General features: G+C 52.8%; 1 protein-coding gene and 4 non-coding genes across 6 annotated transcripts in view; all 5 read left to right on the top strand.

The window, feature by feature from the left end:
• The first annotated feature begins 8,087 nt into the window (after positions 1-8,087).
• On the top strand, positions 8,088-36,147 carry si:dkeyp-97a10.2 (HEPACAM family member 2). Of its 2 annotated transcripts, none has more exons than XM_060852687.1 (5): positions 8,088-8,269; positions 10,635-10,970; positions 21,005-21,262; positions 25,292-25,407; positions 32,584-36,147. In XM_060852687.1, exons 1-5 carry the CDS (start codon positions 8,218-8,220, stop codon positions 32,611-32,613), a joined length of 792 nt encoding a protein of 263 aa, XP_060708670.1. In that variant the 5' UTR covers positions 8,088-8,217; the 3' UTR covers positions 32,614-36,147. The 2 variants fall into 2 exon arrangements, with proteins under 2 accessions (XP_060708670.1, XP_060708668.1); XM_060852685.1 differs by having other exon boundaries at positions 20,987-21,262.
• A 26,798-nt stretch (positions 36,148-62,945) lies between these two features.
• On the top strand, positions 62,946-63,018 carry trnat-cgu (transfer RNA threonine (anticodon CGU)). The gene has a single exon. It is a non-coding gene; the product is annotated as a tRNA-Thr (tRNA).
• Positions 63,019-63,784: 766 nt separating this feature from the next.
• trnat-ugu (transfer RNA threonine (anticodon UGU)) lies at positions 63,785-63,857 on the top strand. Its single transcript has one exon. It is a non-coding gene; the product is annotated as a tRNA-Thr (tRNA).
• Positions 63,858-64,839: 982 nt separating this feature from the next.
• Positions 64,840-64,912, top strand: trnat-cgu (transfer RNA threonine (anticodon CGU)). Its single transcript has one exon. It is a non-coding gene; the product is annotated as a tRNA-Thr (tRNA).
• Positions 64,913-65,678: 766 nt separating this feature from the next.
• Positions 65,679-65,694, top strand: part of trnat-ugu (transfer RNA threonine (anticodon UGU)) — a 73-nt gene continuing 57 nt past the window's right edge. The window contains exon 1 of the tRNA in view: positions 65,679-65,694. This exon is cut by the window's right edge and continues 57 nt beyond it. This is a non-coding gene — a tRNA (tRNA-Thr).

The following is a 65,694-nucleotide window of genomic DNA, read 5'->3' as shown; positions in this document are numbered from 1 at the left end:
GGCTTTGAGGAATAGGGGCCAAACACAGCCGAAAGGGATTAGTTCCGTTTGGGAAAACCGGTCAGCATGGATGAGTTGGGCTGAAGGGTCTGTGCCCGTGCTGTGTGACTCTATGTTGCACCGGCCACACCAAAGTGTTTCAGGCTGTGGGCCTGGTGGAAGTTGAGAACCATTGGGTGGTCATTTCTGTCTGGCGTTGGGCCAGAGTCCTCGTTTTGGGAATGTGAGGTATAACATGTCAGGTCTCTGGGTCTACAATAAATGATGAGGGGGTGGGATGTGATTGAAGCTGACAGAATACCGAACGGCCTGGACAGAGGGGATGTGGGGGAGATGTTCCCATTGGTTGGAGAGACTGGGACCCGAGGGCACAGCCTCAGAGTGAAGGGAAGACCCTTTAGAACAGAGATAAGGAGAGACATCTTCAACCAGAGGGTGGGGATCTGTGGGATTCACTCCAACAGAAGGCTGGGGGGGGGCCGGGTCACTGAGTATATTTAACACGGAGATAGAGAGGTTCTTGATTATCAAGTGGATCAACAGTTAATGGGGAGAAGATGGCAGAATAAAGTTGAGAAATTTACCGGCCATGATAGAATGGGGGAGCAGACTCAGTGGGCCGAATGGCCTAATTTCTGTTCCTGCGCACTGATGGTCTTCACTGTGGCAGCCCATGTGTCAGAAAGACTGGTCATGACCCCTGCCACAACCTTCCCCTCCCCCACCACACCCCTCACGAGTTGGGGAGGTAGAGTCACTGCTGACTGAGTCAGAAGGTGATGCAGGGACTGGGCAGCACAGACACGCTCTGAGCCAGGAACGGGCCAACAGGGGTTTGCGAAAGGACCGTGGGGATAGGGAGACAAGCAAAGCAAGATCCCACAATAGGGAATCTGATAACTGACCCAGAGCTTCAGACCGGATCATTGGAAAGTGAATATTATCCCGAGGACCATAGAGACTAATCTCCTCTTTGAGATAGTGGCCAGGGCGTCATTTACACTCATCCTCAGCACTGACCCTCTGACAGTGCGGCTCTCCCTCAGCACAACCCTCCGACAGTACGGCACTCCCTCAACATTGACCCTCTGACAGTGCCTACTCCCTCAGCACGGACCCTCTGACAGTGCCCTGTCCTTCAGTTCTGACCCTCCGACAGTGCGGCACTCCCTCAGCACTGACCCTCCGACAGTGCCCACTCCCTCAGCACTGACCCTCTGACAGTGCGGCACTCCCTCAGCACTGACCCTCCGACAGTGCAGCACACCCTCAGCACTGACCCTCTGACAGTGCGGCACTCCCTCAGCACTGACCCTGTGACAGTGCCCACTCCCTCAGCACTGACCCTCCGACAGTGCGGCACTCCCTCAGCACTGACCCTCCGACAGTGCAGCACACCCTCAGCACTGACCCTCTGACAGTGCGGCACTCCCTCAGCACTGACCCTGTGACAGTGCCCTGTCCTTCAGTTCTGACCCTCCGACAGTGCCCACTCCCTCAGCACTGACCCTCTGACAGTGCCCACTCCCTCACCCTGAGTCTTCAACCCCCCCACCCTGAGTCTTCTACCCAAAGGGAAGCAACTGCTCCATATCTCCCCTCCCTCCCAAAAGTGTGGATGTACCGGTGTCAGGCAGGGATGGATGCAGTCGGAAATGCGAACATGGGTAGTGCTCCGAGAGTTGGAAGTCTCAAACAGACCTAATGGACAATAACCTGGAATCCAGTGGATTCAGACGCAGCGACACCCCCCTTCCCCCACCCCTCACAACAATCTCCCCCCACCCCACAAGGGTCTCGTCGGCTTCCATCAGCTTGCTCTTCATCCTTCAAAGCCCCGACGCGTAGGGGCACCCAACCCCTCCCTCATGAGGCATGTCCCTCCATCCTCGGGACCCATGGCCCTTTCTCTGGGTCACCTGCGACTCCTTGGAGTCCTCCCTACCCCACATACCTCACCCCCACCCCTCCACCCCAACATCCCCCTGAGACCAGAAGGACCGTCATTAACCACAAGCAGCAGCTCCTGCGTTTGGACAAGTGGTGAACAAGGAGCCCATTCCGCCTCGGAGGTCGTGCATTTCCCTAGCGCCTTCCCTGGAGTGCCGAGAGTCCAGTAGAGGCGCTCTCTGGTGTTTAAGTCACTGGCGAGGTGGAGCAGGAGAGTCACCGCACAGCAACATCCCACACAGCGCGAAGTGTCTGGTCTGTTATCTCCGCAACGTTTTCGGAAATATCAATCCCCAGGCCCATGGGGAACAGACTTCCCGTGCTCCACTTTGGAAGTGGGGACTCCAGGAGTTGGTGGAAGGGACCCATTGTCTACAGGACGCTCCCTCAGCACTGACCCTCCGACAGTGCTGCACTCCCTCAGTACTGATCCTCTGACAGTGCGGCACTCCCTCAGCACTGACCTTCCGACAGTGCCCACTCCCTCAGTACTGACCCTCCGACAGTGCCCACTCCCTCAGCACTGACCCTCCGACAGTGCGGCACTCCCTCAGTACTGACCCTCTGACAGTGCCCACTCCCTCAGCACTGATCCTCCGACAGTGCCCACTCCCTCAGCACTGACCCTCTGACAGTGCGGCACTCCCTCAGTACTGACCCTCCGACAGTGCCCACTCCCTCAGCACTGACCCTCCGACAGTGCGGCACTCCCTCAGCACTGACCTTCCGACAGTGCGGCACTCCCTCAGTACTGACCCTCCGACAGTGCACACTCCCTCAGCACTGATACTCCGACAGTGCCCACTCCCTCAGTACTGACCCTCCGACAGTGGCCACTCCCTCAGCACTGACCCTCTGACAGTGCGGCACTCCCTCAGCACTGACCCTCCGACAGTGCCCACTCCCTCAGCACTGACCGTCCGACAGTACACACTCCCTCAGCACTGACCCTCTGACAGTGCGGCACTCCCTCAGCACTGACCCTCCGACAGTGCCCAATCCCTCAGCACTGACCCTCCGACAGTGCGGCACTCCCTCAGCACTGACCCTCCGACAGTGCCCACTCCCTCAGCACTGACCGTCCGACAGTGCCCACTCCCTCAGCACTGACCTCTGACAGTGCCCACTCCCTCAGCACTGATCCTCTGACAGTGCCCACTCCCTCAGCACTGACCTCCAACAGTGCACACTCCCTCAGCACTGACCCTCCGACAGTGCCCACTCCCTCAGCACTGACCCTCCGACAGTGCCCACTCCCTCAGCACTGACCTCCGACAGTGCCCACTCCCTCAGCAATGACCCTCTGGTAGTGTGGGTCCCAGATCCCTCCACCTTACCTGAGCTGGGGACTGAGATTTAGAGACTTTGTGAAAGTCTGTGGGAATCCTGCGTGGGAACGCAATAAATGTTTATGTTTTGCACTGAAAGTAATTGCTATGTTGTAATGTGCACTTTAGTCTCTGTATCAGCAAGTCACCTCATCTTAATTATAAATGATATCATGTTTGACACGAGTTGTGTAATAATTCTCTCCTGGTGGCAAAAAGGTTTTGTTGAGTTTTGTAAATACTGAACCAATTCTCTACGCTGTTCCAAAATTTGAAAAAGTATGCAGCTGAGGACGTATATTATTGGATTCTGGATAAGTGTGCACTTTTAACCTGTCAAACCCCAACCACTGGCAAAGATAGAGAATGGAAACAGACCATTCGGCCCAGCCCGTCCATACTGACCCAGATATCCCAACCTAATCTCGGCCCATTTGCCAGCACCCAGCCCATATCCCTCTAAAACCTTCCTCTTCATATACCCATCCAGATGCCTCTTAAATGTTGTCATTGTACCTGCCTCTAGGTAGGGATGAAGCAAGGGATGAGGTAAAGGCCATTCAGCCCTGCCCCGCCATCCCCATGTTCTGCCCTCCGTTGCTATCCATCTTGGGCCCATTTTGGATGGGCCGTCCCAAAATTCCTCACTCGCTAAATATCTCCACTAACCCTGAACTGTAACGATTGGCGCCCAGTTTCCAGGATTCCACACGTGACACAGACCCCTGACTGCCATCAAACCAGAAGGCCACAGGTCTCCAAACTCCGTTGCCATGATGAATCTTTTCATGATCCTTCCCTCCCCTTCCCCCCTCCAGCAGATGACTGCGTCAACCAATGAGATCGGAGGAAAAGGACAGTAAAGCAAAGACAGTCGGAATGACATGGATCAGCTGATGCTCAGGATATCCTCAGGCAACCTGATCTTGACCGGAAATTCGGACTGCTGCTGAGGAGAGCACAGCAAGATCCTAAAATTGGAAATCTGATACCTGACCCAGACCGGATCATTGGAAAGTGAATATTATCCCCAGGACCACAGAGACTAATCTCTTCGAGATAGTGGCCAGGGCATCATTTACACTCATCCTCAGCACTGACCCTCCGACAGTGCAACACTCCCTCACAAGACCCTCCGACAGTGCGGCACTCCCTCAGCACTAACCCTCCGACAGTGCGGCACTCCCTCAGCACTGACCCTCCGACAGTGCAACACTCCCTCAGCACTGACCCTCTGACAGTGCGGCACTCCCTCAGCACTGACCCTCCGACAGTGTGGCACTCCCTCAGCACTGACCCTCCGACAGTGCGGCACTCCCTCAGCACTGACCCTCCGACATTACTCAGTCCCTCAGCACTGACCCTCCAACAGTGCGGTGCTCCCTCAGCACTGACCCTCCGACAGTGCGGCACTCCCTCAGCACTGACCCTCTGACACTGCGGCATTCCCTCAGCACTGACCCTCCGACAGTGCGGCACTCCCTCAGCACTGACCCTCTGACAGTGCGGCACTCCCTCAGCACTGACCCTCCAACAGTGCGGCACTCCCTCAGCACTGACCCTCTGACACTGCGGCTCTCCCTCAGCACTGACCCTCCAACATTACCCACTCCCTCAGCACTGACCCTCCGACAGTGCAGCACTCCCTCAGCACTGACCCTCTGACAGTGCGGCTCTCCCTCAGCACTGACCCTCCAACAGTGCGGCACTCCCTCAGCACTGACCCTCTGACACTGCGGCTCTCCCTCAGCACTGACCCTCCAACATTACCCACTCCCTCAGCACTGACCCTCCAACAGTGCGGCACTCCCTCAGCACTGACCCTCTGACACTGCGGCTCTCCCTCAGCACTGACCCTCCAACATTACCCACTCCCTCAGCACTGACCCTCCGACAGTGCGGCACTCCCTCAGCACTGATCCTCTGACAGTGCGGCACTCCCTCAGCACTGATCCTCCGACAGTGCGGCACTCCCTCAGCACTGACCCTCTGACAGAGTGGCACTCCCTCAGCACTGACCCTCCAACAGTGCCCACTCCCTCAGCACTGACCCTCCGACAGTGCCCACTCCCTCAGCACTGACCCTCTGACAGTGCCCACTCCCTCAGCACTGACCCTGGTGGTTCCCTTCCTCTTTCCTGTGAGGTGAGAGTGCCTGTGCTCTCCTCCTGCTGCACTGTGCTGACCCCTGTGATTGTGTCGGGTCTGACAGTCCCAGGTTGAGCTGATATTGATCCACACGTCGGAGAGACTGCTCCCGGCCTCCTGCTGACCTGGATTATCACAGTGATGTTACAAGGACACCATTGTCTCTCTCTCTCTCACACACATACACCCACACACTCACACATACACCCACACACACACACACACACTCACAGACACACACACACAGACACTCACACTCACACACACACAGACACTCACACTCACACACACACTCACAGACACACACACACACACACACACACACTCACACACACACTCACACTCACATACACACACACACAGACACACGCACACACACAGACACACACACACAGACAGACACACACACACAGACACAGGGAAACAGACACAGAGACACACACACAGAGACACACACACAGACACACAGACACAGAGACACACGCAGACAAATACACACACAGACACACACACACACACACACACACAGACACTCACACACAGACACACACACAGACACAGAGACACAGACATACACACCCAGACACACGCAGACACAGACACATACACAGACACTCCCACACACACACAAACACACACACAGAGACACACACTCATACACACACACATACACCTATAAACTCACTCACACACACACATACACACACACCCGCACGTGCACACACACATATAAACACACTCACACACCCACACACACTCACACACACACAGACCCACCCTCTGAATAACAGACCATACTCAGCCTTGTCTCTTCCCAGCACATTGTGTGTACAGCATGGATCCTGGGGCAGTGTCCACTGCGCGTGCATGTGTGGGCATGGTTACCATGGTTACCACGCTAACCAGACCCCAAGCCCCTCTCAAACAGGCGTGTGCTGGGCGGAGCCTCCGAATGCCAGAGTTAAATCGGCCATTTGGTCCATCGTGACATACAGGAGCAGTGTCAGGCCATTCGGCCCATTGAATGTGCCATGTCACTGACTGAGACCGTAGACATGAGACCATATGATAGAGGGGGAGAATCACGCCATTCGGCCCATTGAGTTCGCTTTGATATTCAATGTGATCTTGGTCATGGGACCATGAGCTATCGGAACAGAATTAGGCCATTCGGCCCATCAAGGCTTCTCTGCTGTTTGATCCTGGCTGATATGTTTCTGAACCCCATTCTCCCGGTAACCCAGGACCCCCTCTCGATCTCTGTCTTCAACACACTCAGTGACGTGTCCCACAGATTCCCCCACCCTCCAGCTGAAGAAATTCCTCCCCAGCTCAGTTCCAAAGGGTGGTCCCTTCCCCCTGAGGCTGTGCCCTGGGGCCCTGGTCTCTCCTCCTGGTGAGAATATCGTCTCTGCACCCACTCTATCCAGACCTCGCTGTAACTTCACTGAAACTCCACAGACGCAGAGTTGCCAACCGCTCCTCATCTGGCAAGCCCCTCGTCCACGGGATCGTTCCCGTGATCCGATCTGATCTTCCTCAACCCCCACCCAATTCTTGTTGTGACTTGTCCCTGATCGTCCCCTCACTGAGATTTCAAATCTCCCGAATTACCAAGCCACCCCCACGGCCCCACTGTGGTAAGGAATTCCACACGTTCACTCTCCCACCTCGGAGAAAGGGTTCTGTTTCCACCTCTCTGGCATTCTCCGAGGACACCCAACCATGGTCAAGGGCTCCCCACCTCTGGCTGCCAGGACCCCACTGTCCCGCAACATTGGCTTCCATCTTTGTTTGCCCATGGGGTGTGGGCGTCACTGTCCAAGCCCACACTTACTGTCCCCCCTATTTGCCCTAGAGGGGTGGTTAAGAGTCAACCACATCGCTCCCCTGTAGAGCTGGAGTCACGTGGAAGGTCAGACAGAGTTGGAATGGCTGTCCGGGGAGGTAGGGCTTTCTCTGACAGCCGGTGAGATTGTGAAATCCGGATTTTTAACTCAGTTCTACGTCCCCGTCCACCAGTGGTGGGGTCCTGAGGTGGGAGCAGGGGTGGGGAGGGGTGTCTGGACTTACAGTCCAGTGAACGCCACCAGGCTATGTCCTGCCCAGCGATAAACCCACATCATGTGGCTCAGCCTCCCTCAGCGTGTCTCCCTGCTCCTCTGGCTCTAGGATCTGCAGTCCAGTGCCTTATCTCAGACCACCGCGGCCGAGTTTCAGGACGAGGGAGAGTTCGCCTGCTCTGTGTGCCTCACAGCTCATCCACAAACCGCACAGAGGACGTTCGTACCCCATCATGCCTTGTGGAGCCTGAACAACAATCAGCCAGGGACACAACGTGGGAAGTCGTAATAAAACAGTCATGGCGTGGTGATAAAAACTGAGAGATGTGGGAAGGCAGGGAGAGGAATGAAGCAGGGGGAGAGTGAAGGGAAAACGAATCCAGTCCTGCCCTGATCAAAGGCAAGAGGGCGGTGACGACTGAGGGGTGGGATGATGTCAACTTTGTCGGAGAGACAATGATGAAACAGACCAGGAGGCACGGAGCCAACAGCACTGTCATCAACCCATTACCCCAGAGATCAAATTCCTGTGGATGCACTGATTAAGGCTGAGCCAGACTGCAATTTAGATTCCCATCTAGTTTCGGTGAGAGACAGTCTGAGTATCGCCACGCCTGAGGAGCAGCCAGGCAGGAACTCCTGCGAGGCACACCGCGGCCGAACAGCTGCCCACTTCCACGCCGAGCGGTGACGGGAGGGTGGGAGGGCACGCTGTGGTTCCCCCCAGGATGCTGCTGTTCCAATACGGAGTCTCCCTGACACTGCTGTCCCTCTGGGCAGGTAGGCACGGGTTGGTGTGGGGGGGGGGGGGTGGGGAAGGGGGAGAGTGGGGAGGGCTGCTGGGGAGTTGGCAGCAAACCTTCATGGTTAGAGTCTGGGCAGTAGGTGGGCAGGGGTTTGGGGAGAGAGAGCTGCCTGGATGCTGTGGTATGGTCAGATTCGCCCCCGCCCCACCTCAGTACGTAAACCTCTGCTCAGTTTGCCGAGGTGACCAATGTGAAGGCGGGACAAACAGGGCAGATGCCCCCTTCCCTGATTCTGCCCCACACCCCGAGGGTTAGCAGCTCCTCAGGACAGGGTCTGCCTGGTGCCCCGACTCTGTCGGTGATTCTCGAGCTCCTGCTCCAGTGCTGGGCTAGGTTGTGTGGGCGCTGGGGGGGGGCCGAATGGCCTACTGCTCTCTCTCTCTGACCGAGTTAACAATCACACATGCCCAGGTTAGACTCGAGTGGGTGGGGAGCAGTTGGTTTGGATAATTGATTATTTAGCCATTGTGCCTTTGAACTGACGACTGAATGCTGAGTTCCTGAATACCGTTTTGACAGGACATTGAAACCTTCGGATAATCCGAAATTCGTATAATTGCTGTTTGGATAATTGAGGTTTTTACTGTACTCACTGCGCCTTCATCAGCCAGTGAGTGGGTCAGGATCCGAGGACACAGAATTTATAATACATGTGTTTTAATTATACACTGTACATTTTACTGCAAATTCTGTGTCCTCTGATCCTGCCCCACTCACTGCATGATGAGGAGCAGTGCTCTGAAAGCTACTGCTTCCAAATAACCCTGTCGGACGATAACCTGGGGGTTGTGTGAGTGATAACAGTGCCTGCCCCACACCAACACTGGCTCCTCCACACCATCTCGTACCGGGGTGTGCCACATACAGCCAGGGTCACCACCTCACCTCGGCACCAGCTCCCTGGCTCTCCCTGCACAATGACACCTCCCTTTTACAAATACCACAGAGGCCTCACCCCAACCCAATAACCCCCTCCAGCCCCTACACCCCCTCCCTATTCACGTTCCCATCACTGAAACACTCCTAATATCAGTAGTGCGACGCACCTTTAGCACTGACCCTGTGACAGTGCCCACTCCCTCAGCACTGACCCTCCGACAGTGCCCACTCCCTCAGCATTGACCCTCCAACAGTGCCCACTCCCTCAGCACTGACCGTCTGTCAGTGTGGCGCTTCCTCAGCACTGACCCTCCGACAGTGCGGCACTCCCTCAGCACTGACCCTCCGACAGTGCAGCGGTCCCTCAGTTCTGACCCTCCGACAGTGCCCACTCCCTCAGCACTGACCCTCCGACAGTGTGGTGCTCCCTCAGCTCTGAACCTCCGACAGTGCGGCACTCCCTCAGCACTGACCCTCCAACAGTGCCCACTCCCTCAGCACTGACACTCCGACAGTGCGGTACTCCCTCAGCACTGACCCTCCAACAGTGCCCACTCCCTCAGCACTGACCCTCCGACAGTGTGGTACTCCCTCAGCACTGACCCTCCGACAGTGCGGTGCACCTTCAGCACTGACCCTCCGACAGTGCGGTGCACCTTCAGCACTGACCCTCCGACAGTGTGGTACTCCCTCAGCACTGACCCTCCGACAGTGCGGTGCACCTTCAGCACTGACCCTCCGACTGTGCGGCGCACCTTCAGCACTGACCCTGCGACAGTGCAGCACTCCCTCAGCACTGACCCTCAGACAGTGCGGCACTCCCTCAGCACTGACCCTCCGACAGTGCCCACTCCCTCAGCACTGACCCTCCGACAGTGCCCACTCCCTCAGCACTGACCCTCCGACAGTGCCCACTCCCTCAGCACTGACCCTCCGACAGTGCAGCACTCCCTCAGCACTGACCCTCCGACAGTGCCCACTCCCTCAGCACTGACCCTCCGACAGTGCAGCACTCCCTCAGCACTGCCCCTCCGACAGTGCCCACTCCTTCAGCACTGACCCTCCGACAGTGCGGCCCTCCCCGAGTCTGAGGTCACGGAGGGTGACTGCGATGGGGTAAAACCTCTTCTCTCCGAGAGTGGGGGATGCCTGTGTCATTCTCTGCCTGAGGTGGCCTTTGACACTGAACCGTTGATTGTTTTCGGTGTGGAGTTGGAGGTAATTCTGAGGGAGGAGAGGGGGAGAGCAGGAACTGGTCACATCCTCAGCCACGGCCCTATGGAGCGGATCAGACACACCTTGATGGGCCGAGTGGCCTGCTCCTGCGATTGTGTTTCCGAACATTTGGTTCGCTCCTCCTCCCGTACCTCCTCCTCCAATCGTTGGCTCCTCGGTTGTATCCGGGCATGTTTCCCAAATTCCTGTTGTCTCTCTCTCTCTCTCTCTCTGGATCTCCCCAGGGGCCAGGGGCCTGGAGTCGGGAGAGCGCCAGGTCTACGGGATCCCTGGGACGCCCTTGCTGTTGGACAGGGGTCGATCCGCACTGCCCCAGCACGAGATCTACAGCCTGACCTGGAAGCGGGAAGGACAGTATTCCCGACGGATCCTCCAGTACGTGCTGGTCAGCGACAGGGTATATCCCGCCCGGTCCTACCGGAACCGAATACGTTTCCACAAGGAAAATGGTACCCTCGTCCTCCTCTCCTTCGGCTCTGAGGACGTGGGTCTCTACTGCCTCACTGTGACTGACGTCGGGGGCTCCGAGCTGACTTCCTGCATCCGGGTGCTCCTGTACGGTGAGTCCGGATGTGCCTCTCCCCCTTGCCACCTGCTCTCCCCCTCCCCTCCCCCGGACAGGGGTCCGAACTGTTTCATGTCCCCATCCTCTGGTAGAGCCGACGGGCTGAATGGCCTCTGTTTCATTGAGGTCCCTGTCTGATTCATCTTGGGTCCAACGCTCCCCCCAGTGAATGTGCAACAAGGCCACTCAGCCCATCGAGTCTGCCCCGCTATCCGGTTGGCGGCTGATACACACCTCATCCTCCATTCCCCCATCGCCCTCCAACCCAATACCAATCAAACATCTGTCTCCCATCCTCCTTAACAATCCTCCCTGTCCCAGCATCCTCCACACTCTGGGGATGGAGCAAATTCCACAGATTTACAATCCTCTGGGAGACATTGTTTCTCACTGAGTCATGGAGATGTACAGCAAGGAAAAAGACCCTTCAGCCCCACTCATTCCTATCCATGTCCCCAACCAGATGCCTTTTAAATGTTGCAATTGTACCAGCCTCCACAACTTCCTCTGGCAGCTCATTCCATACACGAGTCATCTTCAGTGTGAAAAAGTTGCCCCTTAGGTCCCTTTCCCCTCTCACCCTAAACCTATGCCCCTCTAGTTCTGGACTCCCCCACCCCAGGGAAAAGACTTTGTTCTATTTACCCTCTCCATGTCCCTCATGATTTTATAAACCTCTATAAGGTCACCCCTCAGCCTCCGACGCTCCAGGGAAAACAGCCCCAGCCTATTCAGCCTCTCCCTGTAGCTCAAACCCGCCAATCCCAAACATGGATCCAACAAAGCTGTGTGCAGGACTCAGAGCAGACACAGGCCATTCGGCCCATTGAGACGGCACTGACCCTTCAGAATGTCCTCCGACCCCATCTCCATAATCTCAACACTTAGCATGATCAATCCACCCTCACCTGCACATCCCTGGGCACTATGGGACACTATCCCATGGCCAATCCACCCTAACCTGCACATCCCTGGGCACTATGGGACAATTTCCCATGGCCAATCCACCCTAACCTGCACATCCCTGGGCACTATGGGACAATTTCCCATGGCCAACCCACCCTAACCTGCACATCCCTGGGCACTATGGGACACTATCCCATGGCCGATCCACCCTAACCTGCACATCCCTGGACACTATGGGACACTATCCCATGGCCAATCCACCCTAACCTGCACATCCCTGGGCACCATGGGACAATTTCCCACGGCCAATCCACCTTAACCTGCACATCCCTGGGCACTATGGGACAATTTCCCATGGCCAATCCACCCTAACCTGCACATCCCTGGGCACTATGGGACACTATCCCATGGTCAATCCACCCTAACCTGCACATCCCTGGGCACTATGGGACACTATCCCATGGCCAATCCACCCTAACCTGCACATCCCTGGGCACTATTGGGACAATTTCCCATGGCCAATCCACCCTAACCTGCACATCCCTGGGCACTATGGGACAATTTCCCATGGCCAATTCACCCTAACCTGCACATCCCTGGACACTATGGGACACTATCCCATGGCCGATCCACCCTGAACCTGCACATCCCTGGACACTATGGGACAATTTCCCATGGCCAATCCACCCTAACCTGCACATCCCTGGGTACTATGGGACAATTTCCCATGGCCAATCCACCCTAACCTGCACATCCCTGAGCACTATGGGACACTATCCCATGGTCAATCCACCCTAACCTGCACATCCCTGGGCACTATGGGACAATTTCCCATGGCCAATCCACCCTAACCTGCACATCCCTGGGCACTATGGGACAATTTCCCATGGCCAATTCACCCTAACCTGCACATCCCTGGACACTATGGGACACTATCCCATGGCCGATCCACCCTGAACCTGCACATCCCTGGACACTATGGGACAATTTCCCATGGCCAATCCACCCTAACCTGCACATCCCTGGGTACTATGGGACAATTTCCCATGGCCAATCCACCCTAACCTGCACATCCCTGAGCACTATGGGACACTATCCCATGGTCAATCCACCCTAACCTGCACATCTTTGGACAGTGGGAGGAAACTGGGGCACCCGGAGAAACCCATACAAACACGGGGTGGGTGTGCAAACTCCACTCACAGTCACCCAAGGGTGGCATCGAACCTGGGTCCCTGGCACTGGGAGGCAGCAGTGCTGAGCACTGAGTCACAATGATCTTAATCACTGAATCCACTAGATTTTCACAGTCAGATTCAGGAGAGTGGAACTTCAGTGAGAGTCAGGATGGGTGCAGAAAGTGAAGCATTTGGGATAGACTCAAGGTTAGAGAACAGCAAGAACTCCGTCAGTGCCTTCAATATCACACTGAACACAGACTGGTTGACCCCTGTCTAGAACACCCCCGTTCATGTCAAAAGGAAAACCCTCCCAGTTTAGTAAACCACCAGGCCCTCCTATTCCTGCGTTCCTTTTCAGCAGAGTGGACACACGTTACACTTTTTCACACCTGCCATTAACACCTTCCCTTGCCCCTCTATCACTCCTTCACCCTTTTGAATGAAAGGTGTAAACAGAGGACGAAAACCAAGACGCTGCTCCCATCAGGCACTCCCGGGGGCAGGGTGTAGAACTCTCCCAGAAAGAGAAAATAAACCCACCTTTAACTTAGCCGAGCAACAAAATAAAGACCTGGTGGGCTCTGGGGAAAGACTAAAATAAACAGAAAAAAAAACTAGAAACGACTCACCCTTGACTCCATCCCCTGGGGACTCAAACCAAATAAATAAACTGCTCCGCTCCCCTCAAACACTCCGGGGGACGGGGTGGAAGCAGTCCTGCCCATCTCAACTGAAGATAAGATTTAACCCAATCCAGTCCATCTGGGATAGGGACCTAACGGGGCTTGGGTATTTGCCCCTCTATTGCCCCTCCCTTTGTTTTATTTCATTCGTTCACGGATGAAGGTGTGGCTGTCCAGGCCGGTATTGATTGGACAGCTCTCATCGGCCAGAGGGGCAGTTAGGAGTGACAGCTGAGAGTGTGGCGCTGGAAAAGCGCAGCAGGTCAGGCAGCGTCCGAGGAGCAGGAGAATCGACGTTTCGCGCATCAGCCCTTCATAGTGGGCAGCGCGGTGGCACAGTGGGCAGCGCGGTGGCACAGTGGTTAGCACTGCTGCCTCACAGCGTCTGAGACCCGGGTTCAATTCCCGACTCAGGTGACTGACTGTGTGGAGTTTGCACGTTCTCCCCGTGTCTGTGTGGGTTTCCTCCGGGTGCTCCGGTTTCCTCCCACAGTCCAAAGATGTGCGGGTCAGGTGAATTGGCCATGCTAAATTGCCTGTAGTGTTAGGTAAGGGGTAAATGTAGGGGTATGGGTGGGTTGCGCTTCGGCGGGTCGGTGTGGACTTGTTGGGCCGAAGGGCCTGTTTCCACACTGTAAATCTAATCTAATCTAATCTAATCACTGAGATGCTGTCACCATCTAGTGGCCAGGCTTTGAGTTGCAGCTCCTTCTCAGAGGGCTTCAGCACCATCTCACTCTTGTGTGTGAGGACAGATCAGACTGACTCAGACCGGCGTTACGTCCCGCTAAAGGCCATTCTGGGAGCTTCGACTCATCTCGTCCTGTTCCGCCCCTTAAAAACCCTCCCCCCACCCCACCCAAGCATTCCCACCTTGGAGAGAATGAAATAACTGCCTGTTGAATGGTCTAAACAGAGTCATAGAGATGTACTGAAAATGTGTGGCTGGAAAAGCGCAGCAGGTCAGGCAGCATCCAAAGAGCAGGAGTTCCTTGGATGCTGCCTGACCTGCTGCGCTTTTCCAGCAACACATTTTCAGCTCTGATCTCCAGCATCTGCAGTCCTCACTTTCTCCTCATAGAGATGTACAGCACGGAAACAGACCCTTCAGTCCAACTCATCCGTGCCGACCAGATATTGTAAAATAGTCCAGTCCCATTTGCCAGCACCCAGCCCATATCCCTCCAAACCCTTCCTATCCATATCCCCATCCAGGTGCCTTTTAAATGCTGTCATTGTACCAGCCTCCACCACTTCCTCTGGCAGCTCATTCCATACACGCACCACCCTCTGTGTGAAAAAGTTGCCCCTTTTATATCTTTCCCCTCTCACCCTAAACCTATGCCCCTCTCGTTCTGGACTCCCCCACCCCAGGGAAAAGACCTTATCTATTTAACCTACCTATGTCCCTCATGATTTTATAAATCTCTATAAGGTCACCCCTCAGCCTCCGATGCTCCAGGGAAAACAGCCCCAGCCTGTTCAGCCTCTCCCTGTAGCTCAATCCCTCCTCATTTAAGATGGCCTTTGTTTCAGTTTAGATGAATAATTTTGGAATCTCATACAAGCCAATCATCTGACAGGACATGGGAGGCTAATTAGTAAACTTTGATCGCATGGGATCCAGGCAGAACAAGCCAATTAGATACAAAACTTACTGACCGATAGGAGACAGAGGGTGGTGGGGGAGGGTTGTGTTTCAGACTGGAGGCCTGTGACCAGAGGGTGTCCCACAGGGATCGGGGCTGGGCCCACTGCTGTTTGTCATTGATATTAACGATGCGGATGAGAATATAGGAGACAGGGTTAGTAAGTGTGTGGGTGACACCAACATTGGTGGGACAGTGGACAGTGAAGGGGGTGAGCTAAGATTACAGAGGGATCCTGATCAATTGGGTCAATGGGCTGAGGAGGGGCAGATGGAGTTTAATTTGGATAAATGTGAGGTGTTGCGTTTTGGTAAACACACAGGGGCGGGGCTTATACAGTTAATGGTGGGGCCCTGGGGAACACAGGGACCGAGGGGTTCAGGGACATAGTTCCTTGGAAGTGGAGTTACGGGTAGACAGGACAATGAAGAAAGTGTTTGGTATACTTGCCTTTTTATGGTCAGTGCATTGGGTTTGGAGTTGGGACATTATATTGAGGGTGTTCAGGATGTTGTATGTTTTGGAATATTGTGTTCAATTCTGATCTCCCTGCTGTTGGAAGGAAACGGTACAGAAAAGATCTGCCAAAATGATACCGGGAAGAGAGGGTTTGAGCTATAGGGAGAGGCTGGATAGATTGGGGCTGTTTTCCCTGGAGCGTTGGAGGCTGAGGGGTGACCTGATAGAGGTTTATAAAATCATGAGGGGCATGGATAGACAAGGTCTTTTCCCTGGGGTGGGGGAGTCCAGAACTAGATGGGCATAGGTTTAGTAGGGTGAGAGGGGAAAGATTTAAAAGGGACCTGAGGGGCAACATTTTCACCCAGAGGGTGGTGTGTGCATGGAATGAGGTGTCAGAGGAAGTGGTGGAGGCTGATACAATGACAGCATTTAAAAGGCATCTGGATGGAGACATGAATAGAAAGGGTTGGAGGGATATGGGCCAGGTGCTGGCAGGTGGGGCTAGATTAATTTAGGATACCTGGGTCAGCATGGACGAGTTGGGCCGAAGGGTCTGTTTCCGGCTGTATGACTGTATGATGCTATGACCGATGCATGAGAAATGATTGGATCAGTTAACATTATAATCGCAAGAGTTTAAAAACATAAGAGATTTTATTGAAACTAATAAACTAACAGGAGTGATGTCTTAAAGAGAGATTGATTTGACTCAGATTTGCTCAGGTTAAGAAGAGTGAGGGAGGAGTCTGGGAGAAACGTCCAGAATTCTAACAGCGTTGGACAGGGTGAACGCAGGACCATTGACCAGTGACGGGAGGGGGTGAGTCCAGAACCAGGGGTTGGGGGGGTCACAGTGTGAGGATACAGGGGCTAGCACTGAGCTGAGGAGAAATATCCTCACCCAGAAAGTGAGGCAGCCTCTGGGAGCCTCCACCACTGAAAGCAGTTGAGGTCAAAACATTGAATGTTCTCAAGAGACGGCGCTTGTGGTTAAAGGGGTCAAAGGTCATGGAGAGAATTTGGGAAGGGGGGATTGGGTTGGATGAAGGGATGATGGGATATGAGGGAGTGGGGGAAGGATATTGATTAATGGCCTATTGAATGGCTGCGCAGGCTCAAGCGGCCTATGCCGATGTTCCAGGCCTCTGCCACATCCTCAGGTCGCCCCAGATCCCAACCACCCAGTTGCCATCTCCACGGTTCATTGATTGGTCAGTAACAGTGGCCCTGTGCCTCGCAAACAGTTTCTCCCCGTGTCCTGAACCCTCAGGGTAATAAACTCACCCCAACAGGTAGCCTGACAGGCTTGTCTTCCTGAAGGAGAACCACTGGGGATACTCCAACGGATCTCTGTCCCTCATCTCCCCCTCCCCACATCCCCCCCCCCGGGGAACCAAATCTTCCCTGCGCACTCTCTGAGGAACCCACCTCCTTCCTGAAGAGAATCCAGGTTTTCCCCTTGGAGAGAGGCGACTGGTGGAGGTTAGGCCTGAGGGTCAGTATGCTGCAGGTTTGCGGACGGCAGACTCCATGGTCATCTCCGCCATTTTGGGGATCGGTCCCGCACTGTTGGTGTCACCCTCCATCGCAAACTGACCCCCCCCACTACCCGCACTTGCCCTTCCTCCCACACCCCCTAGGTGAGGCACAGTGCCCTCACTACCTCGATCACACCAACACCCGGTGTGGATCTTCCATTTCATGACTGCGCGAGGCCATTCGTCCGATCTGACGTCTCAGGCCATTCAGCCCTTCTTGACCAGTGAATCCTGGCTGCCCTGGGATTGTATTCGGCATGGTGGCTCAGTGGTTAACACCGGTGCCTCACAGAACCAGGGAGCCGGGTTTGATTCCCACCCTCAGGCGACTGTCTGTGTGGAGTTTGCACATCCTCCCCGTGTCTGTGTGGGTTTGCTCCGGGTGCTCCAGTTTCCTCCCGCAGTCCAACGATGTGCAGGTTAGGGTGGATTGGCCATGGGAAATTGTCCCATAGTGCCCAGGGATGTGCAGGTTAGGGTGGGTTGGCCATGGGAAATTGTCCCATAGTGCCCAGGGATGTGCAGGTTAGGGTGGATTAGCCATGGGAAATTGTCCCATAGTGCCCAGGGATGAGCAGGTTAGAGTGGATTGGCCATGGGAAATTGTCTAGGAGAAAGTGAGGACTGCAGATGCTGGAGATCAGAGCTGAAAATGTGTTGCTGGAAAAGCGCAGCAGGTCAGGCAGCATCCAGGGAACAGGAGAATCGACGTTTCGGCTTGAGCCCTTCTTCAGGTATATCTCCTCATTCCTGAAGAAGGGCTCATGCCCAAAACATCAATTCTCCTGCTCCTTGGATGCTGCCTGACCTGCTGCGCTTTTCCAGCAACACATTTTCAGCATGGGAAATTGTCCCGTACTGCCCAGGGATGTGCACGTTAGGGTGGATTGGCCATGGGAAATTGTCCCATAGTGCCCAGGGATGTGTAGGTTAGGATGGATTGGTCATGGGGAATTGTCCCATAGTGCCCAGAGATGTGTGGTTTAAGGTGGATTGGCCATGGGAAATTGTCCCATAGTGCCCAGGGATGTGCAGGTTCAGGGTGGATTGGCCATGGGAAATTGTCCCACAGTGCCCAGGGATGTGCAGGTTAGGGTGGATTGGCCATGGGAAATTGTCCCATAGTGCCCAGGGATGTGCAGGTTCAGGGTGGATTGGCCATGGGAAATTGTCCCACAGTGCCCAGGGATGTGCAGGTTAGGGTGGATTGGCAGTGGGAAATTGTCCCATAGTGCCCAGGGATGTGCAGGTTAGGGTGGATTGGCCATGGGAAATTGTCCTGTAGTGTCCAGTGATGTGTAGGTTAGGGTGGATTGGCCATGGGAAATTGTCCCATAGTGCCCAGGGATGTGTAGTTTAAGGTGGATTGGCCATGGGAAATTGTCCTGTAGTGTCCAGGAATGTGCAGGTTAGGGTGGATTGGCCGTGGGAAATTGTCCCATAGTGTCCAGGGATGTGTAGGTTAGGATGGATTGGCCATGGGGAATTGTCCTATAGTGCCCAGGGATGTGTGGTTTAAGGTAGATTGGCCATGGAATATTGTCCCATAGTGCCCAGGGATGTGCAGGTTCAGGGTGGATTGGCCATGGGAAATTGTCCCATCGTGCCCAGGGATGTGCAGGTTAGGTTGGATTGGCCATGGGAAATTGTCCCATAGTGTCCAGGGATGTGCAGGTTAGGGTGGATTGGCCATGGGAAATTGTCCCATAGTGTCCAGGGATGTGCAGGTTAGAGTGGATTGGCCATGGGAAATTGTCCTATAGTGTCCAGGGATGTGCAGATTAGGGTGGATTGGCCATGGGAAATTGTCCCATAGTGTCCAGGGATGTGTTGGTTAGGGTGGATTGGCCATGGGGAATTGTCCCATAGTGTCCAGGGATGTGTAGGTTAGGGGGGATTGGCCATGGGGAATTGTCCCATAGTGTCCAGGGATGTGCAGGTTAGGGTGGATTGGCCATGGGAAATTGTCCCATAGTGTCCAGGGATGTGTTGGTTAGGGTGGATTGGCCATGGGGAATTGTCCCATAGTGTCCAGGGATGTGCAGGGTAGGGGGGATTGGCCATGGGGAATTGTCCCATAGTGTCCAGGGATGTGTAGGTTGGGGTGGATTGGCCATGGGAAATTGTCCCATAGTGTCCAGGGATGTGCGGGTTAGGGTGGATTGGCCATGGGAAATTGTCCCACATGCCCAGGGATGTGCAGGTTAGAGTGGATTGGCCATGGGAAATTGTCCTATAGTGTCCAGGGATGTGCAGATTAGGGTGGATTGGCCATGGGAAATTGTCCCATAGTGTCCAGGGATGTGCAGGTTAGGGTGAATTGGCCATGGGAAATTGTCCCATAGTACCCAGGGATGTGCAGGCTAGGGTGGATTGGTCATGGTAAGTGTTGGGATTATAGAGATGGGGTCGGAGGTCATTATGAAGAGTCAGTGCAGGCTCAATGGGCCGAATGGCCTGTGCCTGCACTGAGTCCTGCACACAGCTCTGTTTGGGAGGGAGAGGCAGGAACCCTCATCATGTCGAAGCAGCCTTCAGATGGCCACTTGAGGTAGCAAGGGGATGGGCCAAATGCTGGGAAACGGGGTTAGAATGGGAAGGTTGCTGTATTTGGCTGGATATTGGATGGGCCGAAGGGCCTTTTCCGATGCTGTAGACCTTTGTAAATGAGTGGCTCTAACCGTGTTCCAGCCTGTGTCCAGTATAAGGTCAACATTGCTTCATTTGTTGTCAATTCTACTGTTCCAAAAATATTCACAGCCTCCTTCCTAATGACCTTCGCAATCTGTCTCATTACACAACGCCATTTGTCTTCCTGCGTCCACAGGATCCCTTGATCCCTACCCCCGTTCTAATGTTCGGAATACTCAGTGCTACTTGTTCAGTCAAGCAAGTGAGATCGAGAGGTTTTGAGCGAGGGGATTCCAGAGCTCACCCCCACCCTGGGCACAACCCTCACCAGTGACCGAGAGATGGGGAGCGGGGATACTCCTCAGTGTGGGATTGGAGGGAGTTACAGATAGGGAGGGGGTGTAGGGGTTGGAGGGGGTTACAGAGATAGGGAGGGGGTGTAGGGGCTGGAGGGGGCTAGAGAGAGAGGGAGGAGGTGTAGGGGCTGGAGGGGGTTCACAGAGATAGGGAGAGGGTGTAGAGGTTGGAGGGGGGTTACAGAGATAGGGAGGGGGTGTAGGGGCTGGAGGGGGTTACAGAGATAGGGAGGGGGTGTAGAGGCTGGAGGAGGTGACGGAGATAGGGAGGGAGTGTAGGGACTGGAGGGGGTTACGGAGATAGGTAGGGGGTGTAGGGGTTGGAGGGGGTTACAGAGATAGGGAGGGGGTGTAGGGGTTGGAGGGGGTTACAGAGATCGGGAGGGAGTGTATGGGATGGAGGGGGTTACAGAGATTGGGAGGGGGTGAGAATTTGGAATCTGGAATGCGAATTGTAAATGGGACAGTTGTTCTGACAGGATGGCAGTGTAAGTCAGTGACAGACAGGAGGCGATATTGTGAAGGGGAGGGGCAGAATCGCGGACAATGTGATGAATGTGGAGCGTGGGCAGCAACAGAGAGCGTAACTGGCTGTAATTTCTCAGCCTCTCCTTCTCCGGCAGAACAGGTCTCCGAGTTGGCTATTGAGGTATCTAGAAACCCCACCAACGTGACCTTCAGTTGCTCCGCACGGAATGGGACAGAGGTCCGCTATCACTGGCTCAAGGACGGTGAAGATCTCTCGGTAACCAATGACACGTTGATATCTGACGATGGCCACCAGCTGTTGCTGACGTCAATGGACCCAGTGCTTTGTGGGATCTATACCTGTCTCGTGACCAATAAACTTGGCCAAACATTGGTGAACAAGACTATCTCAGGTGAGGAGGTGCGCTGTCTGAGTGTTATTTGCCCTTTGCCCCCTCAGTTGGTTTTCTATTTCTACCCCCCTGTCACCCTTCATCGACCCATTTACTCCCCTAGCCCTGGGCCATCGCCCAGGCTTAAGCAATCCAGCACAGAGTCTGGGCATTCATCCAGTCCAATTAATCAAACGCGGAGCAGTCGAAACTGCCAATCAGTTATTGGCTGACTTAATATTCCTGAGGGGTTTGTGACCCCTGCCCTCCAACTCAGAGCGTGAGGGAGAATCGAATGATCGTGGACAATGTCGATGGGCAGGAAAAATCCCTGGAGTTCAGGGGTTAAGTTGTGAGGTGAGACAGCCCAAATCAGAGACCAGTTTTCTCCAGGATTCTGAAGGTTAAGGAGTGATCTGATCAAAGCATTCACGCTGGACAAGACAGGGTGGATCAAGGTAAACTCTTTTCACTGGCTGGAAACGTTCTAGAACAAGGGAGCAGAGTCTGGGAATGAGAGCCAGAGCGCTCAAGAGAGGTGTTGGGGTGGCACAGTGGCTCAGTGGTTAGCACTGCTGTCAGGGACCCGGGTTCGATCCCACCCTCGGGTGACTGTCTGTGTGGAGTTTGCACATTCTCCCCGTGTCTGTGTGGGTTTGCTCCGGGTGCTCCGGTTTCCTCCCACAGTCCAAAGATGTGCAGGTTAGGGTAGATTGGCCATGGGAAACTGTCCCATAGTGCCCAGGGATGTGTAGGTTAGGGTGGATTGGCCATGGGAAATTGTCCCATAGTGCCCAAGGATGTGCAGGTTAGGGTGGATTGGCCATGTGAAATGGTCCCATAGTGTCCAGGGATGTGCAGGTTCGGGTGGATTGGCCATGGGAAATTGTCCCATATCGCCCAGGGATGTGCAGGTTAGGGTGGATTGGCCATGGGAAATTGTCCCATAGTGCCCAGGGATGTGCAGGTTAGGGTAGATTGGCCATGGGAAACTGTCCCATAGTGCCCAGGGATGTGTAGGTTAGGGTGGATTGGCCATGGGAAATTGTCCCATAGTGCCCAAGGATGTGCAGGTTAGGGTGGATTGGCCATGTGAAATGGTCCCATAGTGTCCAGGGATGTGCAGGTTCGGGTGGATTGGCCATGGGAAATTGTCCCATAGTGCCCAGGGATGTGCAGGTTAGGGTGGATTAGTCAGGAGTAAATGCAGAGTCATAGGGTAGGGGGAAATGGGTCTGGGTGGGTTACTCTTCAGAGGGTCAGTATGGACATGTTGGGCTGAAGGGCCAGTTTCCATTCTGTAGGGAATCTATGATTTCTACACACAAATGTTGGGAGATTTTCGGAACTCTCTTCAGAAGAAGAGGGATTGGTCGATGGTCCGACAGAGGGGTGTGAAATCGGATTGGGATAGATACAGGCAGAGAGGTGTCCCTCAGATGCACTAAACTCATAATCCAGGCCGTTTCTTCGGAAGTTGCTGGAAAAGATCAGCAGGTCTGGCAGCTTCCATGGGGAAAAGTCAGAGTTAACATTTCGGGTCTGGTGAACTGACGATAGTTGGGAATCTGTGAGTTTATACGCAGAGGGTAGGGTGGGGAGAGGGGATAGGGAGTAAGCGATGGGTGGGGATAGAGCCCAAAGGGAGAGTAGAGAAGTTGGACAGACGGGGGGAGGGAGGGGGTAACGATCAGGCTGGGAGGGTGAATAGATGTTAATGGAGACTGTCAATGGCTAACCATAGTGTGTGTAATGGCAGGCTGTGGGATAACAAGGCCTGATTGGGTGGGGTACGGTGGGGGGGGTAGAACATGGAGAGGGGGGGGGGTCAGGCCCCAAAATTATTGTACTCGATATAGAGTCCCAAAGGCAGGGTCCCCAAGTGGAACATGAGGTGTCGTTCTTCCAGCCCACGCTGAGATACACTGGAACACTGCAACAGGCCCGAGGCAGAGTCATTGGCCCGGGGAACAGGGTGGGGGGGTTAATGTGGCAGGGAGTGGGGAGCTCAAGGCCTCTCTCTCTCTCTCTCTGCGGGCAGAACGTCGATGTTCTGTGAAGCAGTCACCCCAGTCTCCTCCCGGTTAGTGTAGAGGAGCCCAGGGTGCGAGCAGTGAATGTAGGCAATTGGATGGTGGGAAATGCAGGTTAAGTTGCTGCTTCACCTGGGAGGGGTGTTAGGACCCTGGGATACTCTGGAGGTGAGGGGGAGGGAAATGGGACTGGTGTTACGCCTTCAGTGGTGGCAGGGAAGGGTGCTCTTGGGGAGGGGGTGGGTGTTGGGAAGGAAGGACCAGGGAGTCCCAGAGGGAATGGTCCCTGCGGACAAGGGAGGGAAGGGGGATATGTGACTGGTCCCTCTGGAGGCGGTAGAAATGATGAGTGAGGGACCATTCCTGAGGGGCAACCGTTCAAATCCAGGGCTGAGAGTGGGAACGCAGTTCAGTAAGTAATGTCAGAGATCACTGGGGACTGTTTTTGTGAGAGAATACAGGCACCATCAGTTACCTTTGAGATCTGCCTTTTTTATGATTTGACAGAAGTACAGTGAAAAGTTTTTATTGTTTTATTCGCTCTACAGGCAGAGAATAAGGTACAAAGTGCATTGAGGTAATAGCAAAGGCCTGCAAGATTATGGCTGCAAAGAGAAGGTGATCAGGGTTGACTTTGAGCGTGTCCAGCTGAGATTCACAAGGATAATCCCTGGAATGGCAGGACATGTGCGACTGAGGCTCCTGGGATTGTATTCCTTAAAGTTTAGAAGGATGAGGAGAAGATCCCACAGAAACTGACAAGATAACGCAAGGCTTAGAAATGTTATAGAACATAGAACATAGAAAAATACAGCGCAGTACAGGCCCTTCGGCCCTCGATGTTGCGCCAATCCAAGCCCACCTAACCTACACTAGCCCACTATCCTCCATATGTCTATCCAATGCCCGTTTAAATGCCCATAAAGAGGGAGAGTCCACCACTGTTACTGGCAGGGCATTCCATGAACTCACGACTCGCTGAGTAAAGAATCTACCCCTAACATCTGTCCTATACCTACCACCCCTTAATTTAAAGCTATGCCCCCTCGTAATATCTGACTCCATACGTGGAAAAAGGTTCTCATGGTCAACCCAATCTAAACCCCTAATCATCTTGTACGTTGGACGCTGGGAAATTGTTGCGGCCAGGCGGGGAGACTCGGACCCGTGGACACGGCCTTAGAATTAGAGGGGGTCAATTTAGAACGGAAATGATGAGACATTTCTTCAGCCAGGGGCCTGTGGAATTTATTGCGCTGTGGAGGCCGGGGCATTAAATGATGGCATTGTGGCTCAGTAGTTAGCATTGCTGCCTCACAGCACCAGGGTCCCAAGTTCAATCTCACCCTCAGGCGACTGACTGTGTGGAGTTTGCACGCTCTCCCCGTGTCTGCGTGGGTTTCCTCCGGGTGCTCCGGTTTCTTCCCACATTCCAAAGATGTGCAGGCCAGGTGAATTGGCCATGCTCAATTACCCATAGTCTTACGTGCATTAGTCATAAGGGGGTAGGTTGTTCTTCGGAGGGTCGGTGTGGACTTGTTGGGCCGAAGGGCCTGTTTCCACACTGTAGGGAATCTAATCAAATCTCATACCTTCAAGGCAGAGATTGATAAATTCTTAATCTCGCGAGGAATTGAAGGTCACGGGGAGGTTGCGGGTAAGTGGCGTTGAAATGCCCATCAGCCATGATTAAACAGCAGAGTGGACTCGATGGGCCGAATGGCCTCCTTCCACTCCTATGTCTTATGATCCATTTCGAGGTCCTGGTAAAAACGAGGAAGAAGCTGTTCTTGAATCTGGTAGTACATGTGACAGAGCTTCCTGCTGGCACCAGGTGGGGGGTGGGTAATGGGCAGGGTAGGAAATGTGCTCCCTTTACCCTACAAGTGACTCCAGGCCCACATCAATAGTCAGCTCTCTGCAAGGGCCAGGGTGTTGTGGGTAGGGGCAAAGAAATTCCCAATGGCCAGCCACGCACAGACGCGAGTTAGAAATCGTTCTACCTCTCTGCTTTCAGGGTCGGAGGGGTTTGAACAGTGCACGCAGGTTCGGAAAGGGCGAGGTGTACAAACGAGACTCAGAATGATTGGATTCTCTGTCATCCTGGTGTTGGTGGCTGGTGTGTTTCTGATGGTGAGTACAACTGCAGGATACCGCGGACTGGGAATCATACAACCCCGACAATGCGGGAACAGGACATTCAGCCCAGCAAGTCCACACGGACCCTCTTAAGAGTATCTCACTTATACTATTACTCCACATTTACCCCTGACCAGTGCACCTAACCTGCACGTCCCTGGGCACTATGGGACAATTTCCCATGGCCAATCCACCCTAACCTGCGCATCCCTGAGCACTATGGGACAATTTCCCATGGCCACTCCAGCCTAACCTGCACATCCCTGGACACTATGGGAAAATTTCCCATGGCCAATCCATCCTAACCTGCACATCCCTGGGCACTATGGGACATTTTCCCATGGCCAATCCACCCTAACCTGCACATCTTTGGACTGCGGGAGGAAACCCACACAGACACGGGGAGAATGAGCAAATTCCATGTGGACAGTCACCCGAGGCTGGAATCGAACCCAGAAGTCCGGATGTGCACAGTAAGCAGAGCACGGTACTGAGAGAGTGCTGCACTGTTGGAGGGTCAGTGCTGAGGGAGTGCCGCACTGTCAGAGGGTCAGTGCTGATGGAGTGCTGCACTGTCAGAAGGTCAGTGCTGAGGGAGTGGGCACTGTCGGAGGATCAGTGCTGAGGGAGTGCTGCACTGTCGGAGGGTCAGTGCTGAGGGAATAGGCACTGCCGAAAGGTCAGTGCTAAGGGAGTGCCGCACTGTCGAAGGGACAGATCTGAGGGAGCGGGCACTGTCGGAGGGTCAGTGCTAAGGGAGAGGGCACTGTCGGAGGGTCAGTGCTGAGGGAGTGCCGCACTGTCGGAGGGTCAGTCCTGAGGGATGCCACACTGTCAGAGGGTCAGTGCTGAGGGAGTGGGCACTGTCGGAGGGTCAGTGCTGAGGGAGTTGGCACTGTCGGAGGATCACTGCTGAGGGAGTGGGCACTGTCGGAGTGTCAGTGCTGAGGGAGTGCCGCACTGTCGGAGGGTCAGTGCTGAGGGAGTGGGCACTGTCGGAGTGTCAGTGCTGAGGGAGTGCCGCACTGTCGGAGGGTCAGTGCTGAGGGAGTGGGCACTGTCGGAAAGTCAGTGCTGAGGGAGTGCCGCACTGTCGAAGGGATAGATCTGAGGCCGAGGGCACTGTCGGAGGGTCAGTGCTGAGGGATGCCACACTGTCAGAGAGTCAGTGCTGAGGGAGTGCCGCACTGTCGGAGGATCAGTGCTGAGGGAGTGCCGCACTGTCGGAGGGTCAGTGCTGAGAGAGTGCCGCACTGTCGGAGGGTCAGTGCTGAGGGAGTGGGCACTGTCGGAAGGTCAGTGCTGAGGGAATGCCGCACTGTCGAAGGGACAGTTCTGATGGAGAGGGCACTGTCAGAGGGTCAGTGCTGAGGGAGTGGGCACTGTCGGAGGGTCAGTGCTGAGGGAGTGCCGCACTGTCGGAGGGTCAGTACTGAGGGATGCCACACTGTCAGAGGGTCAGTGCTGAGGGAGTGGGCACTGTCGGAGGGTCAGTGCTGAGGGAGTGGGCACTGTCGGAGGGTCAGTGCTGAGGGAGTGCCGCACTGTCGGAGGGTCAGTGCTGAGGGAGTGGGCACTGTCGGAGGGTCAGTGCTGAGGGAGTGCCGCACTGTCAGAAGGTCAGTGCTGAGGGAGTGCCGCACCTTCGGAGGGTCAGTGCTGAGGGAGTGGGCACTGTCGGAAGGTCAGTGCTGAGGGAGTGCCGCACTGTCGGAGGGTCAGTGCTGAGGGAGTGGGCACTGTCGGAGGGTCAGTGCTGAGGGAGTGCCGCACTGTTGGAGGGTCAGTGCTGAGGGAGTGGGCACTGTCGGAGGGTCAGTGCTGAGGGAGTGCCACACTGTCGGAGGGTCAGTACTGAGGGATGCCACACTGTCAGAGAGTCAGTGCTGAGGGAGTGCCGCACTGTCGGAGGATCAGTGCTGAGGGAGTGCCGCAATGTCGGAGGGTCAGTGCTGAGGGAGTGCCGCACTGTCGGAGGGTCAGTGCTGAGAGACTGCCGTACTGTCGGAAGGTCAGTGCTGAGGGAATGCCGCACTGTCGAAGGGACAGTTCTGAGGGAGAGGGCACTGTCGGAGGGTCAGTGCTGAGGGAGTGGGCACTGTCGGAGGGTCAGTGCTGAGGGAGTGCCGCACTGTCGGAGGGTCAGTACTGAGGGATGCCACACTGTCAGAGGGTCAGTGCTGAGGGAGTGGGCACTGTCGGAGGGTCAGTGCTGAGGGAGTGGGCACTGTCGGAGGGTCAGTGCTGAGGGAGTGCCGCACTGTCGGAGGGTCAGTGCTGAGGGAGTGGGCACTGTCGGAGGGTCAGTGCTGAGGGAGTGCGGCACTGTCGGAGGGTCAGTGCTGAGGGAGTGCCGCACTGTAGGAGGGTCAGTGCTGAGGGAGTGGGCACTGTTGGAGGATCAGTGCTGAGGGAGTGCTGCACTGTCGGAGGGTCAGTGCTGAGGGAGTGCCGCACTATCGGAGGGTCAGTGTTGAGAGAGTGCCGCACCTTCGGAGGGTCAGTGCTGAGGGAGTTGGCACTGTCGGAAGGTCAGTGCTGAGGGAGTGCCGCACTGTCGGAGGATCAGTGCTGAGGGAGTGCCGCACTGTCGGAGCGTCAGTGCTGAGTGAGTGGGCACTGTCGGAGGGTCAGTGCTGAGGGAATTGATTTATTTTTATTGTTTTGTAGGACCTGGGTGTCGCTGACTGGCCAGATCATCCCTTGTTGCCCCCCCTTGAGAAGGGGGTGAGCTGCCTCCCTGACCAGCTGCAGTCCATGTGCTGGAGGGTAGACCCACAATGTCCCTGAGGGAGGGAATCCCAGGATTCTGACCCAGGAAGGAACGGCCAATAGATTTCCAAGTCGGGATGGTGAGGGGCTCGGAGGGGAACTTGCAGGGGGGTGGGGTTCCCATGTACCTGCTGCCCCTTGTCCTTCCAGATGGAAGGGGCCGTGGGTTTGGAAGGTGCTGCCTGAGGGTCTTTGGTGAGTTTCTGCAGTGGGTCTTGTAGCTGGTACAACACTGCTGTTACTGAGGGGGGGGGGGGAGGAAGGGGATGGTACACACTGCTGTTACTGAGGGGGGGTGGGGGGAGGGAAGGGATGGTACACACTGCTGTTACTGAGGGGTGTGGGGGGAGGGAGGGGATGGTACACACTGCTGTTACTGAGGGGGGGTGGGGGAGGGAGGGGATGGTACACACTGCTGTTACTGAGGTGGGGTGGGGGAGGGAGGGGATGGTACACACTGCTGTTACTGAGTGTCGGTGGCAAGGAGGGAGGGGATGGTACACACTGCTGTTACTGGGGGGGGGTGGGGGTAGGGAGGGGATGGTACACACTGCTGTTACTGAGCGTCGGTGGGGGGAGGGAGGGGATGGTACACACTGCTGTTACTGAGCGTCGGTGGGGGGAGGGAGGGGATGGTACACACTGCTGTTACTGAGGTGGGGTGGGGGGAGGGAGGGGATGTTTGTGGGTGTGGGGCTGGGGGCTGCTTTGCCCCTGGATGATGTCGAGCTTCTCGAGTGTTGTTGGAGCTGCCTCCATCCAGGGGCAAGTGGGAAGTATTCCCTCCCCCTCCTGCCTTGGGCCTTGTTGATGGTGGGACAGGCTTTGGGGGGAGTCAGGAGGGGAGTTACTCGCTGCAGGATTCCCAGCCTCTGACCTGCTCTTGGAGCCGCTGGGTTGATGTGGTGGGTCCAGTTGGGTTTCTGGTTAATGGTAACCCCCAGGATGTTGATAGTGGGGGATTCAGTGATGGTAACACCATTGAACATCAAGGGGGTGATGGTTAGATTCTCTCTCAATGGTAACCCCCAGGATGGTGACACTGGGGGATTCAGTGCTGGTAACACCGTTGAGTGTCAAGGGACAGTGGTTAGAATATCTCTTTTTGGTGATGGTCATTGTCTGGTATTTGTATGGCACGAAAGTTATCTCTCCACCCTTCAGGCTCACTGCCTTTATTCCTGATGTAGGGCTTTTGCCCGAAACGTTGATTTTACTGCTCCTCGGATGCTGCCTGACCTGCTGTGCTCTTCCAGCACCAGTCATCCAGAATCTGGTTTCCAGCGTCTGCAGTCATTGTTTTTACCTCGTTGATTTTAACCCGACTGCGAATCCTCTTGCAAGGATGCCTGCCATGAAGAAGTTTTCTCTCTACACGCATGTTACTTGCCAATTGTCAGTCCAAGCCTGGATAATGAGGGTGAAGAGATGGTACAAGGAACACCGTATTATTGAAAACCTGGAACTGTCATTAGGAGTAGGCTTTCCGGCCTATCAGGCAGCATCCGAGGAGCAGGAGAGGTGACGTTTCCAGCATAAACCCTTCATCGGGAATGCTCGGAATGTTGACTTTCCTGCTGCTCGGATGCTGCCTGACCCTCTTGTGCTTTTCCAGCTCCACACTTTTTGACTCTGATGTCCTCTCTCCCTCCTCTTCAACACTATGGTTGAACACTGCAACGCCTTATACCCTTCCCCATTATCCTGTAAGCCGTGGGGAATCAGTAATTTACCAGCCCGTATCTGAGCTGTCAGGGTCCTCCATGGGAGAGAATTCCACAGTTTCCCCAATCCTTTTGGAGCGAGAGAAATTCTTCCTCCTCTCAGTGCCATCCCACTTAACTTTTAAAATCGTGCCACCTGACACCACACTCCCGGTTGGAGGGAACATCTGTCCTGCGTCAATGTATCGTAACTTTCAATCAGGTCACCTCTCATCCTGCAAAAGGCCCAGTTTTACCCCAACACCCAGCGTGGGACACTCCCACCCTCCCAGGGATAACACTTCCCGCATCTGGCCCAGGCTTGATGTGATTCGGAATGTGGAGCTGATCAATTTGTGTCTGGAATTCAATGACTGAGATCTCACGTCCTCTGGGGGATGGAATCACACGTAATCACCAAACCCCCTCGTCCGCTCTGCCTCCAGTGACTTGCCCCTTACTCTGAGACAGCAGACCCTGATTGGTCACTCATCGTTCAATGTCATCACCCATCGTCACTTCATAATATTCAATGAGACACCATTCCAACCCTAATCCTAAACCTGACACTAACCCTAACCCTAAACTTAAACCTTGACCTAGCCCTAACCTGAACTCTAACCCTAACGCTAACCCTGATCCTAACCCTGACCCTAACGGTAAGCCGAAACCTCATCCATCCCACCCAGTACCGGATACCTCCATCCTGAGAAAAAAGCTTCAGAATTCCCATTCTGACCATGCCACTGAATGGTCTCCCCTCAACCTCCTGCATTCCACTGAAAACAAACGCAATCTTTCTTCAAAGCTAAAAATCCCCCAAACTAGACAATATCCTCACCGTGACCCTAACCCTAATGTGAACCTTCATCCTGACCTTAACTCTAACCCTGAACCTAATCTTAACCCCAACCCTGACAGTGACCCTAACCCTGACCCCAATCCTCACCCTCATCCTGACTCTGGCCCTCACCCTCACCCTCACCCTGACCCTGACCCTATTCCAAACCCTAACCTCAACCCTTATCCTGACCAACATACTAACCTGGAACCTGAGCCTGTCCTTGACCCTAACATTGAACCTGACCCTCACCGTAACCCTGACCCTGACCCTCAACCTCATCCTGACCCTGACCCTAACGCTAACTTTAACCATCCCATTCTTCAAATATTTCGCGAATGCAGGCTCACTTTCATCAATCTCTCCTCGTCAGACCACCCTGCCTTGAGAGTTACAGAAAAAGACTATTCTACCCATCAAGTCCATGCAGGTCAGTAAGCAACCACCGAACCATTCTAATCCCACTTTCCCACCATTTTGTGCAGAGTCCTGCTGAATGAGAGTCATTGAGTTGGACAGAAACAAACCCTTCCGTCCTCATTACGACCAGATATCCTAAATTATTTTAGTCCCATTTCCCAGCACTTGGCCCATATCCCTCCAAACCCTTCCTATCCATGTCCCCATCCAAATGCCTTTTAAATGTTGTCATTGTACCAGCCCCCACCACTTCCTCTGGCAGCTCATTCAAAACACGTACCACCCTCTGTGTGAAAAAGTTGCCCCTTAAGGTCCGTTTTATATCTTTCCCCTCTCACCCTAGAACTATGCCCCTCTAATTCTGGACTCCCCCACCCCAGGGAAAAAGACCACATCGATTTACCCTATCCATGCCCCTCATGATTTTATGAACCTCTATAAGGTCACCCCTCAGCCTCCGACGCTCCAGGAAAAACAACCCCAGCCTGTTCAGCCTCTCCCTGTAGCTCAGATCCTCCAACCCTGGCAACATCCTTGTAAATCTTTTCTGAACCCTTTCAAGTAATCGCATTGTTGAATCTGATGAACCGCTATTGCAAACTCTCAATGGTAAAACACATTTTCTTCGATGAGGAAACTAAAACTGTACACAAAAGATTTACAAGGATGTTGCCAGGGTTGGAGGATCTGAGCTACAGGGAGAGGCTGAACAGGATGGGGCTGGAGCGTCAGAGGCTGAGGGGTTTATAAAATAATGAGGGGCATGGATAGGGTAAATAGGCAAGGTCTTTTCCCTTGGGTGGGAGAGTCCAGAACTAGAGGGGCATAGGTTTAGGGTGAGAGGGGAAAGATATAAAAGGGACCTGAGGGGCGACTTTTTTCACCCAGAGGGTGGTACGTGTATGGAATGAGCTGCCAGAGGAAGTGGTGGAGGCTGGTACAATGACAACATTTAATAGGCACCTGGATGGAGATATGAATAGGAAGGGTTTGGAGGGATATGGGCCGGGTGCTGGCAAATGGGATTAGGTTAGGTTGGGATATCTGGGTCAGCATGGACGGGTTGGGCCAAAGAGTGTGTTTCCGTGCTGTAGGTCTCTATGGCTCCATAATATTCCAAGTGAAGATTCATTTTGCGTTGATACAACTGCATCGTCACTCCTGTTCCCCAGTCAGCTTGAAGGCCAGTGTGGTAATTGCCTTCTGAATCAGTTCATCCTTTGAAATGTCAGATGCCCAGAAAGTGGCTGGTAAAAGGAGGAGTAACGAAAGAGTGATTGGAAATCTGACAGTGAAGTGATTGTACCAGCTCTGCAGAGAGGGGAGTTTCTCCCCCTCAGCCCTGAGGCACGGTGAGATGGGTGTGTTGGACAGGAACGAAGGGAGTTTAGTTTCTTTTCGCAACGGGCTAACCCTCTATTATTCTGTGCCCAGGTACTGCAGAGTCAATCGAGTGGTCTTTGAGGTCAGAGTGCATCGTGATTGAACCAATCCAGGTGGAAAAAGGTTTTTCCGACATATCTCCCGGGTCACAAAACATCAATCAATATTTCCCACCATCCAGATTCTCCCCTGATTACAGTGAATCCAACACCATCTCCCTCTGTCCCGAATCTGCCCAGATCACTGTGGATCCAACACCATCTCCCTCTGTCCTGAATCTGCCCAGATCACTGTGGATCCAACACCATCTCCCTCTGTCCCGAATCTGCCCAGATCACTGTGGATCCAACAGCGTCTCCCTCTGCTCAGACACTCCCCGATCACTGTGAATCCCATAGCATCTCCCTCTGTCCCGACTCTCCCCAGATCACTGTGGATCCAACAGCATCTCCCTCTGCCCAGACTCTCCCCAGATCACTGTGGATCCAACAGCATCTCCCTCTGCCCAGACTCTCCCCAGATCACTGTGGATCCAACAGCATCACCCCCTGATCAGACTCCCCCCTGATCACTGTGGATCCAACAGCGTCTCCCTCTGCCCAGACTCTCCCCAGATCACTGAGGATCCAACAGCGTCTCCCTCTGCCCAGACACTCCCCAGATCACTGTGGATCCAACATCATCTCCCTCTGCCCCGACTCTCCCCAGATCACTGTGGATCCCATAGCATCTCCCTCTGCCCAGATTCTCCCCAGATCACTGTGGATCCAACACCATCTCCCTCTGTCCCGACTCTCTCCAGATCACTGTGGATCCAACACCATCTCCCTCTGCCCAGACACTCCCCAGATCACTGTGGATCCAACAGCATCTCCCTCTGTCCCGACTCTCTCCAGATCACTGTGGATCCAACACCATCTCCCTCTGCCCAGACACTCCCCAGATCACTGTGGATCCAACAGCATCTCCCTCTGCCCCGACTCTCCCCAGATCACTGTGGATCCAACAGATCTCCCTCTGCCCAGACTCTCCCCAGATCACTGTGGATCCAACAGATCTCCCTCTGCCCAGACTGTCCACAGATCACTGTGGATCCAACAGCATCTCCCTCTGCCCAGATTCTCCCCAGATCACTGGGGATCCAACACCATCTCCCTCTGCCCTGACTCTCCCCAGATCACTGTGGATCCAACAGTGTCTCCCTCTGTCCCGACTTTCCCCAGATCACTGTAGATCCAACACCATCTCCCTCTGCCCTGACTCTCCCCAGATCACTGTGGATCCAACAGCATCTCCCTCTGTTCCGACACTCCCCAGATCACTGTAGATCCAACAGCGTCTCCCTCTGCCCAGACTCTCTCCAGATCACTGTGGATCCAACAGATCTCCCTCTGCCCAGACTCTCCCCAGATCACTGTGGATCCAACGTCATCTCCCTCTGCCCAGACTCTCCCCAGATCACTGTAGATCCAACAGCGTCTCCCTCTGCCCAGACTCTCTCCAGATCACTGTAGATCCAACAGCATCTCCCTCTGCCCAGACTCTCCCCAGATCACTGTGGATCCAACGTCATCTCCCTCTGCCCCGACTCTCCCCAGATCACTGTGGATCCAACAGCATCTCCCTCTGTTCCGACTCTCCCCAGATCACTGTAGATCCAACAGCGTCTCCCTCTGCCCAGACTCTCTCCAGATCACTGTGGATCCAACAGATCTCCCTCTGCCCAGACTCTCCCCAGATCACTGTGGATCCAACGTCATCTCCCTCTGCCCAGACTCTCCCCAGATCACTGTAGATCCAACAGCGTCTCCCTCTGCCCAGACTCTCCCCAGATCACTGTGGATCCAACAGTGTCTCCCTCTGCCCCGACTCTCCCCAGATCACTGTGGATCCAACAGCATCTCCCTCTGCCCCGACTCTCCCCAGATCACTGTGGATCCAACAGATCTCCCTCTGCCCAGACACTCCCCAGATCACTGTGGTTCCAACAGATCTCCCTCTGCCCCAACTGTCCACAGATCACTGTGGATCCCATAGCATCTCCCTCTGCCCTGACTCTCTCCAGATCACTGTGGATCCAACAGCATCTCCCTCTGCCCCGACTCTCTCCAGATCACTGTAGATCCAACAGCATCTCCCTCTGCCCAGACTCTCCCCAGATCACTGTGGATCCAACAGTGTCTCCCTCTGTCCCGACTCTCCCCAGATCACTGTGGATCCAACACCATCTCCCTCTGCCCAGACACTCCCCAGATCACTGTGGATCCAACAGTGTCTCCCTCTGCCCAGACACTCCCCAGATCACTGTGGATCCAACAGCATCTCGCTCTGCCCAGACAGTCCCCAGATCACTGTGGATCCAACAGATCTCCCTCTGCCCAGACACTCCCCAGATCACTGTGGTTCCAACAGATCTCCCTCTGCCCCAACTGTCCACAGATCACTGTGGATCCCATAGCACCTCCCTCTGCCCTGACTCTCTCCAGATCACTGTGGATCCAACAGCATCTCCCTCTGCCCCGACTCTCTCCAGATCACTGTGGATCCAACAGCATCTCCATCTGCCCCGACTCTCTCCAGATCACTGTGGATCCAACACTACCTCCCTCTGCTCAGACTCTCCCCAGATCACTGTGGATCAAACAGATCTCCCTCTGCCCCGAATCTCCCCAGATCACTGTGGATCCAACACTACCTCCCTCTGCTCAGACTCTCCCCAGATCACTGTGGATCCAACAGCATCTCCCTCTGCACTGACTCTCCCCAGATCACTGTGGATCCAACGTCATCTCCCTCTGCCCAGACTCTCCCCAGATCACTGTGGATCCAACAGCGTCTCCCTCTGCCCCGACTCTCCCCAGATCACTGTGGATCCAACAGTGTCTCCCTTTGCCCCAACTCTCCCCAGATCACTGTGGATCCAACACCATCTCCCTCTGCCCTGACTCTCCCCAGATCACTGTGGGTCCAACACCATCTCCCTCTGCCCAGACTCTCCCCAGATCACTGTAGATCCAACAGCGTCTCCCTCTGCCCTGACTCTCCCCAGATCACCTTGGATCCAACAGCATCTCCCACCATCCAATGTGATCTGGGGAGAGTCTGGGAAGAGGGAGATGATGCTAGAGCCACTGTGTCTGGGGAGAGTCTGGACAGTGAAAAACACTGGATCTACAGAGGGAGATGCTGGTGGATCCACTATGATCTGGAGAGAGTCTGGATAGTGGGAGATGCTGTTAGATCCAGACTCTCCCTAGATAACATTGCATCCAACTGTGTCTCCCACCATCCAGACCCTCCTCAGATCGAAGAGGATCGAACAGTGCCCTCCCGCCCCCCACTCCAGTCGCTCCCAGACCACAGTGGATTGAATGATGCCTCTCCTGAAGACACCAGTAGATACCCTGGAGATGGTTTCCATGCTGAGGGAGTGAGGTGGGAAGTCAGGCAATGAAAGGAGCAGTCCTGCAGCCTCCCTGGATATGATATACAAAAGGAGGCCATTCAGCCCATCACAGTGGAAGTGCAGGATATTGATCAGCCGTGCTTGTAAATGCTTTATTTTTGATATTGTTTGAGTAATTTATTGTACAGTAATAAAACCAATAACCAGTGGCATTGGTCATCATTGCAGTCAGGTAAACGGGGCTATTTGGTCATTTTGAACGTGTTCTGACATTCACCATGATCTGATTTTAACCCAACTCTCCTGCATCTCCCAGCACCCCAATAATCCTCGATCCACTCGATCGTCGAGAATCCGTCTCCCTTTGCCTTCAAAAAACATTTTACGATTCTGCGTCCGCTGTTTTTGGAGGGAAGGAATTCCACAAAGGAAAAAGGTGTTTTCTCATCTGTCTTCGAAAGGGGTGACCCCTTTTAACTTTTAAATGGTGACCACCCTTCCCGCAGTTCAAGTTTACTCACTTAGAGGGAACATTATTCCTACATCCAGGTCCCTCAGGAATGTACTTGATCTAATAAATGCACCTCTGGCTTCTCTACACTCCAGGGGATAGCATCCCAGTCTGTCTGGCTTCTCCCCATATAGCCATCCACTCATCCCAGTCCAATAACACTTCCATGAGTGTGACAGTACATAGACGCCCTGTTGTCCAGTCCTGTTCACTGTGAAAGGGGGGGAGAAAGTGAGTGAGAAACAACAGGTAGTGAGTGTGACACCACAAATAGTGACTATGATACAAGGGAAATGAGCGCGACACGAAGGGAAATGAGTGTGACAGTACGGGGAGTGAGTGGGACACAGTGGGAAATATTGGTGACATGCAGGTAATGAGTGGGACACGGTGGGAAATGAGTGTGACAGTGTAAATAGTGAGTGGGACACAGTGGGAAATGAGTGAGACAGTGCAGGAGGTGAGTGGGACACAGTGGGAAATGAGTATGACAGTGTAGGTAGTGAGTGGGACACAGTGGGAAATGAGTGTGACAGTACAGGTAGTGAGTGGGACACAGTGGGAAATGAGTGTGACAGTACAGGTAGTGAGTGGGACACAGTGGGAAATGAGTGTGACAGTACAGGTAGTGAGTGGGACAAAATGGGAAATGAGTGCGACAGTGCAGGTAGTGGGTGGGACTCTGTGGGAAATGAGAGTGACAGTGCAGGCAGTGAGTGGGGCACAGTGGGAAATGAGTGAGGCAGTGCATTTAGTGAGTTGTGCACAGTGGGAAATGAGTGTGACAGTACAGGTAGTGAGTGGGACAATGGGAAATGAATGTGACAGTGCAAGTAGTGAGTGGGACATAGTGGGAAATGAGTGTGATAGTGCAGGTAGTGAGTGGGACACAGTGGGAAATTAGTGTGATAGTGCAGGTAGTGAGTGGTACACAGTGGGACATGAGTGGAAAAGTGCAGATATTGAGAGGGGCACCATGGGAAATGAGTGTGACACTGCAGGTAATGGGTGTGACGTCGTTGGAAATGAGTGTGACCTGTACGTAGTGAGTGGTACACAGTGGTAACTGAGTGTGGCACTGCAGGTCTAGAGTGGGACACAGTGGGAAATGAGTGCGACAGTGCAGGTAATGAGTGGCACAAATTGGGAAATGAGTGTGACAGTGCAAGTAGTGAGTGGGAGACAATGGGAAATGAGTGTGAAACTGCAGGTAGTGAGTGTGGCACAGTGGGAAATGAGTGTGATAGTGCAGGTAGCGAGTGGGACACAGTGGGAAATGAGTGTGAAAGTGCAGATAGTGAGAGGGGGACTGTGGGAAATGAGTGGGAGAGTGCAGATAGTGAGTGTGACAGAGTGGGAAATGAGTGTGATAGTGCAGGTAATGAGTGGCACAAAGTGGGAAATGAGTGTGACAGTGCAAGTAGTGAGTGGTACACAGTGGGACATGAGTGTAAAAGTGCAGATATTGAGAGGGGCACCATAGGAAATAGTGTGACACTGTAGGTAATGGGTGGGACATCGTTGGAAATGAGTGTGATAGTGTATTTCGTGAGTGGGACATAGTGGGAAATGAGTGCGACAGTGCAGGTAGTGAGTGGGACACAGTGGGAAATGAGTGAGACTGTGCTGGTAGTGAGTGGTACACAGTGCGACATGAGTGTAAAAGTGCAGATATTGAGAGGGACACCATGAAATAAGTGTGACACCGCAGGTAATAGGTGGGACATCGTTGGAAATGAGTGTGACTCTGTAGGTAGTGAGTGGTACACAGTGGTAACTGAGTGTGGCACTGCAGGTCTTGAGTGGGACAGAGTGGGAACTGAGTGCGACAGTGCAGGTAGTGAGTGGGACACAGTGGGAAATGAGTGTGTCAGTGCAGGTAGTGAGAGGGACACAGTGGGAAATGAGTGTGAAAGTGCAGATAGTGAGAGGGGGACTGTGGGAAATGAGTGGGAGAGTGCAGATAGTAAGTGGAACATACTGGGAAATGAGTGAGACTGTGCTGGTAGTGAGTGGGACACAGTGGGACATGAGTGTGACCGTGCAGGTAGTGAGTGGGACACAGTGGGAAATGAGTGTGGCAGTGCATTTAGTGAGTTGTGCACAGTGGGAAATGAGTGCGACACTGCAGGTAATGGGTGGGACATCGTTGGAAATGAGTGTGACTCTGTAGGTAGTGAGTGGTACACAGTGGTAACTGAGTGTGGCACTGCAGGTCTTGAGTGGGACACAGTGGGAACTGAGTGCGACAGTGCAGGTAGTGAGTGGGACACAGTGGGAAATGAGGTGCCAGTGCAGGTAGTGAGTGGGACACAGTGGGAAATGAGTGTGAAAGTGCAGATAATGAGAGGGGGACTGCGGGAAATGAGTGTGAAAGTGCAGATAGTGAGTCGAACATACTGGGAAATGAGTGAGACTGTGCTGGTAGTGAGTGGGACACAGTGGGAAATGAGTGTGGCAGTGCATTTAATGAGTGGTACACAATGGGACATGAGTGTAAAAGTGCAGATATTTAGAGGGGCACCATAGGAAATGAGTATGACACTGCATGTAATGGGTGGCACATCGTTGGAAATGAGTGTGACACTGTAGGTTTTGAGTGGAACACAGTGGGAGATGAGTGCGACAGTGCATGTAGTGGGTGGGACACCGTCAGAAATGAGTGTGACAGTGCAGGTAGTGAGTGGGACACAGTGGGAAATGAGAGTGACAGTGCAGGTAGTGAGTGGAACGCCGTGGGAAATGAGTGTGTCAGTGCAGGTAGTGAGTGGGACACAGTGGGAAATGAGTGTGATAGTGCAGGTAGCGAGTGGGACACAGTGGGAAATGAGTGTGAAAGTGCAGATAGTGAGAGGGGGACTGTGGGAAATGAGTGGGAGAGTGCAGATAGTGAGTGGAACATACTGGGAAATGAGTGAGACTGTGTTGGTAGTGAGTGGGACACAGTGGGAAATGAGTGTGAAAGTGCAGATAATGAGAGGGAGACTGTGGGAAATGAGTGTGAAAGTGCAGATAGTGAGTCGAACATACTGGGAAATGAGTGAGACTGTGCTGGTAGTGAGTGGGACACAGTGGGAAATGAGTGTGGCAGTGCATTTAATGAGTGGTACACAATGGGACATGAGTGTAAAAGTGCAGATATTTAGAGGGGCACCATAGGAAATGAGTGTGACACTGCATGTAATGGGTGGGACATCGTTGGAAATGAGTGTGACACTGTAGGTAGTGAGTGGTTACACAGTGGTAACTGAGTGTGGCACTGCAGGTAGCGAGTGGGACACAGTGGGAAATGAGTGCGACTGTGCAGATAGTGAGAGCAACACATTGAGAAATGAGTGTGTAACTGCAGGTAGTATTTTGGGCACAGACGTAACTGAGTGTGGCATTGCAGGTCGTGTGTGGGACACAGTGGGAAATGAGTGTGACAGTGCAGGTAGTGAGGGGTATACAGTGGGAAATGAGTGTGACAGTGCAGGTAGTGAGTGGTACACAGTGGGACATGAGTGTAAAAGTGCAGATATTGAAAGGGGCACCATGGGAAATAAGTGTGACACTGCAGGTAATGGGTGGGACGTCGTTGGAAATGAGTGTGACACTGTAGGTAGTGAGTGGTACACAGTGGTAACTGAGTGTGGCACTGCAGGTCTTGAGTGGGACACAGTGGGAAATGAGTGTGATAGTGCAGGTAGTGAGAGGGGAACTGTGGGAAATGGGTGGGAGAGTGCAGATAGTGAGTGGGACAGAGTGGGAACTGAGTGTGACAGCGCAGGTATTGACTGGTACCCTGTGGGAAATGAGTGTGACAGTGCAGGTAGTGAGTGGGACAAATTGGGAAATGAGTGTGACAGTGCAGGTAGTGTGTTGTAAACAGTGGGAAATGAGTGCGACTGTGCAGATAGTGAGAGCAACACATTGGGAAATGAGTGTGTAACTACAGGTAGTATTTTGGGCACAGAGGTAACTGAATGTGGCATTGCAGGTCGTGTGTGTGACACAGCGTGAAATGAGTGTGTCAGTGCAGGTAGCGAGTGGGACACAGTGGGAAATGAGTGTGACAGTGCAGGTCTTGAGTGGGACACAGTGGGAAAGGAGGTGCCAGTGCAGGTAGTGAGTGGGACACAGAGAGAAATGAGTGAGTCACTGCAGGTAGTGAATGGGACACAGTGGGAAATGAGTGTGAAAGTGCAGATAGTGAGAGGGGGACTGCGGGAAATGAGTGTGAAAGTGCAGATAGTGAGTCGAACATACTGGGAAATGAGTGAGACTGTGCTGGTAGTGAGTGGGAAATGAGTGTGGCAGTGCATTTAATGAGTGGTACACAATGGGACATGAGTGTAAAAGTGCAGATATTTAGAGGGGCACCATAGGAAATGAATGTGACACTGCATGTAATGGGTGGGACATCGTTGGAAATGAGTGTGACACTGTAGGTAGTGAGTGGTACACAGTGGTAACTGAGTGTGGCACTGCAGGTTTTGAGTGGAACACAGTGGGAATGAGTGTGAAAGTGCAGATAGTGAGAGGGGGACTGTGGGAAATGAGTGGGAGAGTGCAGATAGTGAGTCGAACAAACTGGGAAATGAGTGAGGCTGTGCTGGTAGTGAGAGAACACATTGAGAAATGAGTGTGAAACTGCAGGTTGTATTTTGGGCACAGAGGTAACTGAGTGTGGCATTGCAGGTCGCGAGTGGGATGCAGTGGGAAATGAGTGTGACAGTGCAGGTAGCAACTGGGACACTATGGGAAATGAGTGTGAAAATGCATATAGTGAGAGGGGCACTGCGGGAAATGAGTGCGACAGTGGAGGTAGTGAGTGGGACACAATGGGAAATGAGTGATCAAGTGCAGGTAGTGAGTCGGACACAGTGGGAGATGAGTGTGACAGTGCACGTAGTGAGTGGGACAAAGTGGGAAATGAGTGTGACAGTGCAGGTAGTGAGTGGGACACAGTTGGAAATGAGTGTGGCAGTGCATTTAGTGAGTTGTGCACAGTGGGAAATGAGTGCGACACTGCAGGTAATGGGTGGGACATCGTTGGAAATGAGTGTGACACTGTAGGTAGTGAGTGGGACACAGTGGTAACTGAGTATGGCACTGCAGGTCTTGAGTGAGACACAGTGGGAAATGAGTGTGACAGTGCTGGTAGTGACTGGTACCCAGTGGGAAATGAGTGTGACAGTGCAGGTGGTGAGTGGGACACAGTGTGAAATGAGTGTGACAGTGCAGGTAGTGAGTGGGACACAGTGGGAAATGAGTGTGACAGTGCAGGTGGTGAGTGGGACACAGTGTGAAATGAGTGTGACAGTGCAGGTAGTGAGTGGGACACAGTGGGAAATGAGTGTGATAGCACAGGTAGTGACTGGTACCCAGTGGGAAATGAGTGTGACAGTGCAGGTAGTGAATGGGACACAGGGGGAAAAGAGTGAGACAGTGCAGGTAGAGAGTGGTACGCCATTGGAAATGAGTGTGACAGGGCAGGTGGTGTGTGGGACACAGTGGGAAATGAGTGTGAAAGTGCAGGTGGTGTGTGGGACACAGTGGGAAATGAGTGTGAAAGTGCAGATAGTGAGAGCGGGACTGTGGGAAATGAGTGGGAGAGTGCAAATAGCGAGCGGGACACAGTGGGAAATGAGTGTGAAAGTGCAGATAGTGAGTGGAACATAGTGGGAAATGAGTGTGACAGTGCAGGTGGTGAGTGGGACACAGTGTGAAATGAGTGTGACAGTGCAGGTAGTGAGTGGGACACAGTGGGAAATGAGTGTGACAGTGCAGGTGGTGAGTGGGACACAGTGTGAAATGAGTGTGACAGTGCAGGTAGTGAGTGGGACACAGTGGGAAATGAGTGTGACAGCGCAGGTAGTGACTGGTACCCAGTGGGAAATGAGTGTGACAGTGCAGGTAGTGAGTGGGACACAGTGGGAAAAGAGTGAGACAGTGCAGGTAGAGAGTGGTACGCCATTGGAAATGAGTGTGACAGGGCAGGTGGTGTGTGGGACACAGTGGGAAATGAGTGTGAAAGTGCAGGTGGTGTGTGGGACACAGTGGGAAATGAGTGTGAAAGTGCAGATAGTGAGAGCGGGACTGTGGGAAATGAGTGGGAGAGTGCAAATAGTGAGCGGGACACAGTGGGAAATGAGTGTGAAAGTGCAGATAGTGAGTGGAACATAGTGGGAAATGAGAGAGAATGTGCTGGTAGTGAGTGGGACACAGTGGGAAATGAGTGTGACAGCGCAGGTAGTGAGTGGGACACAGTGGGAAATGAGTGTGACAGTGCAGGTAGTGAGTGGGGCACAGTGGGAAATGAGTGTGACAGCGCAGGTAGTGAGTGGGACAAAGTGGGAAATGAGTGAGATAGTGCAGGTAGTGAGTGGGGCACAGTGGGAAATGAGTGTGACAGCGCAGGTAGTGAGTGGGACACAGTGGGAAATGAGTGAGATAGTGCAAGTAGTGAGTGGTACACAGTGGGACATGAGTGTAAAAGTGCAGATATTGAGAGGGGCACCATAGGAAATAGTGTGACACTGTAGGTAATGGGTGGGACATCGTTGGAAATGAGTGTGATAGTGTATTTCGTGAGTGGGACATAGTGGGAAATGAGTGCGACAGTGCAGGTAGTGAGTGGGACACAGTGGGAAATGAGTGAGACTGTGCTGGTAGTGAGTGGTACACAGTGCGACATGAGTGTAAAAGTGCAGATATTGAGAGGGACACCATGGGAAATAAGTGTGACACCGCAGGTAATAGGTGGGACATCGTTGGAAATGAGTGTGACTCTGTAGGTAGTGAGTGGTACACAGTGGTAACTGAGTGTGGCACTGCAGGTCTTGAGTGGGACAGAGTGGGAACTGAGTGCGACAGTGCAGGTAGTGAGTGGGACACAGTGGGAAATGAGTGTGTCAGTGCAGGTAGTGAGAGGGACACAGTGGGAAATGAGTGTGAAAGTGCAGATAGTGAGAGGGGGACTGTGGGAAATGAGTGGGAGAGTGCAGATAGTAAGTGGAACATACTGGGAAATGAGTGAGACTGTGCTGGTAGTGAGTGGGACACAGTGGGACATGAGTGTGACCGTGCAGGTAGTGAGTGGGACACAGTGGGAAATGAGTGTGGCAGTGCATTTAGTGAGTTGTGCACAGTGGGAAATGAGTGCGACACTGCAGGTAATGGGTGGGACATCGTTGGAAATGAGTGTGACTCTGTAGGTAGTGAGTGGTACACAGTGGTAACTGAATGTGGCACTGCAGGTCTTGAGTGGGACACAGTGGGAACTGAGTGCGACAGTGCAGGTAGTGAGTGGGACACAGTGGGAAATGAGGTGCCAGTGCAGGTAGTGAGTGGGACACAGTGGGAAATGAGTGTGAAAGTGCAGATAATGAGAGGGGGACTGCGGGAAATGAGTGTGAAAGTGCAGATAGTGAGTCGAACATACTGGGAAATGAGTGAGACTGTGCTGGTAGTGAGTGGGACACAGTGGGAAATGAGTGTGGCAGTGCATTTAATGAGTGGTACACAATAGGACATGAGTGTAAAAGTGCAGATATTTAGAGGGGCACCATAGGAAATGAGTATGACACTGCATGTAATGGGTGGCACATCGTTGGAAATGAGTGTGACACTGTAGGTTTTGAGTGGAACACAGTGGGAGATGAGTGCGACAGTGCATGTAGTGGGTGGGACACCGTCAGAAATGAGTGTGACAGTGCAGGTAGTGAGTGGGACACAGTGGGAAATGAGAGTGACAGTGCAGGTAGTGAGTGGAACGCCGTGGGAAATGAGTGTGTCAGTGCAGGTAGTGAGTGGGACACAGTGGGAAATGAGTGTGATAGTGCAGGTAGCGAGTGGGACACAGTGGGAAATGAGTGTGAAAGTGCAGATAGTGAGAGGGGGACTGTGGGAAATGAGTGGGAGAGTGCAGATAGTGAGTGGAACATACTGGGAAATGAGTGAGACTGTGTTGGTAGTGAGTGGGACACAGTGGGAAATGAGTGTGAAAGTGCAGATAATGAGAGGGGGACTGTGGGAAATGAGTGTGAAAGTGCAGATAGTGAGTCGAACATACTGGGAAATGAGTGAGACTGTGCTGGTAGTGAGTGGGACACAGTGGGAAATGAGTGTGGCAGTGCATTTAATGAGTGGTACACAATGGGACATGAGTGTAAAAGTGCAGATATTTAGAGGGGCACCATAGGAAATGAGTGTGACACTGCATGTAATGGGTGGGACATCGTTGGAAATGAGTGTGACACTGTAGGTAGTGAGTGGTTACACAGTGGTAACTGAGTGTGGCACTGCAGGTAGCGAGTGGGACACAGTGGGAAATGAGTGCGACTGTGCAGATAGTGAGAGCAACACATTGAGAAATGAGTGTGTAACTGCAGGTAGTATTTTGGGCACAGACGTAACTGAGTGTGGCATTGCAGGTCGTGTGTGGGACACAGTGGGAAATGAGTGTGACAGTGCAGGTAGTGAGGGGTATACAGTGGGAAATGAGTGTGACAGTGCAGGTAGTGAGTGGTACACAGTGGGACATGAGTGTAAAAGTGCAGATATTGAGAGGGGCACCATGGGAAATAAGTGTGACACTGCAGGTAATGGGTGGGACGTCGTTGGAAATGAGTGTGACACTGTAGGTAGTGAGTGGTACACAGTGGTAACTGAGTGTGGCACTGCAGGTCTTGAGTGGGACACAGTGGGAAATGAGTGTGATAGTGCAGGTAGTGAGAGGGGAACTGTGGGAAATGGGTGGGAGAGTGCAGATAGTGAGTGGGACAGAGTGGGAACTGAGTGTGACAGCGCAGGTATTGACTGGTACCCTGTGGGAAATGAGTGTGACAGTGCAGGTAGTGAGTGGGACAAATTGGGAAATGAGTGTGACAGTGCAGGTAGTGTGTTGTAAACAGTGGGAAATGAGTGCGACTGTGCAGATAGTGAGAGCAACACATTGGGAAATGAGTGTGTAACTACAGGTAGTATTTTGGGCACAGAGGTAACTGAATGTGGCATTGCAGGTCGTGTGTGTGACACAGCGTGAAATGAGTGTGTCAGTGCAGGTAGCGAGTGGGACACAGTGGGAAATGAGTGTGACAGTGCAGGTCTTGAGTGGGACACAGTGGGAAAGGAGGTGCCAGTGCAGGTAGTGAGTGGGACACAGAGAGAAATGAGTGAGTCACTGCAGGTAGTGAATGGGACACAGTGGGAAATGAGTGTGAAAGTGCAGATAGTGAGAGGGGGACTGCGGGAAATGAGTGTGAAAGTGCAGATAGTGAGTCGAACATACTGGGAAATGAGTGAGACTGTGCTGGTAGTGAGTGGGACACAGTGGGAAATGAGTGTGGCAGTGCATTTAATGAGTGGTACACAATGGGACATGAGTGTAAAAGTGCAGATATTTAGAGGGGCACCATAGGAAATGAATGTGACACTGCATGTAATGGGTGGGACATCGTTGGAAATGAGTGTGACACTGTAGGTAGTGAGTGGTACACAGTGGTAACTGAGTGTGGCACTGCAGGTTTTGAGTGGAACACAGTGGGAATGAGTGTGAAAGTGCAGATAGTGAGAGGGGGACTGTGGGAAATGAGTGGGAGAGTGCAGATAGTGAGTCGAACATACTGGGAAATGAGTGAGGCTGTGCTGGTAGTGAGAGAACACATTGAGAAATGAGTGTGAAACTGCAGGTTGTATTTTGGGCACAGAGGTAACTGAGTGTGGCATTGCAGGTCGCGAGTGGGATGCAGTGGGAAATGAGTGTGACAGTGCAGGTAGCAACTGGGACACTATGGGAAATGAGTGTGAAAATGCATATAGTGAGAGGGGCACTGCGGGAAATGAGTGCGACAGTGGAGGTAGTGAGTGGGACACAATGGGAAATGAGTGATCAAGTGCAGGTAGTGAGTCAGACACAGTGGGAGATGAGTGTGACAGTGCACGTAGTGAGTGGGACAAAGTGGGAAATGAGTGTGACAGTGCAGGTAGTGAGTGGGACACAGTTGGAAATGAATGTGACCGTGCAGGTAGTGAGTGGGACACAGTGAGAAATGAGTGTGGCAGTGCATTTAGTGAGTTGTGCACAGTGGGAAATGAGTGCGACACTGCAGGTAATGGGTGGGACATCGTTGGAAATGAGTGTGACACTGTAGGTAGTGAGTGGGACACAGTGGTAACTGAGTATGGCACTGCAGGTCTTGAGTGAGACACAGTGGGAAATGAGTGTGACAGTGCTGGTAGTGACTGGTACCCAGTGGGAAATGAGTGTGACAGTGCAGGTGGTGAGTGGGACACAGTGTGAAATGAGTGTGACAGTGCAGGTAGTGAGTGGGACACAGTGGGAAATGAGTGTGACAGTGCAGGTGGTGAGTGGGACACAGTGTGAAATGAGTGTGACAGTGCAGGTAGTGAGTGGGACACAGTGGGAAATGAGTGTGACAGCACAGGTAGTGACTGGTACCCAGTGGGAAATGAGTGTGACAGTGCAGGTAGTGAATGGGACACAGGGGGAAAAGAGTGAGACAGTGCAGGTAGAGAGTGGTACGCCATTGGAAATGAGTGTGACAGGGCAGGTGGTGTGTGGGACACAGTGGGAAATGAGTGTGAAAGTGCAGGTGGTGTGTGGGACACAGTGGGAAATGAGTGTGAAAGTGCAGATAGTGAGAGCGGGACTGTGGGAAATGAGTGGGAGAGTGCAAATAGTGAGCGGGACACAGTGGGAAATGAGTGTGAAAGTGCAGATAGTGAGTGGAACATAGTGGGAAATGAGAGAGACTGTGCTGGTAGTGAGTGGGACACAGTGGGAAATGAGTGTGACAGCGCAGGTAGTGAGTGGGACACAGTGGGAAATGAGTGTGACAGTGCAGGTAGTGAGTGGGGCACAGTGGGAAATGAGTGTGACAGCGCAGGTAGTGAGTGGGACACAGTGAGAAATGAGTGTGGCAGTGCATTTAGTGAGTTGTGCACAGTGGGAAATGAGTGCGACACTGCAGGTAATGGGTGGGACATCGTTGGAAATGAGTGTGACACTGTAGGTAGTGAGTGGGACACAGTGGTAACTGAGTATGGCACTGCAGGTCTTGAGTGAGACACAGTGGGAAATGAGTGTGACAGTGCTGGTAGTGACTGGTACCCAGTGGGAAATGAGTGTGACAGTGCAGGTGGTGAGTGGGACACAGTGTGAAATGAGTGTGACAGTGCAGGTAGTGAGTGGGACACAGTGGGAAATGAGTGTGACAGTGCAGGTGGTGAGTGGGACACAGTGTGAAATGAGTGTGACAGTGCAGGTAGTGAGTGGGACACAGTGGGAAATGAGTGTGACAGCGCAGGTAGTGACTGGTACCCAGTGGGAAATGAGTGTGACAGTGCAGGTAGTGAGTGGGACACAGTGGGAAAAGAGTGAGACAGTGCAGGTAGAGAGTGGTACGCCATTGGAAATGAGTGTGACAGGGCAGGTGGTGTGTGGGACACAGTGGGAAATGAGTGTGAAAGTGCAGGTGGTGTGTGGGACACAGTGGGAAATGAGTGTGAAAGTGCAGATAGTGAGAGCGGGACTGTGGGAAATGAGTGGGAGAGTGCAAATAGTGAGCGGGACACAGTGGGAAATGAGTGTGAAAGTGCAGACAGTGAGTGGAACATAGTGGGAAATGAGAGAGACTGTGCTGGTAGTGAGTGGGACACAGTGGGAAATGAGTGTGACAGCGCAGGTAGTGAGTGGGACACAGTGGGAAATGAGTGTGACAGCGCAGGTAGTGAGTGGGACACAGTGGGAAATGAGTGTGACAGTGCAGGTAGTGAGTGGGGCACAGTGGGAAATGAGTGTGACAGCGCAGGTAGTGAGTGGGACACAGTGGGAAATGAGTGAGATAGTGCAGGTAGTGAGTGGGGCACAGTGGGAAATGAGTGTGACAGCGCAGGTAGTGAGTGGGACACAGTGGGAAATGAGTGAGATAGTGCAAGTAGTGAGTGGTACACAGTGGGACATGAGTGTAAAAGTGCAGATATTGAGAGGGGCACCATAGGAAATAGTGTGACACTGTAGGTAATGGGTGGGACATCGTTGGAAATGAGTGTGATAGTGTATTTCGTGAGTGGGACATAGTGGGAAATGAGTGCGACAGTGCAGGTAGTTAGTGGGACACAGTGGGAAATGAGTGAGACTGTGCTGGTAGTGAGTGGTACACAGTGCGACATGAGTGTAAAAGTGCAGATATTGAGAGGGACACCATGGGAAATAAGTGTGACACCGCAGGTAATAGGTGGGACATCGTTGGAAATGAGTGTGACTCTGTAGGTAGTGAGTGGTACACAGTGGTAACTGAGTGTGGCACTGCAGGTAGCGAGTGGGACACAGTGGGAAATGAGTGCGACTGTGCAGATAGTGAGAGCAACACATTGAGAAATGAGTGTGTAACTGCAGGTAGTATTTTGGGCACAGACGTAACTGAGTGTGGCATTGCAGGTCGTGTGTGGGACACAGTGGGAAATGAGTGTGACAGTGCAGGTAGTGAGGGGTATACAGTGGGAAATGAGTGTGACAGTGCAGGTAGTGAGTGGTACACAGTGGGACATGAGTGTAAAAGTGCAGATATTGAGAGGGGCACCATGGGAAATAAGTGTGACACTGCAGGTAATGGGTGGGACGTCGTTGGAAATGAGTGTGACACTGTAGGTAGTGAGTGGTACACAGTGGTAACTGAGTGTGGCACTGCAGGTCTTGAGTGGGACACAGTGGGAAATGAGTGTGATTGTGCAGGTAGTGAGAGGGGAACTGTGGGAAATGGGTGGGAGAGTGCAGATAGTGAGTGGGACAGAGTGGGAACTGAGTGTGACAGCGCAGGTATTGACTGGTACCCTGTGGGAAATGAGTGTGACAGTGCAGGTAGTGAGTGGGACAAATTGGGAAATGAGTGTGACAGTGCAGGTAGTGTGTTGTAAACAGTGGGAAATGAGTGCGACTGTGCAGATAGTGAGAGCAACACATTGGGAAATGAGTGTGTAACTACAGGTAGTATTTTGGGCACAGAGGTAACTGAATGTGGCATTGCAGGTCGTGTGTGTGACACAGCGTGAAATGAGTGTGTCAGTGCAGGTAGCGAGTGGGACACAGTGGGAAATGAGTGTGACAGTGCAGGTCTTGAGTGGGACACAGTGGGAAAGGAGGTGCCAGTGCAGGTAGTGAGTGGGACACAGAGAGAAATGAGTGAGTCACTGCAGGTAGTGAATGGGACACAGTGGGAAATGAGTGTGAAAGTGCAGATAGTGAGAGGGGGACTGCGGGAAATGAGTGTGAAAGTGCAGATAGTGAGTCGAACATACTGGGAAATGAGTGAGACTGTGCTGGTAGTGAGTGGGAAATGAGTGTGGCAGTGCATTTAATGAGTGGTACACAATGGGACATGAGTGTAAAAGTGCAGATATTTAGAGGGGCACCATAGGAAATGAATGTGACACTGCATGTAATGGGTGGGACATCGTTGGAAATGAGTGTGACACTGTAGGTAGTGAGTGGTACACAGTGGTAACTGAGTGTGGCACTGCAGGTTTTGAGTGGAACACAGTGGGAATGAGTGTGAAAGTGCAGATAGTGAGAGGGGGACTGTGGGAAATGAGTGGGAGAGTGCAGATAGTGAGTCGAACATACTGGGAAATGAGTGAGGCTGTGCTGGTAGTGAGAGAACACATTGAGAAATGAGTGTGAAACTGCAGGTTGTATTTTGGGCACAGAGGTAACTGAGTGTGGCATTGCAGGTCGCGAGTGGGATGCAGTGGGAAATGAGTGTGACAGTGCAGGTAGCAACTGGGACACTATGGGAAATGAGTGTGAAAATGCATATAGTGAGAGGGGCACTGCGGGAAATGAGTGCGACAGTGGAGGTAGTGAGTGGGACACAATGGGAAATGAGTGATCAAGTGCAGGTAGTGAGTCGGACACAGTGGGAGATGAGTGTGACAGTGCACGTAGTGAGTGGGACAAAGTGGGAAATGAGTGTGACAGTGCAGGTAGTGAGTGGGACACAGTTGGAAATGAATGTGACCGTGCAGGTAGTGAGTGGGACACAGTGAGAAATGAGTGTGGCAGTGCATTTAGTGAGTTGTGCACAGTGGGAAATGAGTGCGACACTGCAGGTAATGGGTGGGACATCGTTGGAAATGAGTGTGACACTGTAGGTAGTGAGTGGGACACAGTGGTAACTGAGTATGGCACTGCAGGTCTTGAGTGAGACACAGTGGGAAATGAGTGTGACAGTGCTGGTAGTGACTGGTACCCAGTGGGAAATGAGTGTGACAGTGCAGGTGGTGAGTGGGACACAGTGTGAAATGAGTGTGACAGTGCAGGTAGTGAGTGGGACACAGTGGGAAATGAGTGTGACAGTGCAGGTGGTGAGTGGGACACAGTGTGAAATGAGTGTGACAGTGCAGGTAGTGAGTGGGACACAGTGGGAAATGAGTGTGACAGCACAGGTAGTGACTGGTACCCAGTGGGAAATGAGTGTGACAGTGCAGGTAGTGAATGGGACACAGGGGGAAAAGAGTGAGACAGTGCAGGTAGAGAGTGGTACGCCATTGGAAATGAGTGTGACAGGGCAGGTGGTGTGTGGGACACAGTGGGAAATGAGTGTGAAAGTGCAGGTGGTGTGTGGGACACAGTGGGAAATGAGTGTGAAAGTGCAGATAGTGAGAGCGGGACTGTGGGAAATGAGTGGGAGAGTGCAAATAGTGAGCGGGACACAGTGGGAAATGAGTGTGAAAGTGCAGATAGTGAGTGGAACATAGTGGGAAATGAGAGAGACTGTGCTGGTAGTGAGTGGGACACAGTGGGAAATGAGTGTGACAGCGCAGGTAGTGAGTGGGACACAGTGGGAAATGAGTGTGACAGCGCAGGTAGTGAGTGGGACACAGTGGGAAATGAGTGTGACAGTGCAGGTAGTGAGTGGGGCACAGTGGGAAATGAGTGTGACAGCGCAGGTAGTGAGTGGGACACAGTGAGAAATGAGTGTGGCAGTGCATTTAGTGAGTTGTGCACAGTGGGAAATGAGTGCGACACTGCAGGTAATGGGTGGGACATCGTTGGAAATGAGTGTGACACTGTAGGTAGTGAGTGGGACACAGTGGTAACTGAGTATGGCACTGCAGGTCTTGAGTGAGACACAGTGGGAAATGAGTGTGACAGTGCTGGTAGTGACTGGTACCCAGTGGGAAATGAGTGTGACAGTGCAGGTGGTGAGTGGGACACAGTGTGAAATGAGTGTGACAGTGCAGGTAGTGAGTGGGACACAGTGGGAAATGAGTGTGACAGTGCAGGTGGTGAGTGGGACACAGTGTGAAATGAGTGTGACAGTGCAGGTAGTGAGTGGGACACAGTGGGAAATGAGTGTGACAGCGCAGGTAGTGACTGGTACCCAGTGGGAAATGAGTGTGACAGTGCAGGTAGTGAGTGGGACACAGTGGGAAAAGAGTGAGACAGTGCAGGTAGAGAGTGGTACGCCATTGGAAATGAGTGTGACAGGGCAGGTGGTGTGTGGGACACAGTGGGAAATGAGTGTGAAAGTGCAGGTGGTGTGTGGGACACAGTGGGAAATGAGTGTGAAAGTGCAGATAGTGAGAGCGGGACTGTGGGAAATGAGTGGGAGAGTGCAAATAGTGAGCGGGACACAGTGGGAAATGAGTGTGAAAGTGCAGATAGTGAGTGGAACATAGTGGGAAATGAGAGAGACTGTGCTGGTAGTGAGTGGGACACAGTGGGAAATGAGTGTGACAGCGCAGGTAGTGAGTGGGACACAGTGGGAAATGAGTGTGACAGCGCAGGTAGTGAGTGGGACACAGTGGGAAATGAGTGTGACAGTGCAGGTAGTGAGTGGGGCACAGTGGGAAATGAGTGTGACAGCGCAGGTAGTGAGTGGGACACAGTGGGAAATGAGTGAGATAGTGCAGGTAGTGAGTGGGGCACAGTGGGAAATGAGTGTGACAGCGCAGGTAGTGAGTGGGACACAGTGGGAAATGAGTGAGATAGTGCAAGTAGTGAGTGGTACACAGTGGGACATGAGTGTAAAAGTGCAGATATTGAGAGGGGCACCATAGGAAATAGTGTGACACTGTAGGTAATGGGTGGGACAACGTTGGAAATGAGTGTGATAGTGTATTTCGTGAGTGGGACATAGTGGGAAATGAGTGAGATAGTGCAAGTAGTGAGTGGTACACAGTGGGACATGAGTGTAAAAGTGCAGATATTGAGAGGGACACCATGGGAAATAAGTGTGACACCGCAGGTAATAGGTGGGACATCGTTGGAAATGAGTGTGACTCTGTAGGTAGTGAGTGGTACACAGTGGTAACTGAGTGTGGCACTGCAGGTCTTGAGTGGGACAGAGTGGGAACTGAGTGCGACAGTGCAGGTAGTGAGTGGGACACAGTGGGAAATGAGTGTGTCAGTGCAGGTAGTGAGAGGGACACAGTGGGAAATGAGTGTGAAAGTGCAGATAGTGAGAGGGGGACTGTGGGAAATGAGTGGGAGAGTGCAGATAGTAAGTGGAACATACTGGGAAATGAGTGAGACTGTGCTGGTAGTGAGTGGGACACAGTGGGACATGAGTGTGACCGTGCAGGTAGTGAGTGGGACACAGTGGGAAATGAGTGTGGCAGTGCATTTAGTGAGTTGTGCACAGTGGGAAATGAGTGCGACACTGCAGGTAATGGGAGGGACATCGTTGGAAATGAGTGTGACTCTGTAGGTAGTGAGTGGTACACAGTGGTAACTGAGTGTGGCACTGCAGGTCTTGAGTGGGACACAGTGGGAACTGAGTGCGACAGTGCAGGTAGTGAGTGGGACACAGTGGGAAATGAGGTGCCAGTGCAGGTAGTGAGTGGGACACAGTGGGAAATGAGTGTGAAAGTGCAGATAATGAGAGGGGGACTGCGGGAAATGAGTGTGAAAGTGCAGATAGTGAGTCGAACATACTGGGAAATGAGTGAGACTGTGCTGGTAGTGAGTGGGACACAGTGGGAAATGAGTGTGGCAGTGCTGGTAGTGACTGGTACCCAGTGGGAAATGAGTGTGACAGTGCAGGTGGTGAGTGGGACACAGTGTGAAATGAGTGTGAAAGTGCAGATAGTGAGTGGAACATAGTGGGAAATGAGAGAGACTGTGCTGGTAGTGAGTGGGACACAGTGGGAAATGAGTGTGACAGCGCAGGTAGTGAGTGGGACACAGTGGGAAATGAGTGTGACAGCGCAGGTAGTGAGTGGGACAAAGTGGGAAATGAGTGTGACAGTGCAGGTAGTGAGTGGGGCACAGTGGGAAATGAGTGTGACAGCGCAGGTAGTGAGTGGGACACAGTGAGAAATGAGTGTGGCAGTGCATTTAGTGAGTTGTGCACAGTGGGAAATGAGTGCGACACTGCAGGTAATGGGTGGGACATCGTTGGAAATGAGTGTGACACTGTAGGTAGTGAGTGGGACACAGTGGTAACTGAGTATGGCACTGCAGGTCTTGAGTGAGACACAGTGGGAAATGAGTGTGACAGTGCTGGTAGTGACTGGTACCCAGTGGGAAATGAGTGTGACAGTGCAGGTTGTGAGTGGGACACAGTGTGAAATGAGTGTGACAGTGCAGGTAGTGAGTGGGACACAGTGGGAAATGAGTGTGACAGTGCAGGTGGTGAGTGGGACACAGTGTGAAATGAGTGTGACAGTGCAGGTAGTGAGTGGGACACAGTGGGAAATGAGTGTGACAGCGCAGGTAGTGACTGGTACCCAGTGGGAAATGAGTGTGACAGTGCAGGTAGTGAGTGGGACACAGTGGGAAAAGAGTGAGACAGTGCAGGTAGAGAGTGGTACGCCATTGGAAATGAGTGTGACAGGGCAGGTGGTGTGTGGGACACAGTGGGAAATGAGTGTGAAAGTGCAGGTGGTGTGTGGGACACAGTGGGAAATGAGTGTGAAAGTGCAGATAGTGAGAGCGGGACTGTGGGAAATGAGTGGGAGAGTGCAAATAGTGAGCGGGACACAGTGGGAAATGAGTGTGAAAGTGCAGATAGTGAGTGGAACATAGTGGGAAATGAGAGAGACTGTGCTGGTAGTGAGTGGGACACAGTGGGAAATGAGTGTGACAGCGCAGGTAGTGAGTGGGACACAGTGGGAAATGAGTGTGACAGTGCAGGTAGTGAGTGGGGCACAGTGGGAAATGAGTGTGACAGCGCAGGTAGTGAGTGGGACACAGTGGGAAATGAGTGAGATAGTGCAGGTAGTGAGTGGGGCACAGTGGGAAATGAGTGTGACAGCGCAGGTAGTGAGTGGGACACAGTGGGAAAAGAGTGAGATAGTGCAGGTAGTGAGTTGGACACAATGGGAAATGAGTGTGACAGTGCAGGTAATGAGTGGTACACAGTGGGACATGAGTGTAAAAGTGCAGATATTGAGAGGGGCACCATGGGAAATGAGTGTGACACTGCATGTAATGGGTGGGACATCGTTGGAAATTAGTGTGACACTGTTGGTAGTGAGTGGTACGCCGTGGGAAATGAGTGTGTCAGTGCAGGTAGTGAGTGGGACACAGTGGGAAATGAGTGTGATAGTGCAGGTAGTGAGTGGGACACAGTGGGAAATGAGTGTGACAGCGCAGGTAGTGACTGGTACCCAGTGGGAAATGAGTGTGACAGCGCAGGTAGTGAGTGGGACACAGTGGGTAATGAGTGTGATAGTGCAGGTAGCGAGTGGGACACAATGGGAAATGAGTGTGACAGTGCAGGTCTTGAGTGGGACACAGTGGGAAATGAGTGTGACAGTGCAGGTAGCGACTGGGACACTATGGGAAATGAGTGTGAAAATGCATATAGTGAGAGGGGCACTGCGGGAAATGAGTGCGACAGTGGAGGTAGTGAGTAGGACACAATGGGAAATGAGTGATCAAGTGCTGGTAGTGCGTCGGACTCAGTGGGTAATGAGTGAGACAGTGAACGTTGTGAGTGGGACAAAGTGGGAAATGAGTGTGACAGTGCAGGTAGTGAGTGGGACACAGTGGGAAATGAATGTGATAGTGCAGGTAGTGAGTGGTATGCAGTGGGACATGAGTGTAAAAGTGCAGATATAGAGGGGCACCATGGGAAATGAGTGTGACACTGCAGGTAATGGGTGGGACATCGTTGGAAATGAGTGTGACACTGTAGGTAGTGAGTGGTACACAGTGGTAACTGAGTGTGGCACTGCAGGTCTTGAGTGGGACTCAGTGGGAAATGAGTGTGACAGTGCAGGTAGAGAGTGGTACGCCATTGGAAATGAGTGTGACAGTGCAGGTGGTGTGTGGGACACAGTGGGAAATGAGTGTGACAGTGCAGGTGGTGAGTGGGACACAGTGTGAAATGAGTGTGACAGTGCAGGTAGTGAGTGGGACACAGTGGGAAATGAGTGTGACAGCGCAGGTAGTGACTGGTACCCAGTGGGAAATGAGTGTGACAGTGCAGGTAGTGAGTGGGACACAGTGGGAAAAGAGTGAGACAGTGCAGGTAGAGAGTGGGACACAGTGGGAAATGAGTGAGATAGTGCAAGTAGTGAGTGGTACACAGTGGGACATGAGTGTAAAAGTGCAGATATTGAGAGGGGCACCATAGGAAATAGTGTGACACTGTAGGTAATGGGTGGGACATCGTTGGAAATGAGTGTGATAGTGTATTTCGTGAGTGGGACATAGTGGGAAATGAGTGCGACAGTGCAGGTAGTGAGTGGGACACAGTGGGAAATGAGTGAGACTGTGCTGGTAGTGAGTGGTACACAGTGCGACATGAGTGTAAAAGTGCAGATATTGAGAGGGACACCATGGGAAATAAGTGTGACACCGCAGGTAATAGGTGGGACATCGTTGGAAATGAGTGTGACTCTGTAGGTAGTGAGTGGTACACAGTGGTAACTGAGTGTGGCACTGCAGGTCTTGAGTGGGACAGAGTGGGAACTGAGTGCGACAGTGCAGGTAGTGAGTGGGACACAGTGGGAAATGAGTGTGTCAGTGCAGGTAGTGAGAGGGACACAGTGGGAAATGAGTGTGAAAGTGCAGATAGTGAGAGGGGGACTGTGGGAAATGAGTGGGAGAGTGCAGATAGTAAGTGGAACATACTGGGAAATGAGTGAGACTGTGCTGGTAGTGAGTGGGACACAGTGGGACATGAGTGTGACCGTGCAGGTAGTGAGTGGGACACAGTGGGAAATGAGTGTGGCAGTGCATTTAGTGAGTTGTGCACAGTGGGAAATGAGTGCGACACTGCAGGTAATGGGTGGGACATCGTTGGAAATGAGTGTGACTCTGTAGGTAGTGAGTGGTACACAGTGGTAACTGAGTGTGGCACTGCAGGTCTTGAGTGGGACACAGTGGGAACTGAGTGCGACAGTGAAGGTAGTGAGTGGGACACAGTGGGAAATGAGGTGCCAGTGCAGGTAGTGAGTGGGACACAGTGGGAAATGAGTGTGAAAGTGCAGATAATGAGAGGGGGACTGCGGGAAATGAGTGTGAAAGTGCAGATAGTGAGTCGAACATACTGGGAAATGAGTGAGACTGTGCTGGTAGTGAGTGGGACACAGTGGGAAATGAGTGTGGCAGTGCTGGTAGTGACTGGTACCCAGTGGGAAATGAGTGTGACAGTGCAGGTGGTGAGTGGGACACAGTGTGAAATGAGTGTGAAAGTGCAGATAGTGAGTGGAACATAGTGGGAAATGAGAGAGACTGTGCTGGTAGTGAGTGGGACACAGTGGGAAATGAGTGTGACAGCGCAGGTAGTGAGTGGGACACAGTGGGAAATGAGTGTGACAGCGCAGGTAGTGAGTGGGACACAGTGGGAAATGAGTGTGACAGTGCAGGTAGTGAGTGGGGCACAGTGGGAAATGAGTGTGACAGCGCAGGTAGTGACTGGTACCCAGTGGGAAATGAGTGTGACAGTGCAGGTAGTGAGTGGGACACAGTGGGAAAAGAGTGAGACAGTGCAGGTAGAGAGTGGGACACAGTGGGAAATGAGTGAGATAGTGCAAGTAGTGAGTGGTACACAGTGGGACATGAGTGTAAAAGTGCAGATATTGAGAGGGGCACCATAGGAAATAGTGTGACACTGTAGGTAATGGGTGGGACATCGTTGGAAATGAGTGTGATAGTGTATTTCGTGAGTGGGACATAGTGGGAAATGAGTGCGACAGTGCAGGTAGTGAGTGGGACACAGTGGGAAATGAGTGAGACTGTGCTGGTAGTGAGTGGTACACAGTGCGACATGAGTGTAAAAGTGCAGATATTGAGAGGGACACCATGGGAAATAAGTGTGACACCGCAGGTAATAGGTGGGACATCGTTGGAAATGAGTGTGACTCTGTAGGTAGTGAGTGGTACACAGTGGTAACTGAGTGTGGCACTGCAGGTCTTGAGTGGGACAGAGTGGGAACTGAGTGCGACAGTGCAGGTAGTGAGTGGGACACAGTGGGAAATGAGTGTGTCAGTGCAGGTAGTGAGAGGGACACAGTGGGAAATGAGTGTGAAAGTGCAGATAGTGAGAGGGGGACTGTGGGAAATGAGTGGGAGAGTGCAGATAGTAAGTGGAACATACTGGGAAATGAGTGAGACTGTGCTGGTAGTGAGTGGGACACAGTGGGACATGAGTGTGACCGTGCAGGTAGTGAGTGGGACACAGTGGGAAATGAGTGTGGCAGTGCATTTAGTGAGTTGTGCACAGTGGGAAATGAGTGCGACACTGCAGGTAATGGGAGGGACATCGTTGGAAATGAGTGTGACTCTGTAGGTAGTGAGTGGTACACAGTGGTAACTGAGTGTGGCACTGCAGGTCTTGAGTGGGACACAGTGGGAACTGAGTGCGACAGTGAAGGTAGTGAGTGGGACACAGTGGGAAATGAGGTGCCAGTGCAGGTAGTGAGTGGGACACAGTGGGAAATGAGTGTGAAAGTGCAGATAATGAGAGGGGGACTGCGGGAAATGAGTGTGAAAGTGCAGATAGTGAGTCGAACATACTGGGAAATGAGTGAGACTGTGCTGGTAGTGAGTGGGACACAGTGGGAAATGAGTGTGGCAGTGCTGGTAGTGACTGGTACCCAGTGGGAAATGAGTGTGACAGTGCAGGTGGTGAGTGGGACACAGTGTGAAATGAGTGTGAAAGTGCAGATAGTGAGTGGAACATAGTGGGAAATGAGAGAGACTGTGCTGGTAGTGAGTGGGACACAGTGGGAAATGAGTGTGACAGCGCAGGTAGTGAGTGGGACACAGTGGGAAATGAGTGTGACAGCGCAGGTAGTGAGTGGGACACAGTGGGAAATGAGTGTGACAGTGCAGGTAGTGAGTGGGGCACAGTGGGAAATGAGTGTGACAGCGCAGGTAGTGAGTGGGACACAGTGAGAAATGAGTGTGGCAGTGCATTTAGTGAGTTGTGCACAGTGGGAAATGAGTGCGACACTGCAGGTAATGGGTGGGACATCGTTGGAAATGAGTGTGACACTGTAGGTAGTGAGTGGGACACAGTGGTAACTGAGTATGGCACTGCAGGTCTTGAGTGAGACACAGTGGGAAATGAGTGTGACAGTGCTGGTAGTGACTGGTACCCAGTGGGAAATGAGTGTGACAGTGCAGGTGGTGAGTGGGACACAGTGTGAAATGAGTGTGACAGTGCAGGTAGTGAGTGGGACACAGTGGGAAATGAGTGTGACAGTGCAGGTGGTGAGTGGGACACAGTGTGAAATGAGTGTGACAGTGCAGGTAGTGAGTGGGACACAGTGGGAAATGAGTGTGACAGCGCAGGTAGTGACTGGTACCCAGTGGGAAATGAGTGTGACAGTGCAGGTAGTGAGTGGGACACAGTGGGAAAAGAGTGAGACAGTGCAGGTAGAGAGTGGTACGCCATTGGAAATGAGTGTGACAGGGCAGGTGGTGTGTGGGACACAGTGGGAAATGAGTGTGAAAGTGCAGGTGGTGTGTGGGACACAGTGGGAAATGAGTGTGAAAGTGCAGATAGTGAGAGCGGGACTGTGGGAAATGAGTGGGAGAGTGCAAATAGTGAGCGGGACACAGTGGGAAATGAGTGTGAAAGTGCAGATAGTGAGTGGAACATAGTGGGAAATGAGAGAGACTGTGCTGGTAGTGAGTGGGACACAGTGGGAAATGAGTGTGACAGCGCAGGTAGTGAGTGGGACACAGTGGGAAATGAGTGTGACAGCGCAGGTAGTGAGTGGGGCACAGTGGGAAATGAGTGTGACAGCGCAGGTAGTGAGTGGGACACAGTGGGAAATGAGTGAGATAGTGCAGGTAGTGAGTGGGGCACAGTGGGAAATGAGTGTGACAGCGCAGGTAGTGAGTGGGACACAGTGGGAAGTGAGTGAGATAGTGCAGGTAGTGAGTTGGACACAATGGGAAATGAGTGTGACAGTGCAGGTAATGAGTGGTACACAGTGGGACATGAGTGTAAAAGTGCAGATATTGAGAGGGGCACCATGGGAAATGAGTGTGACACTGCATGTAATGGGTGGGACATCGTTGGAAATTAGTGTGACACTGTTGGTAGTGAGTGGTACGCCGTGGGAAATGAGTGTGTCAGTGCAGGTAGTGAGTGGGACACAGTGGGAAATGAGTGTGATAGTGCAGGTAGTGAGTGGGACACAGTGGGAAATGAGTGTGACAGCGCAGGTAGTGACTGGTACCCAGTGGGAAATGAGTGTGACAGCGCAGGTAGTGAGTGGGACACAGTGGGTAATGAGTGTGATAGTGCAGGTAGCGAGTGGGACACAATGGGAAATGAGTGTGACAGTGCAGGTCTTGAGTGGGACACAGTGGGAAATGAGTGTGACAGTGCAGGTAGCGACTGGGACACTATGGGAAATGAGTGTGAAAATGCATATAGTGAGAGGGGCACTGCGGGAAATGAGTGCGACAGTGGAGGTAGTGAGTAGGACACAATGGGAAATGAGTGATCAAGTGCTGGTAGTGCGTCGGACTCAGTGGGTAATGAGTGAGACAGTGCACGTTGTGAGTGGGACAAAGTGGGAAATGAGTGTGACAGTGCAGGTAGTGAGTGGGACACAGTGGGAAATGAATGTGATAGTGCAGGTAGTGAGTGGTATGCAGTGGGACATGAGTGTAAAAGTGCAGATATAGAGGGGCACCATGGGAAATGAGTGTGACACTGCAGGTAATGGGTGGGACATCGTTGGAAATGAGTGTGACACTGTAGGTAGTGAGTGGTACACCGTGGTAACTGAGTGTGGCACTGCAGGTCTTGAGTGGGACTCAGTGGGAAATGAGTGTGACAGTGCAGGTAGAGAGTGGTACGCCATTGGAAATGAGTGTGACAGTGCAGGTGGTGTGTGGGACACAGTGGGAAATGAGTGTGAAAGTGCAGATAGTGAGAGCGGGACTGTGGGAAATGAGTGGGAGAGTGCAAGTAGTGAGCGGGACACAGTGGGAAATGAGTGTGAAAGTGCAGATAGTGAGTGGAACATAGTGTGAAATGAGTGAGACTGTGCTGGTAGTGAGTGGGACACAGTGGGACATGAGTGTGACAGCGCAGGTAGTGAGTGGGACACAGTGGGAAATGAGTGTGACAGTGCCGGTAGTGAGTGGTATTCAGTGGTAAATGAGTGTGATAGTGCCGGTAGTGAGTGGTATTCAGTGGTAAATGAGTGTGACAGTGCAGGTAGTGAGTGGAACACAGTGGGACATGAGTGTAAAAGTGCAGATATTGAGAGGGGCACCATGGGAAATGAGTGTGACACTGCATGTAATGGGTGGGACATCGTTGGAAATGAGTGTGACACTGTTGGTAGTGAGTGGTACACAGTGGTAACTGAGTGTGACAGTGCAGGTAGTGACTGGTACCCAGAGAGAAATGAGTGTGACACTGCAGGTAGTGAGTGGGACACATTTGAAAATGAGTGTGACAGTGCAGGTAGTGAGTTGTGAACAGTGGGAAATGAGTGCGACTGTGCAGATAGTGAGAGCAACACATTGGGAAATGAGTGTGTAACTGCAGGTAGTATTTTGGGCACAGAGGTAACTGAATATGGCATTGCAGGTCGTGAGTGGGACACAGTGTGAAATGAGTGTGACAGTGCAGGTAGTGAGTGGGACACAGGGGGAAATGAGTGTGATAGTGCAGGTAGCGAGTGGGACACAGTGGGAAATGAGTGTGACAGTGCAGGTAGTGAGTGGGACACAGTGGGAAATGAGTGTGACAGTGCAGGTAGTGAGTGGGACACAGTGGGAAATGAGTGTGACACTGCAGGTAGTGAGTGGGACACAGTGGGAAATGAGTGTGAAAGTGCAGATAATGAGAGGGGGACTGCGGGAAATGAGTGTGAAAGTGCAGGTAGTGAGTGGGACACAGTGGGAAATGAGTGTGACAGCGCAGGTAGTGACTGGTACCCAGTGGGAAATGAGTGTGACAGCGCAGGTAGTGAGTGGGACACAGTGGGTAATGAGTGTGATAGTGCAGGTAGCGAGTGGGACACAGTGGGAAGTGAGTGAGATAGTGCAGGTAGTGAGTTGGACACAATGGGAAATGAGTGTGACAGTGCAGGTAATGAGTGGTACACAGTGGGACATGAGTGTAAAAGTGCAGATATTGAGAGGGGCACCATGGGAAATGAGTTTGTCGTCCAACCGGCTTCTTGGAAGCACGAGCGTCCACCGGCGGGGCGGGTGGCGCTCCTGTTGGACTCATAGCTGCTGCTTTTGGGAATTGATGTCTGAAACGCCTCTCATTTCTCGTCTCCGACCAGGTGAGCAGGTTTTCCTGCAACTTCTTTCTTCTGCAGGCAAAGAACGGGGCTGTGTGTGTTCACCGATTAAAGTTTGAGATCGCTGACCTCAGTCACTCCAAGCGACCGAATGACCATTCCCAATCATGTCTCCCGGTGATTCTCAGCTATCACAGAAGCATAGAATCCCTCCAGTTTGGAAACAGGCCATTCCGCCCAACTAGCCGCTCAGTGGTTCGCACTGCTGCCTCACAGCACTAGGGACGCAGTCACGATTCCAGCTTTAGGGGACTGTCTGTGTCGTGTTTGCACATTCGCCCAGAGTCTGCGTGGGTTTGCTCCGGTTCGCTCCCACTGTCTAAAGACGTGCAAGTCGTGTGAATTGGCCATTCTAAATTGCCCCTAGTCGTAGGTACATTATTCAGAGAGAAACGGGTCTGGGTGGGTTGATGTGGACTTGTTGGGCTGAAGGGCCTGTTTCCACACTGTCGCCAATCTAATTTATTCTAATCTCGTCAACACCGACCTGCAGAGAGCAGTCTACCCAGACCCATTCCGCACACTGCATCGTTGTACATTGAATGCTGACCCATCCACCGGGCCTGCACAATCACCGTACACAATGGGACAATGAAGCATGGCCAATCCCGCAGAAGCTGCACATCTCTGTAACCGGAGCAGCCGGAGCAAACCCACGCGCGCACGGGGAGAGAGAGTGTTCAAACTGTCCAGACGGTGACGCGAGGGCTGTTACCCAATCAGCCAAAGGTTCGCGGCGGCCGCTCGCCCGGCTCCATAGCTCAGCGGTTAGAGCGCTGGTCTCGTAAACCAGAGGGCGTGAGTTCAAATCTCACTGGGGCCTCATCGCATTTATCCTCTTTGCCAGGCCAGCCCGCAGTCAGTTTCAATGTTTGGTATGCGACTGACGAGTACCATGTTCGAATCGCTCAACGCCTGTTTATGGTCCAAGCGGCTTCTTAGGAAGGGCGAGTTTTCACCCCCAAACACCAGAGGAACGAGACGCGCTCCCGAATAACCCTGTTGGACTGAGAGCTGCTACTTTTGTCAAGTTGAGCTTTCCTGCAACTTCTGCTTTTGTCACTTATAGCGTTCAGTTGAAATCCAAAAACTTCTTTGTTCTGCAGGCAAAGAACGGGGCCGTGTGTGTTCACCGATTTCAGTTTGAGATCGCTGACCGATGATGTCTCCCGGTGATTCTCAGATATCACAGGAGCACAGAATCCCTCCAGTTTGGAAACAGTTTGGACTTGTTGGGCTGAAGGGCCTGTTTCCACACTGTCACCAATCTCATATATTCTTATCTCGTCAACACCGACCTGCAGAGAGCAATCTACCCAGGCCCATTCCGCGCACTGCATCATTCTACATTGAATGCTGACTAATCCACCGAGCCCGCACAATCACCGTACACAATGGGACAATGAAGCGTGGCCAATCCCGCAGAAGCTACACTTCTTTGTAAACGGAGCAGCCGGAGCAAACCCACGGGGAGAATGTTCAAACCGTTCAGACGGTGACGCGAGGGTCGATTGGAACCTGTGTCCCAAGCGTTCTGACTCAGCCAGTGTTAACCAGTCAGCCAAGTTCCGCTGAGCGACCTGGCGCCTGGCTCCATAGCTCAGCGGTTAGAGCACTGGTCTTGTAAACCAGAGGTCGTGAGTTCAAATCTCACTGGGGCCTCTCAGTCTTGTGGTATGACGCTGAGGAGCGCTGTGTTCTTCAAATTGCTCCTCGCCCGTTTGTCGTCCAACCGGCTTCTTGGAAGCACGAGCGTCCACCGGCGGGGCGGGTGGCGCTCCTGTTGGACTCATAGCTGCTGCTTTTGGGAATTGATGTCTGAAACGCCTCTCATTTCTCGTCTCCGACCAGGTGAGCAGGTTTTCCTGCAACTTCTTTCTTCTGCAGGCAAAGAACGGGGCTGTGTGTGTTCACCGATTAAAGTTTGAGATCGCTGAACCGATTAAAGTTTGAGATCGCTGACCTCAGTCACTCCAAGCGACCGAATGACCATTCCCAATCATGTCTCCCGGTGATTCTCAGCTATCACAGAAGCATAGAATCCCTCCAGTTTGGAAACAGGCCATTCCGCCCAACTAGCCGCTCAGTGGTTCGCACTGCTGCCTCACAGCACTAGGGACGCAGTCACGATTCCAGCTTTAGGGGACTGTCTGTGTCGTGTTTGCACATTCGCCCAGAGTCTGCGTGGGTTTGCGCCGGTTCGCTCCCACTGTCTGAAGACGTGCAAGTCGTGTGAATTGGCCATTCTAAATTGCCCCTAGTCGTAGGTACATTATTCAGAGAGAAACGGGTCTGGGTGGGTTGATGTGGACTTGTTGGGCTGAAGGGCCTGTTTCCACACTGTCGCCAATCTAATTTATTCTAATCTCGTCAACACCGACCTGCAGAGAGCAGTCTACCCAGACCCATTCCGCACACTGCATCGTTGTACATTGAATGCTGACTAATCCATCGAGCCCGCACAATCACCGTACACAATGGGACAATGAAGCGTGGCCAATCCCGCAGAAGCTGCACATCTCTGTAACCGGAGCACCCGGAGCAAACCCACGCGCGCACGGGGAGAGAGAGTGTTCAAACTGTCCAGACGGTGACGCGAGGGCTGTTACCCAATCAGCCAAAGGTTCGCGGCGGCCGCTCGCCCGGCTCCATAGCTCAGCGGTTAGAGCGCTGGTCTCGTAAACCAGAGGGCGTGAGTTCAAATCTCACTGGGGCCTCATCGCATTTATCCTCTTTGCCAGGCCAGCCCGCAGTCAGTTTCAATGTTTGGTATGCGACTGACGAGTACCATGTTCGAATCGCTCAACGCCTGTTTATGGTCCAAGCGGCTTCTGAGGAAGGGCGAGTTTTCACCCCCAAACACCAGAGGTACGCGACGCGCTCCCGAATAACCCTGTTGGACTGAGAGCTGCTACTTTTGTCAAGTTGAGCTTTCCTGCAACTTCTGCTTTTGTCACTTACAGCGTTCAGTTGAAATCCAAAAACTTCTTTGTTCTGCAGGCAAAGAACGGGGCCGTGTGTGTTCACCGATTTCAGTTTGAGATCGCTGACCGATGATGTCTCCCGGTGATTCTCAGATATCACAGGAGCACAGAATCCCTCCAGTTTGGAAACAGTTTGGACTTGTTGGGCTGAAGGGCCTGTTTCCACACTGTCACCAATCTCATATATTCTTATCTCGTCAACACCGACCTGCAGAGAGCAATCTACCCAGGCCCATTCCGCGCACTGCATCATTCTACATTGAATGCTGACTAATCCACCGAGCCCGCACAATCACCGTACACAATGGGACAATGAAGCGTGGCCAATCCCGCAGAAGCTACACTTCTTTGTAAACGGAGCAGCCGGAGCAAACCCACGGGGAGAATGTTCAAACCGTTCAGACGGTGACGCGAGGGTCGATTGGAACCTGTGTCCCAAGCGTTCTGACTCAGCCAGTGTTAACCAGTCAGCCAAGTTCCGCTGAGCGACCTGGCGCCTGGCTCCATAGCTCAGC

This window comes from Hemiscyllium ocellatum, chromosome 38, assembly GCF_020745735.1.
Source record: "Hemiscyllium ocellatum isolate sHemOce1 chromosome 38, sHemOce1.pat.X.cur, whole genome shotgun sequence".
Lineage (NCBI taxonomy): Eukaryota > Metazoa > Chordata > Chondrichthyes > Orectolobiformes > Hemiscylliidae > Hemiscyllium > Hemiscyllium ocellatum.
This window is presented reverse-complemented; position numbering and strand designations above follow the sequence as displayed.

Excerpts from the sequence above, each read along its gene's own strand:
- si:dkeyp-97a10.2 (XM_060852685.1), top strand. The coding sequence starts at position 8,218 with ATGCTGCTGTTCCAATACGGAGTCTCCCTGACACTGCTGTCCCTCTGG. Across the intron at positions 10,971-20,986 it reads CATCCGGGTGCTCCTGTACG|CCTCTCCTTCTCCGGCAGAA; the intron begins GTGAGTCCGGAT and ends GTAATTTCTCAG. Across the intron at positions 25,408-32,583 it reads TGGCTGGTGTGTTTCTGATG|GTACTGCAGAGTCAATCGAG; the intron begins GTGAGTACAACT and ends TTCTGTGCCCAG.